Source organism: Emys orbicularis, chromosome 24 (genome assembly GCF_028017835.1).
Source record: "Emys orbicularis isolate rEmyOrb1 chromosome 24, rEmyOrb1.hap1, whole genome shotgun sequence".
NCBI classification, from domain to species: Eukaryota; Metazoa; Chordata; order Testudines; family Emydidae; genus Emys; species Emys orbicularis.
In genome coordinates, this window is record NC_088706.1 from 14,693,877 (window position 1) to 14,754,824 (window position 60,948).

At 52.6% G+C, this 60,948-nt stretch overlaps 2 protein-coding genes across 2 annotated transcripts; one reads left to right on the top strand and one right to left on the bottom strand.

Annotated features, from left to right (window-relative positions):
- Positions 1-10,364: 10,364 nt before the first annotated feature.
- On the top strand, positions 10,365-22,295 carry TMEM161A (transmembrane protein 161A). Its single transcript, XM_065422202.1, has 12 exons — positions 10,365-10,396; positions 11,779-11,882; positions 12,220-12,300; positions 13,225-13,322; positions 13,707-13,863; positions 15,805-15,956; positions 18,416-18,476; positions 19,187-19,330; positions 19,892-20,005; positions 20,533-20,707; positions 21,275-21,371; positions 22,024-22,295. Exons 1-12 carry the CDS (start codon positions 10,394-10,396, stop codon positions 22,293-22,295), a joined length of 1,458 nt encoding a protein of 485 aa, XP_065278274.1. The 5' UTR covers positions 10,365-10,393.
- Positions 22,296-34,489: 12,194 nt separating this feature from the next.
- Positions 34,490-55,134, bottom strand: SLC25A42 (solute carrier family 25 member 42). The gene is made up of 8 exons (XM_065422212.1): positions 55,082-55,134; positions 43,284-43,403; positions 40,366-40,477; positions 37,878-37,903; positions 36,803-36,969; positions 36,019-36,135; positions 35,294-35,445; positions 34,490-34,933 (listed from the first exon to the last, which is right to left on the bottom strand). Exons 2-8 carry the CDS (start codon positions 43,365-43,367, stop codon positions 34,608-34,610), a joined length of 984 nt encoding a protein of 327 aa, XP_065278284.1. The 5' UTR covers positions 43,368-43,403; positions 55,082-55,134; the 3' UTR covers positions 34,490-34,607.
- Positions 55,135-60,948: the final 5,814 nt, after the last annotated feature.

A 60,948-nucleotide genomic window follows, 5' to 3' on the forward strand; every position in this document is an offset into this window, starting at 1 on the left:
AGCATCCATCTTTTTCTTTCTTTTTCTTTTTTTGTTTCTTGTCTCATATGAAATGAAATTCGACACCGTCTAGGAGCCGCTGGGTTCTCAAGGCCCTTGAATTAGTTCCAGGGACACACAACTAACCTTTTGTGTACATTGTGTACTTAGAGCCAACGTGCGTCTGCAGCCCCTGAAGGGAGGGGCTCGGGAGCAGCAGCACTCACACTTGGGCGGTGGCCCGGCTCTGGGTGATGCTCTCAATGCGCCCGCTCCTGGCCTGACGTATTTCAACTCCACAGAGACACGACTGAATTCTTAGCCCCATTTTACAGCTGGAGACCCGAGGCACAGAGAGACTACGCGATGTTCCCAGCCGAACATGATCAGCCCAACACAAGCTCCCAGTGCAACACAGGGGCCAAAAGAGCTAATGAGCTCCTGGGCTGGACAAACAGGGGAATCTCGCGTAGGAGTGGAGCATTTCTTTGACCTCTGTATTTGGCACGGGTGTGACCACTGCTGCAATCCTGTGTCCAGGTCTGAAGGTTGTTAGTACATTGGCAAGGGTTCAGAGCAGAACCACCAGACTGATTAGAAATCTTCTAGCCTCAAGGAGCTCAATCTCTTAGTTTAACAAAGAGGAGATTAAAGGGGCGACTTGATCAGAGGCTATCAGTAGCTATGTGGGGAACAAAGGGCGGCTCTTTTTAACGGTGCGAATAATTAAACCTTGGAACAATTTACCCAGGCTCGTGGTGGCGTCTCCATCACTGACCATGTTTAACTCAAAACGGGATATTTTCCTAACAGATCTGCTCTGGGAATCATTTGGGGCAGGTCTCTGGCCTGTGCTATACCACAGGTCAGACTCCATGGTCACAGCGGTCCCTTCTCACCTGGGAATCTAGAAACGAAGGTCACACAGGGAGGCAGTGGCCGAGCTGGGAATTGAAGCCGGCTCTCCCGAGTCCCAGCCCATCCTCCCCCTCTGATAACAACACAAACACATTGTACCTCTCAGCGTCCCAAAGTGCTTTCAAAAGGTGTGCCAGCATCACATATGGGGAAACTGAGGCACACAATGGGGACAGGAGCTGCCCAAGGTGATGTGGCACAGTCAGGGATGGAACCCAAGAGTCCGGACCCTAGTACTGTAATCACCCAAAACACGGGTGTCTGGCTGTTAGGGGTTGCTGTTACTATAAGGTTGGTTTTATTTGTATTAAGGGCAGCCTCTAAGTCAGGCCACTAGACCATAATTTACACTGTGTTTCCTGGCTGGAGACGGATCTTTTTTCCTTCTGCTTAGCCCAGTGCCTTAACCACAAACCCATCGTCCCTGTCTGGGGTCAGGAGGGCTGGGTTCGAGGCCCAGGTCTGCTAGGGACGCCCTTTGCGATGTTAGGAAGGTCATTTGGGGACAGATTTTTCAAAGGTATTTAGGTGTCTAAAAAGGCAAGTAGGTGCCTACGGGGGGGTTCCCAAGCTGCTGACCAGATTACAAACGTCAATGCCTTGGCAAGCCTGGCCCTGCACACTCACTGCGGCAGCTGCATGATGTAGCCAGAGGACCAGGAACTCGGCGAGCTCCTGCTGCCAGTAGCAGCTGCAGGGGTGCTGAGCAGTGAGCCCTTCCGAAAATCCCAGCCCTAATCTCAGTGTCTCCAGCCCTCCTCTGTAACCCGGGGGCGCCGGGGACACTGCCCGAGCTCCCACGCCAGACGTGAGGCTGAACGTGTTAATGGCACCAGAGCTGCGGGGGAATTTGCTGGCAAAGGGAGCTGAGCCGAAATGAGGCGGCAGACCCCCAAACTCTGGCCAAGGGCGAAGGGGACAGGTTTTCCCTATCTCGGGCAGCAGAGATCCCGGGTTGGGCCAGGTCTGGGAATACCAAGCGCTACCCGAGGAGCTGCGCTGCTGGTTGGCGAGGGTACTCAGCTGTAGCTGCTTGAATTTGTCTCAGGATCGGTTCCGTTGCTGCAAGAAAGGAACCGGTTCAACCCACCCCGTGCCTTTTCCTCACTTTGGAGTGCGGCATGTGAGCTGGGTAGTGAGACCGTGTCTCAGCTCATCTCTGCTGCTCAGGAATTGGCTTCGCTTCATGGCCTGCAATCTCCTGCAGATTAATATTAGTGTGAATAACTCTTTACCGTCAGCAGTTACTGTTAAAGGCTCCCAGCAAAGTATAGCCCTGCAGGGCCCAAGCCTGTGGAAATCTATACCCATGTGAGCATCCCATTGAAAGTCATACCTACGGGAGTAAAGTGTGCGCAGGCTGGATCGGGGCCTTGGTGGCAGTGTTGCTGGTTGCACAGGTGCAGACGTTAAAGTGAAATTTACGGGCTAGTCCCTTAGCTAGCGGAAATCAGCACCTCGTGCTGTTAAAATCAAGGGTGCGCCACCGAGTCACACAGCCGAGGATCTGGCCTGGGCTTTTCCCCTGGGTCCAGAAGAGGCCACCCATATGTGGTGACCTTCCAGGCAGGCTGCCAAAATGCTCGGCGGGCCCGGCTGCTGCCTCGCTGAGGAAGAGGCAGAGGGGGATTCTTGTAGGTGTCTGGCTGGCTGAGTTCCTGTTGAGTTGGTTGTGTGGGATCCAGCTGCATTGTTCAGCGTGTGGTCAGGCACTGAGCACGTCAGGTAGGCATCTGTTAGGGATTATTGACATAGAAAGAAATTAATATTCTCGACTGACCCGACTTTAACCAGAGAGAGAGACAGGGACTAGCTGCCTCGCCCCTCTGGGCAGCTTGCCAATGCCCGAGTCCCTGGGCTCGGAGTGTGGTTAGCACAGACCCCAGCTGTGATCCTAGGGCCAGGGCAGGCTTCCAAATGTCCCTGTCTCCAGGCCCTTCCTCTTCCATAAGTGTCCTAAACAGGCTTCCCGCCCTCCTCATCTGCACTCCACAGGGCTACAGCCCGTGCAAGGAACAGAGACAAAGGGAGACAGATGTGCGGAACATGTGGATGCCAAGGAAGTGATTTCCCTGGCAACGAGGACTGCATTGTCAGTCGCTCCTCTCTTCTATCACCACCAAGTGCTTTTAGAGAGGTATGGAGGTTAACCCTTCCTCTGCTGGTCCTCCGCAGACCGGCTGGGGAATCATCAGCTGTTCATATTCCATTGCCGTAAGCGGGACACACGCTGGCACACTCAGCCGCAGCCCCGGCACCTTCTCTCTGGACGTACCTATTTCATTTAGCAGCACCCGATGCCTCTGGGACAGTCGGCAGCATGGCAGGGGCTCTGCCTAGACGTACCTGGTACATGCGGCAGGTGCCTTCTCCCTTAGCAGCATGGCAGGGAGCTGGGTTCTGCCTGGCTGTACCTGGGTCTACAAAGGTCTGGCCAAGCACAGGAGGTGAGGAACAGACTACGGCATGCTTTGGCGTTCGGTCACGGCTGCGGCTCTACCTCCCTCTTCGTTCTGGTTAGTTCCTTGTCCCAGAGCACATGAGGAATCTTCTGCCTTTGTGCAAAGCTCAGGCCTCAGCGTTTGCACTTCTTAGACTGAAATTCACATGATGCAACTCCAAACAGCCCTAGCAGGCTCCCAGGGATGGCTGAACGCACCCCTCTCTAAAGGGCTTCCCCTATATGCCCTCTCCCTGCTCCCCCTCGCCCCAGCCCCCTCTAGGAAAAGGGCAGCCTGGGTCCCAGTCCCAATCCTAGTGGGGCCACATCACAAAACCAGCGCCACATTCCCAGCACATTGAGAGGGAGCGCCCCTCTCCCCTTCTTTGGCAGGAGGGCAGCATGGCGGGGTGGGAAGCTCACCCTGCCACTACCAGTTTGGCAGGCCAAAGGAGGAGCCATCACCATCTTTCCCTGGCACTAAAGCACCTAAAAGAAGTTGGAGGTAAAAGGCACCTACGGGGGGGAGGGGAGTGGGATTCCAGGCCCTTCTGTATCCATCCTGCTGCCTAGGATGATCCTCCCTCCGCCCCCAAGAGCAGACACAGGAAGGGCCTGGGTGGCGGGGTTGGAGGGGAGCAGCCTGTTTATAGACTGAGGCGCCGGGGGGAACCTGGAGCAGCCCAGGTGAGAACTCTGATGGCAAAAGGCCAGGTAGCAAGTGAGAGCGTTCTTCTCTCGCTAAGCACAGCTCTGCACAAAAGCTGCATGGGAGGGGGAGCGTTGGGAGGGGGGACTGCTATCCAATAGCCAGGTAGCTGGCTGGGATCACTTTCCTTTGGATCAAAAACTTCAAAACCCACGTTTGAAGTTTTTCCCCCAGCAGCTCAGTTACAAAATGGGGTGATTAAAGGTAGCTTAATCTCTGCCCGTGACAGTCATTTGCATGCCAAAGATACCGTTAAGACATTAGTCACTAGGTCGACTTATTGAGTGATTTGCAGGTGTCAGTTATCCAGGGCTTAGATTCCCTCTGCCTTTAGCTTCCGTCTGCCCGGGATCATAGCTGAACTACAAAGACTAGTGTCAAGGCGACGCCAAGGTGGAGGAATAGCGTGTCTGAAAGTCGAGTGATTCCAGACAGGCTGCCTCTCCCACTAGGTTAACCCAGCCCTGTTACTTAGCCAGTCTGGATTTTACAGCTCGCATTAACTAATGGCAAAGGCTGGGGGGGTGTTAAAGGAGTTTAAAGGGTGTTAGGCACCCAGCTTGGGTTCTGTTCTCTACTCTGCCACAGACTTCCTGAGTAACCTTGGGCAAATCACTTAACCTCTGTGCTTCAGTTCCCAGTTGTATATTAAGGATTATATTTAACAAGGAGGCAGACCATGCTACAGGGCAGGTTGATGTTGCAGGAGACATTTTAACTGTCTTGGTGTTTGATTGCTTGATTTGTCAGCATCACTGTTACATTCAGGCTGTGGTTTTGCATTACATTTCCGGGGTGTGTGTGCGGGGGTGTATTTAAGACATGAAGGAATCTGGTGGATGTGAGACAGTGCGGGTGACAATGTCACCAATGAACCCAAAAAGAGCTACAGTTCTGCAGCACTCAGGCGCGCCACGGGACTGGGGCTGGAGGAACTGACAGATATGTCCTTACCGTACGCGTGACATCCTTTAAAACACATGGGTAAAAAAAAGATCCCTATTGAAATGTCTGAAGGGACATGCACAGAAGAGCTGGTTTGTATACTCAACATATACAGCGCAGCAGCTGAACTGATTGCCTTCAAACATGGCTTGATTTTCTCCCCCCCCCCCCAGAAGCAAATGATGCCAACAAGCCAAGTCTGACATGTCCACAGTTTTCTTGGAGTGATTCAAGCACAACCAGTCGGACTGGGACGCATGCAGCAGTGTAGGATTTTCCCCTTTCACGTCACTCAAAAATTGCTTAACTGCCTTTGATCCAACTTCCTCTCTCACACCCACCAAGAATTCCCTATTGGGCTAAACCCAGCATGGCCAACTTCAGCGGGCTCTGCAGGAACCCCCCCTTCCCGGAGACAGCACATCGAGGGGCGATGTCAGAGCTCCTCTGCAGAACACCACCCAGGAGCTAATGGCACGTTTACGGGCAGCACCTTGATACCACAGTGATGGGTGCCACTGAAATACCTAAAGCGGGTTCTCAAACTGGGGGTCGGGACCCCTCCGGGGGTCACGAGGTTATTATATGGGGGGTCACGAGCTGTCACCCTCCACCCCAAATCCCGCTTTGCCTCCAGCATTTATTTACAATGGTGTTAAAGATATAAAAAGGTGTTTTTAATTTATAAGGGGGGTCACACTCAGAGGCTTGCTATGTGAAAGGGGTCACCACTAAAAACGTTTGAGAGCCACTGACCTAAAGGGATTAAATGCTGTAAGAACAATTGTCCCAAACTGAAAAGAAAGGAATAGAACCCAGGCCTGTTCCCCTGCTCCAATCCCTTCCAGGGCTGGGGCTAGAACCCAGGCAGCCTAGCTCCTAGGCCTGTTCCAATCCCTTCCAGGGCTGGGGCTAGAACCCAGGCGGCCTGGCTCCTAGGCCTGCTCCAATCCCTTCCAGGGCTGGGGCTAGAACCCAGGCGGCCTGGCTCCTAGGCCTGTTCCAATCCCTTCCAGGGCTGGGACTAGAACCCAGGCGGCCTGCTCTCTGAACACACCCAGAGTGGCAGGAGCAGGCAGCAAAGCAGACGCTGCTGGGGCGAAGGCCTCGCTAGTCAGTACTGAGACGGGAAGGGGCTCGGTCCTGGCACGCTTCCTGGGAGCCCCTGGGGGACTCCTGGCCGGCCGGCTCAGCAAGGAGATGTCAGACCAGGGGAGGCTGGGAGCCTGCCCCGCTGCCCGCTCCAGCCCAGAGAAGGGTGCAGCTACCATGCTCTCCCAGCAGCTCCAGGCCCAGCCTGTGCATTCTCCCCGTTGGTCTGGTTTGCTGAGACCCCACCCCCACCCCCCAGTGCATTTACACCCTCCCCCTCACCACCACCATGCTGGCCACCTTTCTCCCACGGGGTGGACTGGGCACCCCCGCCTCCTGGGGCACCATAAAGTGACCCCCTCTCCATACTGCAGAGCAGATGAAATGACACTGTGCACATGCAACCCCCTCCCCACCTTAGAAAAGTGCTCTCCTCTTTGAGAACCCCCCCCCCCCCCCCACGGGGCTGGGGCAGCTGACCCGGAGCCATTTCCCAGAGGTCATTGTCTATGGGGATGGGATTTAGGAAAATAAAATAATGGAGCTGGGGAATAATCCGGGAGCCCCCCCCCCCCCCCCCCCGCACATCCACTCCTGGGGCAGCTTCATCCCAGGAGGCAGTTTCACGGCCTGCGGGCTGCAGACAGGCTCCGGAGAAGGGCATCCTGGCCCAGGCGTGGTAGGAAGGTTAGAAGCGACACCTAGTGGGAAAGGAGCATCTTGTCGGCCTCTAAGGGGGACTCTGAGTGAGGCATATTCAGGACAACTCCGCTCCGCTGCCTCCTGGCAATACTCATGGCACAGGCCAGGCAAGCAGCAGCCTCGGACGGACCCCCACGTGCCCAGTGGCTGTAGCCAGATGACACAAGGCGCCCCAGCATCCCAGAGTAATATTGCCAGCCCCGTTCGGCCGGGACCCCTGAGTCAGGCCTCAAGACAATCATGAGATTGGCTTAAAAATCACAAGGTTCTAGGGGGAAACAACAACACTGGGGTTCTTCATGTGGGTCGTTCGGAGTCACGTTAGCAAGCCTGCCTCTGCAGTCAGGCAGGTGAGACCCTTCCTTCTTTTTAATGAAAGCCGAGAGTCTCCCCTCACCCCATGACTCCAGGATCTGGGGCTTTAGGGAAAGCACCAAATTCACGAGAGCTGGTGACACGGCAGAGCCAATTCAATCAAGCTTTCTAGGACTAAGGTCTCAGCTGAAGTAAGTGGGGGCTGCGCAGGTGCCCAGCATCTCTGAAAATCAGGCCCTTTCAAAGTGTTTTAAACTGGGACCCAGGAGTCCTGATTCTCAGCCTTCCCTGCTCTAACTACTGGACCCCACTCCCCTCCCAGAGCTGGGAATGGGACCCAGGAGACCTGATTCCTAGCCTCCCCTGCTCTAACACAGGCCTCACTCCCCTCCTGGTCCTATGAATAGAATCCAGGAGTCCAAACGCCACATTCGCCTCTCCAGCTGCACTCGCCTCCCTTAGCTGGGAATGGAACCCAGGAGTCCTGCACCGTAAACGCCAATTTCTTCCCCTGCCCAGCAGAAGTTCTGTTTAAACAGGTGCCTCTCTGGGGAGGTCAGGGAATCAGTTCTGGGGTAAGTCTGACTAAATGGAGGGCCCTCTGTGCAGCCCAAAGGGCTCTCTGTTGTGTTTTCACACACCCCATCGTCCTTTTCATGCTCTTCCTGGGAGACATAAACGCTGTCATGCTGTAATGGAGGGATAAATCCAGGGAGGGAACCCATTTATCTTACAAGGAAGACTTGGGCAAAAGGACACAGCGCGCGGGAGAGATTGTTACCATCCGTTCTGAAGCACTGTCGCTCCCATCTCAAGGTAACGCAGGAGAAGGAGGCATAAAATATTACAGAAATTCGCATATTTAAAAAATGACATACGGCTGCCTCTCCCCATGAAACGCCCAGAGTCCTGAGCAGAGGGAGAAAGGACTCCAATGCAGTGCCCCAGACAGTCGGGGTTGCAGGCTGCAAATCCGGCGCCCGCCACCCAAGCAGTTAATTGATTTGGAGGTTAATATTTTTGCTAGTGCCGGGGAAAGGGCCCAACCTGGCAGCCCCAGAGACTGGATTCTTCTGGACGTGATTCTCCATTGCCCTGCCCCTTAGGCAGTCATTTGCATTAGGGATGTAAACCACAAGTGTTTCACGCCCACTTTGCACGAGTGTTAATGACTCCACAAGGTGCAATGCAATGGAGAATCAAGCCCATCTCTGGGTATGGCACAAGCAGAAGCTCCCCCACCCTGCACACTGCCCTGCCAGTCCGATTCACCCCTAAACCAGAGGGGTGCCCCTACAAGCTGGGAGGAGTTCAGTCTCTGCCCCCAGCTCAGCTCAGGGACACCTGCCCCCTAGAACGGGACTGAGACCAAACTAACTCATGACACCAAAGAACTAGCACTGCCCACCTGGTCTAGGGTTGGCCCTGCATCCTGATCCAGCCTCAGTCGCCCAGCACAGAGACACAGTTAACCTCTGCCTTTAAAGCAGTTTTGGTAACATTTTGTGGGTGAGAAGGGAATCTGGGGGGAGCAGGGGACATGAGTCTCTGAGTCTCTCTAGTCCTTTACAGGGGGTGGGAGAACGTGGGTGGTTTGGTCATTTCCAAAGCACATGGGCAGAATCATAGATTGTAAGCCCTCTGCTAAATCCCCCCTGCCGCCCCCCGGCCTGAGTCCAAGCCACCATCCTGCTGTCTCTCTGGAAGGCCAGGAACTCTGGGCTTTCTCTGATCCCTAAATGTGGCATCCAGCTGCAGTCTTTATACTGGGCTGCTCAGGGATGGGGACACAATGGGGTGTGAGCAGTACAGATGCCTGCAAATAACGGGAGTGTGTGTGTGTGTGTGTGTGTGCGCGCGCGCCGTATGGGGGTGTGCGTGCACCCATTCGTGCCCTGTGAGGCTGGAGTGGAGGGGCGGGCGGGCAGGAGTGTGGCTGTGTCTGCGTGTTTGCACCGGGTGTGTCTGTGGCAAGGTGGTGCGTGTGCGCTTGTCTGCCCTATGCACCCACTGCTCTTTGTTTAGGGACCTCTTGTCAGAGTCCATCAGCAGAGCGGGCTGGCCCGGCTGCTGAGAGGCATTTTCAGGATTTCATCTCAAGTGTAAGGAGTCTCTTTGGTTTGCGCCCAGAGCTCTCATGACCCATGCTGGATTTGCTCCAGGCTAGGCCAGCTGTGTAGCTCAGGGCCCGGAATTCCTTTATTGTTAATTAGGCAGCCTAGGGCTGGGGGAGTTCCTTTTGGCTCAGCTGATAGATCTGCTGCCCGTGCACTAGCCGGGTAGCCCGATGCAGTCTGGCCACCAGAAAGGGGCTCCACTAGCCAGTTACACTGACTGACCCTAGTGCATGACCCGGAAGAGGCTTATAATACTGAAGAGCAAAAGACTCAACATCCAGTTATCCCTGTGCTGCCTGGGGAGAGCAGTCTGTCTAGAGCAGCTGGGAGCACCAGTCTGACAGGCCATCCTGCAGCCACTGAAAACAGGGTGGCCAAACTCCTCATGTTCCTCGTGAAAATGCACCCGGGTGGGAGTGCTAACTTGCCTCTCTCCCTTCACCTGCCCCCCCTTTACCATCCCATGTTCTGCATCTCCTATCCCTTGTCAGTGCTGACTAGTGGCTGGAGCAAGGGGCACTGAAGTCAGTCATTTCATCTCTCTGTCCTCGGTAAAATGGAAATACTAATAACTCATCAGAGAATAAATAACCCAGCCCTGTCTCACAAGGGTGAATGGGAGAGTTACATCATTGACGTTTCCAAGATGCTTTGGGATCCTCAAGCTGAACGGTGCCTTTTAACGGCATCAGGTTATAATAATAATTATTATTATTATTTAAGGAAAGTCACTAAATTCTAAAGCACAATCAAAGTACACCATTGACGCCACTGGAGAGACAGGAGACAGCTGCTACAGTGTCGCCCGCTCACTGCACATCTGGAGAGCCGGCAGCCACATGGGGGGCAGGGTCACCCACCCAGGGCACATCTGGAGGTGGTCGAAGTCAACCCGCTCCAGAGGCATGACACACGAGGTGGGGAAAACTACAACTCCCGACATGCAATGCGCCGGACTCCTGAGAACCGGAACCAGGTGGGAGAGGAGGAGCGGGGCTGCCTTGACCCAGGACCTCTTTGCCTTGAGTCAAGACCCGCCCCTCTCCCAACGACTGCCCTATCATTGGCTAAGCCACTAGCAGTCACCTGCAGGACGGCCTGTGATTGGTTGTGGGGAGGGCTGGGGTTCCATGCGCTGACTAGTTGCTGGCTTCGTGCGCGCGCCCCGACCCCGGCATGGTGAGTCCCGGCGCTCGGCCCCCGCCCGCGGGTGGGGCTGGTGCTGCCAGGACCCAGCGGGGAGCAGCCCCGGTGTGGCCGGGGGGGAGCAGCCCGGGAGCCTGGGCTGGAAACTGGCCCCGTGTTGGCAGAGCCCAGGAGCGAGTTCGGCTGAGACCTGCCAGCTGCAGTGTCGCGGGGCCCAGGCAGCTGTTTAGAAACCTCAGGGACCCCTGAGCCCCTGGTAACCTCCCCCCAGCCCCTGGTAACCTAACCCCCCCTCCCGCCCAGCCCCTTGAAACCTAACCCCCCTCCCCCCCCGGTAGCCTACCCCCCTCCCGCCCAGCCCCTGGTAACCTATTCCCTCCCGCCCCGGTAACCTATCCCCTCCCCCCCCCCCCGCCCCTGGTAACCTTACCCCCCCCCCCCAGCTAACCTAACCCCCTCCTGCCCCAACCCCTGGTAACCTACCCTGTCCCCCCGCCCTAGCTCTTGGTAACCTAAAACCCCCTCCCCCCCAGCCCAGTTCTTGGTAACCTAAACCCCCTCCTGCCCCAGCCCCAGGTAACCTAACACCCCCGCTCCCCAACCCCTGGTAACCTATCCCCCGCCCCACACCAGTGCCCTTCCCCTGCTCTTTACCAGACCCAAAAGCTTCCTGCCCCAGAGCAGTCGCTGCACTTCACTGGTGAATGAAACCAGCTGGCCGGGGAGGAGGCCTGGGCCCCAGGAAGATCCTAAGTATCTGGGCCGCTCTTCCCGCTCCTATAAATAGGAGTTTGCCTAGTGTCCTTTGGAAGGCATTGCTGCTGCTGCTGCTGCAGGGGAGGCGTCTGTATCTGGTTTCCAGGCCTTACAGGCAACATGAAATGGCTGCAGCGTATCTGCAGAAGCATCTCCTGTCTCCAGCTGATTGTTAGAGGGTCTTTTTCTTTCTTTTCTCCTCAAGAGAGACGTACAGCAGCACCCTGACCTGGCTGCCTGGGTGCTGCACCTTAGTGGTTTATGCATTGGGTTTGAAACACGCAGGCTCCCGTCAAAAGCCAGGTTTGAATCCTGGAAGGATCCGCTTGGGCCCTAACTTTCTGAATTAAACAAAGCCCTTCAGGAGGCACCAAGGCTAGGAAATTCGTGTCTGACTGGAACCTGGGGGAGGTAACAGGACTACACAAACCTCTATGCACCAAGTCCCACGGTGTGCCTAGCATGGGTTCAGAGAGCACCAGCCATGTAGAGGGTAGTTTTGGAAAACCCAGGCGATCCCTTGGACAGAAAAGCCACTGAACGCTCATTCATGTGCCCAGGAATCTGGGCAGGGGTGTTCTGGCTCAGAGGATGCGCTGCGATGGGCAGGAGTCCTGTTGCTGACTTTGTGGTTCTGATTGTCTTCGTTTCCTTGCCAGGCTGTGATGGGGGTGCAGCTGGTGGTGAGCCTGCTTACGGCGAGCATCATGCAGAAGATGTCCCCGCACTGCTCCTTCGCTCGCTGGCTGCTGTGCAACGGCAGGTACAGGGGCTTTTCCAGCCAGCTCCAAACTGATGCCCCCGTTCTACTCTTGCATCTCTTCCTTCAAACACTGCCCCTCAATCCCCACCCCTTTGCTATTCCCGCCTTGGGCTCCCGCCCGCGTACACTCCCGGCTCTGCCTAAGCTCCACATCCCAACTCTCAGCACCCTCCTCTGTACAGCCCTGCCAACGTCCTGCAACCCTGACCTGCAGCCCCTTCTCCAGATGCCTGCAGCGTTGCTAGTTTTCTCTCGTCCAATCAGACAGTTCTGACTCTCCCCAGCTGTTTATTTATATTTTGTCCCATCACTGACCCTCTCCTGTACCTCCCTCCAGCCTGTATCGCTACAAGCACCCTTCGGAGGAGGAGTTGTGCGCCCTGGCTGGGAAGCAGAAGCCCAAGGCCAAGCGAGACCGGTGAGCGGATCCCCTGCAGTCCATGGTTTGTCATTGGGCGTGACGATTGGATGGTTTGGAGTGCAAATGATGCCTCTCCTCTTCCATGCCTGACTTCTCCAACCTGCCCCCATCTCTGGGGAGAGATGGTGTGGTGAGCAGTCAGGGCAGGGGGTCGGGCCTGGGATTTAATAATGCACCCAGAGGCTCCGATCGGGGACCTGTGGTGCAAGATGCTCGCAAATACACACCCATCTGAAACAGTGGCATCCGCCTCCGTCAGTCTCAAGCCTTGTCTAGACGCACAAGTTCTGTTGCTTTACCTACACTGGTCCAGTTGAAGCAGTGAAACACACCCACTGTGAGTGTGGACACAGCTGTGTCTGGATAAGTGTGCTGGCGGGGAAATAAGTTATACCAATGGTTCTCAAACCATGGGTCGTGACCCTGTTTTAATGGGGTTGCCAGGGCTGGCATTAGACTGCTGGGGCCCAAGCCCTACTGCCCGGGGCCAAAGCTGAAGCCCGAGGGCGTTAGCCCTGGGTGGCGGGGCTCAGGTTATAGGCCCCCGGCCTGGGGTAGCAGGGCTTTGGTGGGCTCAGGCTCCCCACCCGGGTCATGTAGTAATTTTTGTTGTCAGAAGGGGCTCGTGGTGCAATGAAGTTTGAAAACCTGAGTTATCCTGATAGACGCTTTTATCCTGGGGTAACTGTGTCTACACGAGGCATTGGACCTGTATAACTGTACCACCCTAACTCACCTAGTTCTACCAGAACCAAATTTCTGTGCGGACCAGGGCTAAATCCAAGGTAAGTGACAGCAGCTGGATACAACCAACGGAGGCAGGGAGCATGAATTCCAGCTCCGTGGGCTGCTGTCCAGGAACTTTGTCCCACCCTCGCTGTGCTCTGTTCCTGCCATTCTGAGCCTGTTTCTCTCTCGCAGGAGGCTGAACGGGGTCACAGAGGATAAACCCCTGTCAGTGCCCAGGGACATCAACCTGCACTTGGAGACCACTCCAGTAACCACAGTGGATGCTCTTGGTAATTCCCACACATCAGAGTCAGTCTGTGCCTGTCACCGCAGTGGCTGAAGGCCTATGGGGTGGGCAGGGGGGTGTGACTGACCTGAGTTTTCTAAGGCAGAGCCAGGGAATAGACCCCAGGAGTCCTGACTCCCAAGCCTCCCTGCTCTAACCTATGGGACTCCAATAACTTCCCAGAACCTGTTACAGAACCCAGGAGTCCTGATTCTCAGGGCCCTTGTTCAGGCCAGTGGCCCTGTGAGGGCCAAAGAAGTTCAGTTAGGGAAGTGTACCTCGCTGCCCCCCCCCCCCGACTCGCTGCAGGGCGGTGGGGGGCAGGGTGAGCTCGCTCCTTGCACGCTGGCGGGTGGTGACAGCCCTGTGTCTCTCTGCCCGTTCCCAGTGCTGCGCTATTTCCTGGAGTACCAGTGGTTCGTGGATTTTGCCGTCTACTCCACCCTCGTCTACCTTTTCACTGAAGGCTACTACTGCCTGGTGGACCCCCAGAAGGAGATGAATGTTGGCATCCTGTGGTGCCTGCTTACGGTCTTCTTCTCCTTGTATCCTTCCTTTCCTACCCTGCCCCCTCAGCCGTGGGGGCTGGGGCAGGGTTCCCAAGGGGGGATGGAATTCCCTAACCATGTGCCGGGGTCTAGAAGGAGAGGGCAGTGCAAGCAGCTCTGTAAGGCTGCCAGCGACGCAAAATAACAGGGGGGAAGAAACCCACCATCCTCTTCAGTTAGAAGCCTGGCTAAGGCCGAATGGCTTAATTTATGGACTTATAAACAGCTCCCTGACAAGTTATAAAGCTGCATAATGAGAGCCTTCCCCACCGAGAACTGGGCAGGGGCCTGATGAAGTGCATGCTTTACGAGGTGCTAATGCTGCGGCGGCTGCAATCTGTATGGATGGAAGGGCTCCTGGACACTTTTACAGGCTGTTGTAAAGCAGGGACGCCTGGGCCGTCTGTCTATCCCCATTGAAAAGGCAGCCGGCCCGCTCCCCGGCGGTTTATTTAGGGTTTATGTGAACATGTACATAGCACCAAGTAGCCTGCCAGTCCCTCCCCATTCCCTGCGGCTGATTGATGCAGGGCGCCGGGGGATTGGCAGCACAGGCCGAGCCTTGGGGCCTGGCTGCTAATGGGGGTGGGGAGCAAAACCCGGCCTTGGGGACCCTGAAGAAAGGGCTTGAATTGTTTCCTTTCATTACCCATAATCGCCCTCTTGCCAGCAGGCGACACCCCAGTGAGTCCCTCTGAGTTAACCCCTCAGGCCTTCTCCTCAAGTGCAGTCACACGCTTCTCCCCCTCTCCGGCCTGGCCCCGGGCTGTGGCACCCGGTAGATCGATCATGCGCAGCCTGCAGGTCGGGCCGCCTCACCTGCTCGCAGTTCTTCCCTGCGCAGCGTGTGGCCAGGGGTGGATACAACAACCAGGCAGCCTCTCTAATGCCAGCGTATTTAATCTCAGCAGTGGGCACAAAGCATCTCGCCCCAGGTCCCGATTGTTCAGGGAGCCCCCGATTCTCCCCTCGGCTATGAATCCCTCCCTGCCTGAGTCACCTGGGAGCGGCTGCTGGCAGCCAAGTCAGCCCTGCCTATGATGTGATCATCCCTCGTAGCTAGCAGTGGCTGGGCTGTGCTGTGCTTCTGAGAGCCTGCCAGCTTGGGATCAGGCCCCAGTGTGTAACACAGAGGGACAAAACCTCCCCGGGCTGGGCCACCTGTTGCGTTGATTGTGTCTCCCCGCCCCCCACACTCAGGCCCCAGTGAGGATGTTGTTACAGGACCCCCCCCCAAATGAGATCGGGGCCCATTGTGTCAGCTGCTCTCTAGGCCTGTGCTAACAGACAGCCCCTGCCCCATAGATAGACCAAAGGGGTGGGGGATTCGCCTCCCTGCCTTACAGATGGGAACTGAGGCCCAGGTTGGCTAAGTGCTTTGCCCAAGGCTACACACAGAGTGAGTGACAGAGCTGGTCTCTCATCACCATGACTACAAGGGCCTTCCTGATGGCTGCAGCCCAGATCTCTCCCAGCCCTCAGACGGTGACTAGACAGAGGCGTGCTTTTGGTTTTATAGTGGTTTGTATTCCCCGGTGAAAGATGCCGGCTCCACGATCCCTGAGGCTCAGACGCGCACGTCCCCCACTCCTGAGCGCTGCTCCTTGTCCCTGTTGGGGGGCTCACTGCCAGGCCCGAGGGGGCAGCTTGCTCTCCGTGGCCCACCCAGGCTTTGGCCTCTCTGCCAAGGCCTCCAGCCATGCCCACAGCAGTGGCCAGGCGTGAGAGGGAGACCTTTCTCCATTAGGAGTTACGCTGAGGCCCAGCAAACTGGCCTCACCCCGGGGCCAGCAGGCAGGAGCCGTCCGAAGGGGGAGAACTGTCTGTAGCCACCAAGTGGGGTCCCCTGGTGTGAGATGTCTGTTCAGTGAGCGTTTGGGGCTATGTAAAGGCCAAGGCCAACTGGTTTCTTTAACACCAACCCCCCTGCGCCTGCAGCAAGATCTTCTTCATGGTGATGCACCATTACTTCCGCTCAGAGGAGGGAGGCGAGCGCTCTGTCTGCCTCACCTTCGCCTTCTTCTTCCTCCTCGTTGCCATGGTGGCACTCGTCGTGCGGGAGGACTACTTGGAGTTCGGCCTCGACTCGGGTCAGCGAGCGGTGGGGCTGGGGCCGCGCCGGGTGCGGGGAGAGAGCTGGGGATTGGGCAGACGGGTGGATTTGAGCGCCACGGCAGCAGGTCCCTCAGTAGGGATGAGCTGGGCCTGCCCACGGACTTACCAGCTGTGGTTGGAACCGTCTGCAAATGTGGCTGTGGCAGGGGACGCGTCTGCATGCGGTGACCCTGCTAATGTGCACCCGTGGTTCTGTGCTTCGGGATCCGATTGTGGGATGGGGGCCAGTTACCTCCATGTGCCCAGATGTACTGGGGGGTCTTGCATAGCCCCGTTGTTCTGTGACCGATCCCAGTCTATGGTAGATGCGAGTGTGTGGCAGGAAATCTGCCCTGTTTGGCCATCGTGGTGTAAACCTGTCCCCATGCATGGTAAACTGTTAGACAACCCCGCAGGGGGGTTGTCTAGACTAAGAAAAGCGGTTGAAGTTAGTTTGGGATGAGCTAACCCCGATCTCTCCCCTGACATCAGTGCAGGTTAACCCTTAACTCAGTCAGCTAACCCCAACCTAACGTCAACCGCTCCTAGCTAGACAGACCCACAGACATAGGCAGGCAGGTCCAAGCTGTTACAGTGCTCTCCCTGATGCGGTAGCTTTTGCTGTAATGACAGGCCCCTAGCACCGTGCTCGCTATGGCCCAGGTAGCCACTTTAAATGAATAAAAGGGAAGTGCTTTTCCATGCAATAAACAATTAGCCTGTGGAACTCACTGCTGTAAAACAGCACTGAGGCCAAGAGCTCAGCGGGATTTTGTGCAGAAAGATTAATACGGAGGACAAGACTATGTAATGTTACAGCAGTAAGGATTAAAAAAACCCAAGAGTTTGAGAAGGGCTAAAAATCCCCAAGCTCCAGGGCATGAGCCAATTCTAAGTAGCAGGGGTCAGGAAGGAACATTCTCTGGGGACAGGTTAGCCCCAAACTGCCGGGTTTCCTGTGCCTTCCTCTGAAGCAGCTGGTACTAGCCACTGTTGGAGACAGGAGACTGGACTAGGTGGATACTGGCCATCCCTGTATTCCGATTGCTGAACAGTGCACAGGCCTGCCCTGGGCATGGTTCTGGACCCAGCTGTGAACAGCCTGGTGCTGCATGCCAAAGGACCGCCCCCACCCAGTCTTTGCAGTGAGGTCATGTGATGCGATGTACCACCGTGGGCTCTGAATCCCCCCCCCCTGCTTTTGTCTAGTTAAATGCTGGATAATTACTTTTACTGCTGGCTTTTATCACCCTTTGACCAGCCGCATTGTTGGGGTGGCAAAGGAGCCTAGGAAGGGCTGTCTGACTGTAACCGCTGGGAGCCAGCAACTCCTCGCAGCAGAGATTCTGCTCTCGCTTATAGCCGGGGAAGTCTCCTGACAGCAATGGGGTTGCTCCCATTAATTTTTTTATCTCCTAGAACTGGAAGGGACCTTGAAAGGTCATCGAGTCCAGCCCCCTGCCTTCACTAGCAGGACCAAGTACTGATTTTGCCCTAGATCCCTAAGTGGCCCCCTCAAGGATTGAACTCACAACCCTGGGTTTAGCAGGTCAATGCTCAAACCACTGAGCTATCCCTCCCCCCCAATTTCCCGATTTTCATCGGTGGAAGTGACGAGGGATCAGGCTCTCTCTGCCCAATGAAATAGTGCTGTGCAGAAAACTGACCCCAAACCCCTCTCCAGATGAGCCGTTTAGGGGGCTGGAGAGTGGGATGCGCTTGCTTTCAGTCTGTGGGTTTCCCCACTCGTTCTCTTAAAGGGAAATTCCCCCGACTTGTTACAACCCCTTAAACAGACAAATAAATAATATTTATCCCAGGCAGCTCCTTGCACCCTGAGGGATCTCGCTGTCACTTACCAGCTGACCCACCCAGGCACTCGCAGATGTGCGGAGCTCTAAGGCTTTGAGTCCCACATGTCGGGAAGTGCTCTGCTGGATGAACTCGCTCCTCGTGTGGTCACACTGCTCTGGCACAGCTCTGCTTGGACCAGTATCACGTTCTGCTCCTGGGGGGGAGGGGGGAGGGGGGTTTGACTATGTCGGTATGAAGCGGAGCTTTGCCAGTATAGCTGCGTCCACACTAGCAGCACTTTGCTGATATAGTTCATTAGGACGTCAGCACTCTTAAAGCACACCAGAGTAGTTTAAGCCACTTCCAAAGCAACATAAGCTAAACTTTAAAAAGGCCCCTTTACTGGGCTCAGCGTGTCCACACAGGGGATTCTATAGCGGTATCACCGCAGTGGTTTAAATTCACACCCGATCTGATACGGGTATAACTTTCCCATGTTGATGAGTCCTTAGGTGCTTTTGACCATTTCACCCTGAGTGACTTGCTCTTAGGAACCTGCTGTAGCGATTGGAATAAAGCTACACCATTGCTTTCCCCGTCACCTGCTGCCTCTTCCCTTCCAACACAATCTCTCCTACTCACCCATGTCTCTTTTCTGCAGGGCTTGCCAATGTCAGTGATAACCTGGAGATTCTCTTAAAGCAGCGAGGATGGGAATGGACGTAAGTCTGGCCGAGCAGATAATAGAAAGGCACGTGGGATGGGGGGGAGGGTTGAGCTTTTTGAGTCTTTGCAGCCAATCCGGTCACCAGCCCTTTGTGTCACCAGTTCAGCAGCCTTCTGTAAGGTGGCTGAGTTTCAGTTCCATAGGGTGTAAGTATTTTTATTTTCATGGGGTTTTTTTGTTGCTTGTTTTTTAACCTTAGAAATATCAGGAATGTTGAGTCTGATTTTGCTGGAGGATTTCTTGGAGGTCTCAGAGATGTAAACTGCCTTTAACTGAAGAGATGGGAGGGCTTGAATCTTTAACAAAGAATATTTTTCTCCCAAGTGAGTTTTGGACATTGGAGTTAAATGAATGTTAACTAACCAGACCAGAAACAAAGACTGAGTAAAAAAACCTTACCCATCAGATTTCTCTTCTGTGATGTCATAATGCCGCTAGTTCCCCAGCCTCCCAGCCTCTTCTGGGGAAAACCAGGGTCAAAAAGGCTTGGAAAGATTCTCTTAACGCTAGCATTATGGAGAGAACCTTTCCCGGCCTTTTTTTATCCGTCAGATAGAAGCATAAAAAGGGCCCAAGGTCTGTGTGTGTTCGCCTCTGCTGGTCCCTGAGGAAGAGCCTTCGCTGTCCTCGTGCTAACCCGTCCGCAGGCTGAATTCTGTCCGTTAGCATGTCGTAGCCTTATCTGACCCTGCTCCGTGTCTGCAGAGTTCCCATCACCAAACTGACCTTCAAGGTGGGGCTGGTGGCCCTTTGTTCGTTCATTGGCGCGTGTCTGACGTTCCCGGGATTGCGGCTGGCGCAGACTCACCTGGACGCTCTGAAGATGGCCGCGGACAGGCCAATGACCCAGTTGAGTAACCTCCCGCTTGTCTGTGAAGCAGCCAGCCTTATAGATGGGCTGCGAGACGGCACAAGGCCGCCACCCCTGGCTGCTGTCTGACAGCGTGTGGGGAGCTCTGTTCCCCTGAGTACTGCCCCACCCCAGAGGTGGCAGCAGTGCGAGCCACGCACAAGCCCTGTGGCATGGGAGGTGCTTTGCAGATGTAAAGCAGGGGTGTCATTCAGACACTGGGGGGTGTAGAGGCAGGAGCTCTGCCAGGAAATGGACCTCTGATAAGTTTGACAGGTCTATGCAGGTGCTGACTGTATGCTGGGGGCAGGACAGGGGCCAGGTTACCTGGCTCTGTCCCTCTAAAAAACCCTCCCCATCTACCTCCCTCCCCTGAGATACCTGGAGGCTGTTGCTTTTCCTGGTGAGCTTTGCATGGTCTTTGCCGGAGCGGGCCAGCCAGCGGCGCCCTCAGGTGAACGTCGACAGGAGCCCGTGGTTCAGGGTGCTGCCCTGGGGCGGAGATGGGGGAAAGCTGGGCTCTGACAGGCTCTGACTCCAGTTCTTTTTCCCCCCGGCAGGATCCTGCTCCACGCCAGTTTCCTGGCACCCCTGGTCGTGGTGCTCATGTGGATCAAGCCCATTTCCCGAGACTTGCTGCTTCATGCACCCATGGGGAAGCAAACGGTCCAGATGTGAGTGCGCCTCTGCAGTCAGCAGGCAGGCAAGGGGGAGGGGCTGTCCAAGTCTGTTCCCCTCCCCATCCACCAGGTGCAGACACGGGTCCGTCCTGTGCCCTGCGCTACCCCTGGCCATCCCAGCATCTGCCAGTGCTTTATTAGTTCAGACTTGCCATCCCCCATGAGTCAGTGACATCAACCTCGCTAGTGAGGGGAAGGGACTTTCCACCAAGGACACACAACAGGTCAGTGGTTGGTAGAGCCAAGAAATAGAACCCAGGAATCCTGGCACCCAGGTGCCTCTTAACTGCTAGACCCCACTGCCCTCCCAGAGTTGGGAACAGAACCCAGGAGTCCCGACTCTTTTTCTGTTCTACTATTGGTAACATCCCCGACTTTTCTGGCAGTGCTGGCCAAACTCCCATCAGACCCTGCTGTTTCTGATGTGTCCCTTGCTGTATAGTCCAGGCACTGTCCAAGCTGCGCCCTTTGAAGGTGAATTCTGCCCCCTTCACGCTAACTCTCCTGTCCTCTTGCCCCAGCATGTCGGACTCGGCCTACAACTCCACGCGCCTCTGGACCATTGTCGCCCTCTGCCTGCTGCGCCTGGCCATGACACGCCACCACCTGCAGGCCTACCTCCAGTTGGCGGAACGCTGGGTGGAGCAGATGAAGAGGGAAGCTGGGCGCATCACCGCCCTGGAGATCCAGCGCAGGGTAGGCGCCGGCGGGGCACAGAGTAACTCGGGCAGCTGGGGCAAAAAGCAGATTCAGGCTCCCTGCTGTGGAAACAGCCCAGGAGTCTGAGGCCGGTCGCTCTCCAGCCTCCTCGGAGGCTTGTGAACCAGCTCCATTCAGCCGGCCGTAGGACCCTGGGTCCCAGCACCCCTCAGCTCCAGGGAGATTCCCCCCCTCCTGGCTGTAGCTAGATCTGTTCCCCTGTAAGCACCAGGCCCGAGACGGGTGCATGGGCGACGCACACCGGGGTCTAGACAGCACTGGCCTTGGGCAGAGAGGAGCTGGGCAAAGACAGGAGTGTTTCCTTTCCCAGCCCCTTCCCTCTCGGTCTCTTTCCTTCCTGACTCTCCCCTCTAGTATGGGTTTTACAGTCGCACCGTGCGGGCCTCGTTCTGCCAGGCCCAGCCCTGGGAGACAGGCCCTGCTGCACGGGCAGGGGAGAGGCACCGAGAGGGGCAGTGACTTGCCCAGGCTCGCAGAGCCGTCTGGTGCTCCTGCCCCGCATCGCTCGCGTCCCTTCAGTGCCGATTCCCTCTCCGTTTCTAGGTCACGAGGATTTACTGCTACGTCACCGTGGTCAGCCTGCAGTACCTGGGCCCCATCATCCTCACGCTGCACTGCACGCTGCTCCTCAAATCGCTGGGTAGGGAGCCGGCTGGGGGGCCCTTTGCAACTTGCCCCCCCAAGAGGTGGGGGTGGGGGTGACATTTCAGAGCCTTGTCGAGGGATCAGCATCGTGGTTGCGATTTGGAGCAGGTCACCGGAGCTGCATCTGCCTCCAGCCGCTCTCCCTGATTACCTCCCGCTGCAGCTGAGGGGCCCTGCGTGAAATGAGTTTGTTGGGTCTCAGGCCACCGCCTGATGGGCAGTTGTCCAGGGCCCAGACGGGGGCTGGCTGGCAGGGGAAGGGTGCCCTAGCCCGAAACACCCAGCTTGGAAGGAAGGGTCGATGTCCTGCTGCGGGGGTTGGGAGGGCAGATTGTCCCACATCTGCAGGGTTCCTGCACCTCCTCCTGCAGTGGCTGGTGCTGGGCCTGGCTAGCAGTCCCTTGCCGGTCTGTAAACCGGGGCGCGCCTCCCCTGGCCCCGAGTCACCCTGTGCAGTGGGCTGAGCAGAGCCGGGAAACACCCCAGCGGCTGGGTGACAGGATAGGTGCTGCAGGGAGCAGTTGGAGGGACCCGTCCCTCCAGGGCTGGCTGGGACTAGAGGGGTGCGCTCTGCCCCTGCCAGGGGTGGGGGATCAGCTTGGCTCCCCTCACGCTCACCAGTCCCTCTTGTCCCCTCTGCCTTGCAGGTGACTACTCGTGGGGCCTGTTCCCCGAGCCCCCGCCCGTCTCCCCGGCGGTGGGCGCCGCACCGGCCCGGCCCGCTGCTCCCTTGGCTGAGGAGGAGGGAGGAGAGGACATGCAGGCCATGGTGGCGCAGATCACGGGCGCGCTGGGCGCCATCCTCACCCCGCTTTTCTACCGCGGAATCTTCGCCTTCCTGACCTGGTGGGTGGCCGTTTGCCAAGTGATCACCAGCCTCTTTGGCCTCTACTTCCACCAGTACCTGGCAGCCTCCTAACCACAGCTGCAGCAGGGCACAGGGCTACATGCCACGTGACCTGCAGGGCCACGTGCCACGGGCTGGGAATAGTTCCCACCCAACGGCTCTCTGCCCTGCGTCCAGCCCATCTCCTCTCCTGCCTGGGCCTGGGAACGCCAGCTGCCCCTGCTTCGTGTAGAGACAACCGGCCTCCCTGCTGGGACCCGCCTGTCAGGCCGAGGCCGCTGGCTGGTTGTCTGTGCCCACCGAAGGGGCAGGAGTAACTTGCCGGGGGTGTTGGCGCATCAGCGTCTCCCCAGCCTGCATTGGAGCTGGTTGGGAGATGTGGGGGAGGGGCCCCAAGCACAGCATCTTCCAGGCTATTTCTCCCCAGCTTGCTTCGGCCGAGCCGCTCCCCCTCCCCCCGCCATGGCAGGGGCTGTCTCCCCTACATGGCTTCTTGTGCATGGGCCATGTTCTACTGCTGGCCTCCCCCCGAGAGCTCAGGTACCCTCGCAGCCTCAGCTTCCTCCCCCACCTCCCACCCCAGAAGGAGCCTGCTGGTGGGGAACATGAGATGGTTCAGCTGGGAGCCAGAGACCTAGAGGGCTGGGGGCTCCCGGTACGCGGCACGGGACTTGGCGGGCTGGGGACTCCCGGGACCCGGCGTGGGCATTGGAGGACTGGGGGCTCCCGGTACCCGGCACGGGCCTTGGCGGGCTGGGGGCTCCCGGTACCCGGCACGGGCCTTGGCGGGCTGGGGGCTCCCGGTACCCGGCACGGGCCTTGGCGGGCTGGGGGCTCCCGGTACCCGGCGTGGGCATTGGAGGACTGGGGGCTCCCGGTACCTGGCACGGGACTTGGCGGGCTGGGGGCTCCCGGGACCCGGCACGGGCCTTGGCGGGCTGGGGGCTCCCGGGACCCGGCACGGGCCTTGGCGGGCTGGGGGCTCCCGGGACCCGGCACGGGCCTTGGCGGGCTGGGGGCTCCCGGTACCCGGCGTGGGCATTGGAGGACTGGGGGCTCCCGGTACCCGGCACGGGACTTGGCGGGCTGGGGGCTCCCGGGACCCGGCACGGGCCTTGGCGGGCTGGGGGCTCCCGGGACCCGGCACGGGCCTTGGCGGGCTGGGGGCTCCCGGGACCCGGCACGGGCCTTGGCGGGCTGGGGGCTCCCGGTACCCGGCGTGGGCATTGGAGGGCTGGGGGCTCCCGGGACCCGGCACGGGCCTTGGCGGGCTGGGGGCTCCCGGGACCCGGCACGGGCCTTGGCGGGCTGGGGGCTCCCGGGACCCGGCACGGGCCTTGGCGGGCTGGGGGCTCCCGGGACCCGGCGTGGGCCTTGGAGGACTGGGGCTCCGGGACCCTGCGCAGTTGCTGACACCAGTGCAGGGTGCTCCCAGGGCACGCTCTGTCCTGCTGTCAATGGCCATGCAGGGCAATGGAGGAAGGGGGACTAGGCCTACAAGTGAAATGGGCCTGACGCAGCCGAGCTCTAGCGCTTGATGCTGCAGGAAGCGGGGGGGTGGGGGGACGCTGAGGCTGGGAAAGGGGGAGAGGACGCTGGCTCAGAGTCACGCCTAGAAGCCGGAATGGAAATCCACGGGGCAGCAGAGGAGACGGGCTGTCCACAGAGCAGCCTCCCGCATGGCAGACAGAGCGGGGGCTGCGCAGCATCCACCCCTTGGCCCGTGTGTCAGGCGCAACCCGGATCCCATCACTTGGGTGCCTGCTGCTCCGGCTCTCGCCAGCAGGACCCCAGAGCAAACCCTCTCCTAACAGGGAACTTGCAGCCCTTCCCTTGTGCCTGGCCAGGCTCGCAACAGCTGGCCCTGGGCTGGGGTGTCATGGGCTGCAGGCACTGTGCAGGTGTAGGTGGGAAATCACTGGATGATTTATTAGACCAACTCTTTTTTGGTAGCTTTGTTCTTCCACCGCTTGGGTTCGACCATGGCCGAGGCACTCGCTCCCTGCTGGGGGGAGGTGTTGGATGTTTGCCCCAATGAGGGCATAAATAGCGATTCTCCCTAAGACTGTGAGTGTTTGGCGTGGGGTTTCTGTGGCCTGCATTTGATTTAATTTCTCCTCAGGAAATCATCCCCCTCCTCTGTGTAAAATCACCCAGCCCAGTGGCCTTACTGATTCTGACTTCTAGAATAAATGCAACCAGGTACAGGGATATTTTATGAATAAATACATAAAACTGGTAATCCACTTGCTGGTCAGATTCCTGCCGCATTCCTGCAGTGGTAGCTGGACAGAGGATTCTTCAAGTCACCATCCAAATGTGTCCTGTAGTGTTGGTGTGCGTGGTTAAAGCATCTACTGTGTTCCACCCCAGAGGTGGCTGCATTTGAGTAATGTGGGAGGGGAAGTCACCAGCTCTAGAAGAACCTTGGGGATCAAAGTTCTTGCAGCAATATAAGATGAGGCAGGAACATAACCCCAACAGCAGCTCATCCTCTGTACGCTGTGGGGGGAGGAGGGGCAGGGACTGCAGGCCCTCCTGGGGGGGGAGGAGGGGGTCCTCCAAGGCACTTGTGGGGGAGGGGGGGCAAGAGGGAGACTAGAGCTGCCCTGGCAGGAGTGAACCGGGCCAAGCATTTCGGACGGGGGGGGGAGCTTTTTGCAGCATCTCACCCTTGATGTAACCAGTGTCTGGCCCTGATGCATGGGGCCTGAGGCTCATGCGGAGGTGGGCATGTGCCCCAAAGTGTGTGCGGGGGGAGCCCAACCTGGCTGCAGAGAGGCCCCAGCAGCTGGGCTCCCTGCAGGCTGGCAGTTGCAGACTACAGTATGGTGGGGGAAATTCCTTCTCCACCCTGGGCTGGTGGGGCAGCGAGGAGTTACGTCCTGGCTGTGGGGCTAGAGTTGTGTTCCCATAAATCCCAGTGATGGCTGTACGCAAGGCCATCAGCCTTCGGCACAGAGCTGGGTAAGCCGGAACGCCTCTGCCCTCCCCTGGCCATTGCCAAGGTGACAGTGATACAGCCACCTGGAGCTTGGCCTCTCAGCCAAAGCACAGCTCCCTGCACCCCTGGAGTCAAGCCGAGGGGAGACCCTAGGAAAAGGAGCAGCTCGTAACATAGGTGAGGCGATGGGCAGGGCTGCAAGGAGGGGTGGTGTATATAAACACACACGCACAAGTCTGCACACACACCCCCTGCAGCTGGTGCACTCACTCACACCAGCACATGGAGGCTGTGAAACCCAAACCCTGCCGCAGCCGAATGGCAGCCGCCTAGGCCAGCGTCGCAGACCTGTCCCTGACAGCGCGTGGGGAGCCAGGGTGGGGGTATGGGCCCATGCACAGACCCCTGGGTGCAGCTGCCCCAGGGAGGGGAGGCCACTGGCAAGGCTCATTTCCATCCCCCATTGCAGGGGGTCAGGTCCTACAGGTGCCTCACAAGGAGGGTTTGGCTCCCCTGGCTCAGGCGTTACCCACATCTGAGGCCCGGAACCCCCGCCCAGCTGGGCGCATTTGCCAGGTCTGGCCTGTGTCAATAGCCCATCCCTACCCCTAGGAGCCTCCGGAGAGCGTGCAGCCCTTTGCCTGAGCCCTAGCCTGCCCGCGAGGGCCTTCTCCCGCTGCTGGACTCCGCTTTCCCCTTCCTCCACACCCATAGCACATGCGCCCCAGCCCAGCAGCATCTTTCCACAGCCCCGCCCGTGGGGAAAATGGAAATGGGGGGCTCCCTCCTAGACATGGGTGGGAAGCACAGGCAGAGCCTGCAAAACCCCCAGCAGGTGCTCACTGGGACCCAGCCAGGTAGGGAGGGAGCCACAGCTGGGACCAGCTCCTGGAGAAGGAAGGGCAGGGCCACCTTTTCAGCTCAGGTTCAGTTAAGCAACCCCAAATCCAGGCGAGGCCATGGCAGCTGGGACTCCAGAGGCTGGTTCAACCTCTGCTTGTCCCTTTACAGCCCTAAGAGCTCATTTGTCTAATTTTCTCTAAGGCTGGGGGCCGAGTGCCCAGGGAGGCATTTGCAGCAGGAGGGCGGTTGCTAGGGCCCTGGGTTGTGCTGCATTCAGACACGCAGACAGTCTTTCCCCGGAGATCTGCCCAGACGTGATCCTGGGCTGGGACAATGACTGATAGACTAGCCAGGAAAGGGGGAGCGGGGGGGGGGGGAGAGAAAGAATTCACAGGCGCTGTAATTGGGCCACAAAAAAAGAAACCCACCCTGCCCCCACTGCAGAATTATTTGTAAAAAAAAGCACAAGATGTTAATATGGGAGCATCACCCCAGGCCCGTCCCTGCTCACACAGGGCCCCCTTCCCAGAGCTCAGCCAAGAGGCGAATCCGTTGGGAGCAGTTCTTCGCTTGGTGTGGGAATTGCTGGTGAAGGGAGCCAAGGGGCCAGTGCCTGACTCCACCCCACAGCACTAATTGCCCCCCGTGCACAGAAGTCCCCCACTCTGACCCATAATTCTTTCCCCAGCAGGAAAACCACGACCATGGTTAAAGGATTCAAAATTAGGCCTTAGAACAGGGGTGGCCAAAAACTTACTGACTCGCCCAGCCACAGACGACGATCTTCAGAAGTTTGAGAGCTGGGGCGGCTCTGCTGGGGCTCGGCCTTTCAGCCCCGTTCCTGCAGCCCAGGCAGGCCTCCTCGCGCAGTTGAAGCCCTGATATCCCCCTCCTTGCTGGGTAGCAGCCCCTACCCACTACCCCGCTGCAAGGCAGAGGTCCCCCACCAATGTTGTAGGGGGAGAATGAGGGTGGGGGACTCCACAAGCCGGACTTTAACTATCAAAGAGCTGCATGCAGCTCCTGAGCCATGGCTTGGCCACCCCTGCCTTATAGTGACAGACTCCAGGAGCTCACCCCATTTGGCTTACCAAAGAGGAAGTTAGTGTGTGTCCAGTCACCCCTTAAGTGTCCCTACTTGGGGAACACATATTTAAGGCTGGGCTCTTCAATCTAGCAGGGAAAAGATCAAACACGATCCAAGGGCTGGAAGTTGAAGCCAGACAAATTGAGCCTGGAAATAAGGCGCAAATTAACCGTTGGAACAATTTACCAAAGGTTGCGGTGGATTCTCCATTATCGACAGCTTTTATAGCTCAATTGGATGTTTCTCCTGCAAGTTCCAGTCCAGAAATTACTGGGAGGAGGTTCTCTGGCCTGTGATAGACAGGACGAGCCTTCTGGCCTTGGGATCTCTTGTAACAGCTCCACAAGGCTCCCTCAGCCTTCCCCTTTATCACAGCACAGGGACAGATGGGGCTAGAACTCAGCACCACCCCCCTCCAAACCGTCCGCACCCTCTCACTTAACCTAAAGGCGACTCCTCAGTCTGCCCCGTATCGCTAATACGTATGAGACACAGTTGAGCAGTTCCTACGCTCAGAGGTCAGTGTGGTGCACACACAGCGTGCACTGGGCCCTACCTTCTGTGCCTGAACGGGAGGCAGAGCTCGGTTCAGGCCCAGTCCCCTGGAGTGGGTACCCCTCCCTGCCCGCTGAGGGTCCTGCCTCCTAGATCTTGGCTCGTTTGATAGGAAGGTGACAGGCCCAGCCCAGAAAGAACTCGCTCACCGTATCAAGACAGCACCTTGAACGTTACCTTACAGCACACACCGATCAGAGCCTCTCGGGAGCTCGCAAGAGAGGAAATGGGGCACTCGCCAAACAAACTGAGTTTAGCCCCTGCTCCGCTTGGAGCTGCCCCATGGCTAAAGCCAGCTGGCCAGAAAGGGAACAGGAAAGACACAGGAGAAAAGAAAGCAAACGAAGCTGTCCCTGAGCCTTCCCATACACGGTCCCCAGGGCCTGGCAGCCTGTAATTACACATTCCACTGAGGCTAAGGAGGAGCTTCGAAAACCTGCCCCAAAGGTGAGGGATCAGCAGCCCTTAAACAAAGAGCAGTCGCAGCATGAGGACGAACACAGAGCCCAAACCTGGCCCTGCTCAGGAAGCGTGTAAGGGTGCTCGGTGCTGTACAAAACGCCCAGGCTCCATTCTAAACAGCCACACAGCCCTGGGAGAGTAGAGGGAGGTTATCCAAGTAGAGGGGAGGGACAGTGCAGTGGTTAGGGTGCTAGCCTGAGAGAACTGGGTTCAATTCCCCATTTCGCTACTTTGCTACAGACTTCCTGTGTGACCGTGGGCAAGTCACTTAGCCTCTCTGGGCCTCAGAGCCAGATCCATCTAATGGCGAGACCAGTATCACCCCGCCACAATGGGAGCTGTGCAAGTGTCCAAGAGTTAGAAATTGATTCTTACACTGCAAGAAACCAGTAAGTGAGAAATCCGTTGCTGTCTTATCGGCTGCATCTTGCAAATGAAGCTAACGACTTGCAAGTCCTGCCTGCTGGATGCAGCACTAAGGATTTGCATGTCCTGCATGCACCTTGCAAACTTCAGCTCAAGGCCTGACTGGGCCTGGCCCATGCACCTTTCCCAGCTATGGCAGCTGACCCCGAACTTCTCCCTCGCAACAGCCAGAGCAATGAAAACTGACCCAGCAGCGCCCTCTTCTGCCAGACTGCTCAACTGCGCCCTTCTTTTCAAACTCCTGGCCTGTGCACAGCTGCTGTCGGACACTCCTGCAGCAGCACCCAGCAGCTCAGGCTCTTCCTCACCTGTGCCTGGCAAGGAGGCTGCTGCCCTTCCCCCAGACACAGACCCTGCCTTAGGCAAGTCAACCTTAGACCACTGCACCTCGGGAGGGTGCTAGGAAGTCTGGGATATGGGTGGTTGGACTCGGGACGCATAATACAGGGCAGACACTGGAGCCCCAGGTTGGGACCCAGGATTCACTGGGGGTTACAAATGAGTGTAGACACTCAAGTCCTAGGTTAACAAACCCAGGGTTTGCCAGTTCTACTAACCCTTGGCTTCCGTTGCAGTGTAGACGTACCCTCAGAGGCCGGTCTTATGGCTAAGGTCCTGTGCTGGGACTCAAGAGATCTGAGCTCTGCAGAGACTCCTTGTTGGGCAAGTCAAAGTCTCTGTGCCTTAGTTCCCCACTTATTTTAAGGAGATGATCCCTCCTTTCTCCCACTCGTCTCTCTAGACTGGAGGCTGATTGGGGCAGAGATTCTCTCACTCCACGTCGGTGCAGCACACAGCGCAATGGGATCCTAGCGACAGCAACTCGAAAGACACCTGGGCTGAGAAAAGCCACATCCCAGAGATTTAAGGGTTTCCTACAGATTTCACCGTGTCCTTTCACTAAGAGCCCCATTGGTGAGGGGGAGGTTTCTGACCTCACAGAGCCGATAGCCACAGCCAAACAAACCTACCAGCAATTCTCTTTCCATGCAGCTTAGCCAGGCACCGACTGCTGAAAGACGCCATTACAACGCTGTATTTTCAGCGAGTCAGGGAGAGGCACCAGCCCAGAGCTCCCACAGACCAAAGCCCTCCATGCACCCAGAACAGCACCACCAGTTGCACAGCTAACAGCTGCCCGGGCTCAGCCCAGAGCCAGAGGACGTTCAGACCCCACGGCCCATTCAGTCCTGGACACCTGAGCTAAGAATTGCCAGAAAGGGGCCCGATTTAGTAGCCTTTGGGGGGCGGGTTTTAGGAGTCCAGGCACCATGGCTGAACCCCTGGCCCCATTGAAGTCTCTGGGAGTTTTACCAGAGAAGTCAGGGAGGCTGGGACTCCCCCCGCCCCCACTCCCATGTTTTTGATATATCTTACTGAGTATAGTGGTTTATCAAACTAACTGTGTGGTATTCTGGGATTCCCCTCCAGCAGAGAAGTCATTCGATAGAATACGAGTTCATCATTTCCTTACTGTGTTGACCCACCAGGCTACCGCAGCAGTTCATTTATCCGGAGTTATGGCATCCCTGTCATACCCTGATGCTCCAGCCCCGAAGAGGGCTGCCCACCGGGGCTCTGAATCGGCTCTTCGGCACAAGCAGGGCTCCGCCAGCCCCATCTCACGCTGGCTTCCTCTCGGGGGTTCTGAAACTGTTTTGAACGGAGGTTGTTTGGAGGTCAGGTTATTGGCCTATCGCTCATCCCCAGCCTGGAGGGGCAGCAGGCGGCGCTTCCTCTGGTCCCTGCCTTTGCCCTGCCTGTGTCCACGTAGCTCCCAGGTCATTGGAAGAGATGAGCCTTCCCACTGCATCACCGTGCCATCCCCAGGGAGAGAAGTTCTGAATACACAGAACCAAATACCCTGAGTACTTCGGGGCGTGCTCCCGTGCCTGCCAGCCACTTTAACCATTAACAAGGTGAGGACGGCAGGAGGTCTCTAGGAGAATGGTCAGCACCAGTAGAGGCCAGCTAGGAGCTTGCATTTGGGAAAGACATGGGGGGTCGGGGGGGGGGGGGAGGACACCGGATATTGATCTGGGAGCAGAGAAAGTCAGAGATGCCGCCCTAAACCCACTGGGGGAAGCTCTCCCGGTTGGACGACATGAGCAAGGGAACAGTGTCTGGTGCGGGAGTCTGCTGTGTGTAAGAGTCAGCACCTGAAGTGCACGTCGTGCTGGACAATATGGGAGAAGGGAGACATCTCTCCTCCTACAGGACTGAGTCAAGAGATTTGAGCAGGCTCAGCCTGCACTAGATTCAGAAGAGCTCAGTGCGTCGAGGGCTTTTCTGGTGCTGGGCACTGTTGAAAATCAGGTGCTAAACAGGCCCAATGCTGGTGGCTACAGCTTCCACTTTCTGACCCTCTCAACGCTGGCCCCAGTTCTGTTGGGTAGAGACGAGAGCCCCTGTTTTGTCCTGCAATACGTATTGTGAGTGCAACCAGCGCCTCCTGGTGGCAGAGGTGCAACACAGAGCACACCCAAAGAGAATCCAGAAAGTCAGTTAATTTTTTATTAAATATACTCCTCTCTTGGCACAAATTTTAAAATATATATATATAAACATTATATAACAGTGTCTTCACTGCATTAAAATAGAACTCCAGACCCAAGGAAAGCAGTCAAGTTTGACACACATTAATGGGTGAGAAAATCTTTACAAAAGGCATTTGTGCTCTGCGCATAGACAGGCAACAAGAGTGCCTGCATAACGCGGCATTAAAGAGTACAGGGCGGGTAAGAGGAACCAGACATTGCAATGAAAAAGCCTTTTCCATTTTTGGCTCTGAGCCATGGACTGAGCCCAGAACATACCACATTAGCCCTAGGATCAGAGTTAAGTAACTACATTCAGGTATTTACTGTTTTCGATGCAACTTTTACTGATCTCCAATGTTTCGCTTCCCCTTTGCCACCAATGCTGTACCCACCGATGCCGGATGCCACAGACTTCTCAGATTGGTGCTACCCTGCAAAGTCCATTTATCACACACTTCTTGTTAAAAAAAGTTTCTTCTGAAATGTACTGACTGCTTCTGTGTTAAAGCAACCACAGTGCAAGACCTGTAATACTTAAGCACTGCCAGGCCAATGGCTGTCAGGCGAAGTTCCAGACGTACCATCATTTCCTCAGACCAGCTGCTGGACTGGGCTTCTAAAAATGACCATGAAAGTATCAATGGATATTCCCACTCCACTGCCTGCTTTGCAGGGACTGTCACCCCCATGACTTCCACGGATGGTGAACTCTCACAGGTGCCAAGGCTCCTCAGCATTCCCCTTTCCCCACCAGAGTCCTCTGCACGCACAGAGATCTGCCTTCCACCTTGGTTGCTGCTGGCCTGTCTTCCCACCCAGGCTGTATTGGCACTCTCAGGCCCTGCAGCCATGTGTTCCCGGAGAACCAGGAGAAGACTGCTTGGGGCAGGTCTCCGGGGATCAGGGAGGACTCCCAGCAGCAGCAAATGGGTAAGTTCTGCCTTGACCCACTGCTGGAAAGCCACCCCAGCTTCCCACACTAGCACCCCTTACCTGGCCCTCAGGACTCTTTGGAAAGAGCCAGCTCCCCAGTGTTCTCCACCCAGGCAACGACCAGTTCACACAGCCAAAGAGCTAGGCCAGGCACTGGGAGCAGCTGCCATTTCACATCCAGCGGAGAAGGGGAAGGGATCACACTGGACAAACGATAGTCGAGGACTTTCCAAAGGAACACACATCCCTGGCATCGAATCCTCATTCGAAATGAAACCTCTCACCACTGCATTCGACAAGGAGGGTTCTGATGCTGGACTGTTCTGGGAACCAACATCAAACCTGCACTTGTGCCAGTTTAGATATTCTCCATCAGACCTGCCTGCCCCAAACAGCCAGGGGTGGACCCAAGGCGCTCAACTATGGTAGAGGGGAGCTGAAGAGAAGGAAATGCAAATGAACAGTGTTTGACTGCTAATTATTATAGTTTTAAAAGAGAGTCACACAATTTGGGGTCAGATGGTCAACAATTCCAGAGAAACGGGAGGGGAGAGAGAAAAGATTTACATGGGGCTTGCCTCCTTTCTGTGGGCTACAGAACATACTCATGGGAGATTCCTGGACCAAAACGAAGGTCACTCCATTACACACAGTGGCACCGCCCCCTTCTACCCAGCACACTAGAGAAGCTTCAGGGTCCCGCATTTCAGACAGCAGATTTGGAACAAGTTTTAATTCATGCAAGAAAATAGAAGAATTAAGCGCTTTGGGTTCCCCCCTTGTACATCCAAACAGGGGGAAAACCAGCTATTTAAAAACGTACACAACACACACAGTTATTTTAAGAACCCTATTGTTCAAGAAACCAAAGACCACTGCTAACATGGTTAGACTGAAATCAGGTCTGCTGCTGGACTAAACAGTCGGGAAAGTCGGGGAAAAAGGTTTGGCTAAAAGAGGTTTTTAAATTAGCTGCAGAGCCAACAACAAAACCCCACCTCTTCACCCCTCTGGGTCCAGCGCTTCGACACTGGCACTGCCCTCGAGTCTCCTTCTCGCCTTGGAGGTTTTAGTACAGACACCCCAGGCTTCTGGACAGACAAATCTCACCACCCTGCACTGTTCTCACTCCTATCCTAGTGGGCACCCCCAGGAGCTATGTGGCTGAAGGCTGCAGCCCATCAGGGCTTCTGGGTTCCAGTCTCTCTTCAGACCAGTGCTCACATTTAATACAATGGGTTGAGGGGGGAGGGGAGAAGATGTCTCAGGGAAGATGTCTCAGAAGGACTCAGTTCCATTTCTGAGTCTGGGGCTTTCCCCGCGGACGCATCCCCCTGGGTGCCTTGGGGTTCGTTTCACACTTGCAGCTGGGAAGGACTGGCACACCTGGCACGATCCCCAATGGGCGACAATTGTGTTACTCTTGGCAAACTGGGTCTATTTTCTACGAGCCAAGTTGGTCCAGCACAATTCTAAGAATAAGCTACTGGAATCAAAGTTAATCAGCTGAGGTGACATGACCTCCAGAGCGTGTGCGCACCAAGGGTGTTCCAAAGCAGGGCCAGCAGCTTGAACCCATTCAAAACTGCCACCTTGAAAGGTTATTCACAGGTGTGCCCCCCGCAGAGTTTATTCTCACATTGCAGCTTAAGCAGCAACCACAATAATTAAAGACATCATTGGTTAAACTTTGAGGATGTAACACTCCCCACTCTTAATCTCCAGTCTTAATACTGCAAGCTGATAAATCCTTCCGAAAATGCTGCTTTTAAAAATACAACAACTCCGGATAGAGAGGTTTTTAAAGTAGCCTGAAAGCACACTATTTCAAGTGAATCCAGTTTACGACCCCAGGCACAGGAATTCCAGATTGAAAGCTGATCTAACTCTGTCTTTGCTGATTTTAGAGAGGGGCATTGCTGAGGTGGGATGTTTTGTTGAACACAAAGTAAAACTAGAACGAGTGCTATCTGAAGGGAGGAACACTTCCACACTTCCTGCCAGAGCTCACCTCCAAATTTTGGAGTAAAAAATTGTTTTAAAATAAAAACTTAAATCCTGGATGTTCCATTTCAAAGGCTATTAACCCTCTCCACTCACATGTGCAGTTCATTGCAGACTCACGCTGAAATACTGCTTGCCAGGGTGCTTACCATTGTGTAGTCATTAAGAACTGCCTAGCAGGAACACCTTTCACCTCCCGGATTTCCAGCTCCATCCAGGCAGCATGGCAGCCCCTCTTCTATAATCCACACCACCTCATCAACCCACTGAGCCCAGGAGAGAAGCCAGCAATAGCTTAGTGTGTATAAAAGAGTTAAACACAAGAAGGAGGCAGCTACCTAGAGAAGGCGGCTCCGCTGACACCGAGACCCATGGGGAGAATCCCATTTTAGTGAAAGTTAGTTACATGTCTGGGCTTGGCAATAACTCGGAGGCTTGTTAAAAAAAAAAAAAGAAAGAAAAGAAAAAAGAACAGAAAGTAAAATCTCAGCAGTAGGGGGTAGCACTAACAGAATGGGACAATGCTAGTGTTTGCTAGACACACAGACTTACACTGTACTTCTCCCCTGTTATACTGGGGAATGACGCCACTACCTTTCAATATTAGTGCTGAACTGTAATTTACGGAGAAGGATCTGGGTAAGGTCAAAGGTCGTGAAACTTATTCCCACTGCGATTGGACCTTTGACCCAGTTCATGCTGAGTCCTTTGTACAAGCCTCGGATTAGTCCCTCTTCTCTTATAATCTCTCGCATGGTGGGCAGGATGGAACCATACACATGTCCCGTGACCCCGGCCGTCTGCATTCGCCGACGCACCACATCCAGAGGGTAGGAGGCCGACTGGCCGATCAAGCCTGCGCAGGCACCAAACGCGAGACGTTCCAGGGGGTATGGCTGGGCTCTCCCACTGTGATCTGGGAAAGAGAGAGGAAGAGGCAATGTATAAATAGCTTCCTGGAGTAACTGCATGACTACAAAGTTACATGGTCTAATGGCCAATACAGCAGAGAGGGTGTCAGGATCCTGGATTCTGACTCAGTGTGACCCTACACAAGCCCTTGAGTGTCAGTTTATTCAGCTATAAAATGGGGATGATGTACCAAGTCCTGCTGCTTCCCAGTCCGACAGAGGTGAGGAGAGAGGAGACATCCTTCGGTGCAGAACGGGGGAGGCAGCTTTAAGCCCTTTATGACCAAGTGCTAAAGCTCTGAGACGCTGCCAGCCTGAGCTCCCGTCACCAGGATGTCAGCATCCCGACGCAGAGCGTGCTTTACCTGCATGCAGTTTCTTCAGCGACTCGTAGGTGAAGAAGCTAAGTCCGGCGTACGGGATCACCCCAAGGATAGTGGGCGCAAAGCCCCTGTACAAGGTCTTCAGCCCCTCCTCCCGAGAGATTCGGATGAAGACGTGGAGGATATTGCTGTACCTGTCGAAACCCAGACCCCCAGACATTACTGCCTGTGCAGGAAGGCCATTGGTAATGCTTCCAACCTGCCTCGCTGGGGGACCTAGTTAACCTGCTTGCTCGGCTGGAGAAGTCCACCAACGTTCAGTTCCGAGCGTATGACAGAGGAGCTCAGAAGGGACTTGCTTAAGAGCCAGCTCTTTCCAATAGCTTTATTGTGGTCATTTGTTCGTGACCTGTTGACCTAGCAGAGGTCGTCAGGTTGGGCCTCTCCTGAAAGAGGCCAGTTTGACACTACTCTTTGGACCAAGCCAGCACACAAGGTACCTCTCACTTGTGAGCTGATCACTATTTGAATTACTACCCTTGTGGGGAAGTCTCGGACCTGTGTCACACAGGAGGCCTTGGAATCTATTAATCTCCTTCTGGAGAAGAAAGGCCACTGGACCAACTGCAGCCCCCAGGTCACTTGCATACATCAGACTTGCCGATTCCCAAGGCTGTCACACCAACCCAGAGTTACACCAAGGCTTGAGCTTCAAAACCATCCACCTCCATCCCGGGCGCTTACACCCATTCCCATTAGCCACTTACATCTCCTTCGGCGTGACAGCCATTCGGGCTCGCACCAGGTCCAAGGGGTAGGTTAACATGGCAGCTGTTGTACCTGCCAGCGAACCAGCGATGAATCTGGGTAAAGGAGTCAATGTTCTAACAACGAGAGGGAGACAAAACCAAACAGATCACACCTGCACAGAATAAGGATGGTAACTTTTCTTAGGCTTCCTCCCACCGCTATCCTGAGCTGGCTTCCAGCAGCTAGTTATACTGGGGGGGCGGGAGGGGGGGGGGTGGTTGATGCTGATGACAGGCTGGGGGCTGCAGCAAGCCTGATTCAGGTCTTTCAGACACCATCTGCCCTCCCGCACGGAGAAGGGAGCAAGCAGCCATGCACTAAAGCGCAGGGGGGTTGGTTTTCAGTGCTCTGGGGAGACTGCGTCCCGTTGCTTCTCTTGACAGCGGAAAGACACTTCGTACTGCCCACCTGGCGACACCGAGTGCTAACCTCCAATGCTCTCTGGGCCGCTCCTTGCTCACCCCTCTAGAAGGCAGGATCTTATCAGCCAGAGGGAATCTGTCTGGGACACCCCACACTGCTTAGCTCCTGCCCCACGGCGCTCTAGGGCTCTCCACCAGGACAGCAATCAGCTGAGCAGCGACACTCTCTGCTGATCAGCAATGGGTGCCTCTAGGCTGTGGGAACCTGTCACCTACATAACAATCCTAATTCCCACAGGCCTTCAGTCCACACAACTCCTCCCACCCCAACAGTCAGACTCTGCTCCTAGGACAAGACTCAACACCAGCAGCATCTTACTTTCCATGAAAGCCGTAGTAGCTTCCCAGGAGTTGCTTGTACTCTTCGTGCGCACAGAACTGGATGGCAGCGTAAGGGATCACCCGGACCATCGTGGCCGAGTTCCCGCGCCACAGGCTCAAGAAGCCGTCATGGAGGTAGGTGCGGTAGATCAGCCTATAGGCTTCCTGCATGCAACAGAAAACGAGAACGGGGTCGAAGGTGAGAGAAGGAGACGCTTTCCACTCGACACCTAGGATGGAGCCAGAACATCTTCAGCAGGAGGAAGCAAGTCCCAGCAAGATGGCTTCCCTTGGCCCCCAACCACAACGAGGTGGGAAGACAGTCGCTATTTACATTCACTCCTTTGGGCTGTGCCCTGGATACACAGAACTAGAGCATCAATGTCTCTCGGATAGGAAAAGAGTCTTTTAAAAGAGAATCGGACACAAGCAAAGCTGGGAAGAGTCAAAGGGCTCAGAGCGGTTTAAAGACGACATGCCTTTTAGTTTCCTCTTCCAGTGCTGGAGCGATGCCTGCACAGACCACTTTTCAACCCAAATCAATAGACTCGTTACAACGCAGAAGGTTTGGGGGGGGGGGGGGATTATAAATATTAGCAGAGACTATCTGTAGCATCAACCTAGCACATACATCATAAAGCACTCTACAAACCACAGGGAGGGGTGCCCGCCCAAACTCAACTGTGCAATCATCTTTTAAACAATTCCACTGCTGGTTGAGTGAGAACATTGGGTGGGGGAAATACACAATATCGCATTGTGCCCAGCAAGATGGAGCCCAGGGTGCCACCGGATGAAGAATTGATTCTCTGTAGTGCAGTAGCACCTCTAGGCCCAGAACAAGGATAAGGCTGGCACTTGGCTAGGTGCTGTACACAGGTATGATGAAGACAGTGCTCCTTGGGGCAAGGTTATCAGTTACACTGTTACAAATCTCTTCCTCTCTGCTAGTTCGCTATAAACACTGCTAATAAAATTCAAGCCAGACAGTTAATACAACAGAGAGCACTTTTATTACTATTACTGCCATTAATCAAACCCTTTAGGTCAACAGGAGACAGACATCACCTCACCTTGGCAGAAAATCTTTTTGCAGACACTAAAAAAAAAAAGCAAAGAGAAGAACATTAGTGTGAGGACTTGCTACACATTTAACTAGACAGAGTCCGATGGCCATGCAATTCAGTGAGTCAAAACTATGGGGATGAACCTGGCACCACAGTAGCTGCAAGCTGTTATCAAGCCTTTTTTATTTCTTAAAAGTCATGAGTTGCATAAAGGAGCAACATAGTGAAAACTTGTTTGCATGTGACTGTTGCATGGCCTTGAAAGGATTACAAATCTGTCAGGAACTGGAAAGCAACTGCTGAAGGTGCCGGATTGCTAAAGAAACAAGTTTTTGTTGTTTGTCTTGTTGTAGCCGGTTTCATACCTGCAATAGGAGTGTTATTGGAACGGAGCATTTAAACACCCTGGAATTTCCTCTCCAAATACCTTGCATGTCACACAGTTAAAGGAATGTGGCCAAAACTTTGAACAGATGCAAGAAAAGAAATTACGCCCAGTCTTGCAATGAGGTCCAGGCAGGGGTCCTCCCTCCTGCATGGAGTCCCGTTGAAGTCCTGCCCTGTGAAGGATGGTGGCCTCCATTTGTAACTTGTGCGTGGAAGGGATCTGTTAAAATATGCTCGACTCTTAACCTGAGAGATCGGCTTATGTGCCACAGGATCTGTGAGCAACCGTACAGTAACTAGCAGGCGCTGTATGCTTGCTGAGGAAGAAACCTTCATTTGCTGAGGCCTATCTGGAAACTTGAAACTGTTTACTGCAAATGTCCACTGCAGTGGAACCAGCATTTCTGCCCTCCCAACAGCAGGCTGCCACACAAGGTAACTTTTGTAGCCCAGATGGCCCAAGGCTGCTTCCAGCTCCCTGGATAGGAAAGCAACTGCCAGCTAAAACCCCCAGACAGTGAGAGATAAGGAAACTCTGCCAGATACCAAGAGATTAGCCAGAAGTGGTAGTTTCTAATCATATTATTTGCCTCCTCTGCAGAGAGTTTAACTGGACAGAGTACTTGGCTTTTCATAAAACATAGGCCTGTACAAGTTAATGTTGATTTGTACAGATAGCTGCTAACTCACCCCTATTCTCCAGCTCCCATTACACCCTTCAGCTCTAAATTTGGATCTCTTATTGAAAGTCTTAAACAGGTGAAGTGAAGGGCTCATTCCAGTGAGGTAGACAGTGCAGGCAGGCGCTAAGCTACACACAACCCTGCCAATGCACCTCTATCCCAATCTAGAGTCACCCTGGGTATCCTAGTTCTCAGCTCTCTCCCCCACCCACCCACATTAGCTCTGCTGACGCACTTCAGTCCTGTCCTGCAGCCCCCTGCTATTCCAGATAGGGGCCTCTGCTAAGCAGATATTGATGATCAAGTCAAATCGCCTCAAAATGAATCACATCTAAGGATTAGATTAAATCTAAAACTCATTTAATCTGAGATGCAAACCAGATTTAAATCCTTGGCCTCTCTAAAAGTCTACTGCACACACACACACACACACACACACACACTTGTAATATTTAATATTCCTGGGTAGTTCTTGCACTGAAACAGGGATTTATCAGCCCATAGCTGCAATTTGACAGATGATAAAAATGCTCCCAGTTCTGATCAAATGCATGAGGATTTTCTAGTCAAAGCAGCTGAACTTGGGTTTTCAGTTATGCACATTTAGCATATGGGATGTGAAAGGGATTTGTAGTATAAAGGCAGATATTTTGGACTCTACTTCATTGACTCTTGAAGCAGTCTGTACAATTGATTTAACTTGCAACCAGAATAATTTTAGATCAAGTTAATTTTTCAGTACAAATAAATAACGTAAGTTTGAGTAAACACGTTCTACTTACCCATCCTTTAACAGGAAACCCCAGGTGTCTATTTACTTCCTTCTAATTTTCACCATGTCCCCATTCCCTCCTTCCCATATTCCCTGAGGTTAAGGAGCCCAATAGCATCTTTGTACTTTTCAATGTATGTCTCCAACCTGAACAGTCTCATGAAGCCCAGACATGGAAACCCAAACCACTACACCAAGCCTTCAAAATGGCATCACACACCCCTTCAGTTTTAACTGCAACGCCTTACAATGCATGGTTGCTATACGTTTCCAGACCCTCCCTCGCCCACAGACGATAAGAGCATGCCAGACCCACACTCACAAGCTGCGCTCATCTTCCACTGAGAAACAGTGGACTCAGTCCTACACCACGGAAGTAAATGGCAAAATCCTATGACAACAGGAGTAGGATCCAGACATATGGGCTTAATCCTAACTGAGATTTGGGCTGATTGTCACCTCTCGGGATCAGGACTTGTATCCCAAGCAGAAAACAAAGGTCCCGTGCTCCTGTCAAAGCCGTACAGGGTTTTCTGCAGGTTTAGGAAGAGCAAAACGTCAGAGCACAGCTCAGCTGCACCGCTGGCAGGGGAGAACAGGCACTCTGTTCTTTTAGAAGCTGGCTGCTTTCTCAAGGGCTCACAGCATTCACCTTGAAATATGATTTTTGTCCGATCCAGCGGGGCCACTGCTGTTTTTGCAACAGCACCAGCCAATGCACCAGACATCAGGGAGTGGATCACTTTCCTTTTCTCCGGGCTCCCCTAGGAAAAAAACAAAAACAAAACAGACCATGTTACATTGCTCAATGAAGGGACAGAGTTAGGTGACTGGGATGCAAACCAACTTTCCTGTGCACAGCGTCTGAGCGTATGCCTGCACTGCAGAGGTCTGGGCACTGAGAGATGGGAACCAGAGTTAGCCACACTGGGTGCGACTGTCCCTGCTGCTAAGCAACACTCGAGTCATACCTGTATAGCTGCATCCCTGCTGACACGGCACTAACCTCGGTTAGCCCCAGAATTCCTAAAACCTGTCTCAGGGTTCCTAGTGCTGCGCTAAGCTGCTCTATGAATTGTTTCTTAGTGCATTATGGGAGAATTTGTCTGTCCTTCCTAACCCCTGGAGGGCTATGGGCACCCAGGTTCTGGAACCCAGGTTACAATCTGCACCCACCCTGCAAAACAGATGGGTTAGAGCCTGTGTTAAAGTGAAGTCCTGGCTCTAATCTATACACCCACCAGGTAAGGAAGCCTGGATTCAAAGCACGTATAAACCCAGGTAAAACTGTGTGCGAGTGAACGGTTTATGGCTAAAAGCCAGGCACAATGGGGACATTCGTACAGCTGTCCCAGGACTCTTGGGAGTACATTTGCTTAAATAGTATTTCAACATGTGGGGAACAGCAACTGGCAGTTCTTTGCTGCTCAGTTTCTTTAGTGAAGCCTTTTATTCACAGAGACTTGGACAAATGGAAACCAATGTCAGGGCTTCAGAAACTCAAATACAACCCGCAAAATGCCAGTTACGCTAAAGCAGAAATTCAGCTGGACCCTGAAGAATAAAGATTAAAACTAGCTAGCAGGGTACAAAGTCCCCAAATCATGCCCATAAGCATCCATTCCCTGCTAAGATTACAGTGAAAAGCACTGCCCCCTCCTGATTTAAGCCAAGTCCTGAAAGGAAGTTGCTTGTTTTATTTTCAACCTGCACTTTCAGGGACACCACAGCGTTATTCCAAACTGGCCCCAACATCATAGAAGCGTAAGGCAAGACAAGTTTCTCCTGCAAGATAACTGCAAAGGAAATAGCTTGGTTTCTTATATGCCTGTCATGGTTCAGATTTAGAGTGCAGTTTGCTTTCCATAATACATGCGCAGAAAGCAAGCGCAAGTGTTAAACACTGAAGGCAACGAACAGTCAGGAATGCAGAGATTAGTCTTGCCCATGTTAGCTTCTAAAGACACGTTTATGTTTGCATGGCATGTCTTGTATGGTAAGCGCTCTTTTTTCTCAGAAGCATTTGCCCAATTTTGACTGTACTCCTTGGTAATGTTGACTCGGTTCCCCTCAACCAAAGATCTTTAAAAAGCTACGTGATCAAAAATACTGCTCAATTGTAGTCAGCGTCTGACCTCTGCCTGCCCGACCCTAGACACAGGCAAAAGTGGGGCTCAACTTCTGCCCAAGTTCTGGACAAATAAATTAAGGGGAAAACAAGCCGTAATTACTTCTTTATGCAAGTCCTGTATCAGCCACGCGCAGCCCTTGGTAATGTTGCGGAGTTCTTTACAACAGTCTGCCAGGAGACTTCTGCAAGGGGTCAGCCCAGTATCAAAGGCAGCAGCACATGCTGACATAGGTAGGATGCCCAGGTGCTGCGTCAGTGCCCAGAGGGCTGGGAGCGGACAGTGCGCCCCTCTGGCTCCCTCCCCCTCTCCTCCACCCACAGCAATCTTAAATGGACTCCAGACGGAGCTACATCCCAGCCAAGGCAGGAGAAAGGGTAAACCAGCCCAACGCAGAGCCTTTGGCGGGGACAAGGAACAGAGTGAGCAGCCGGAAAAAAACCCATTCCCAACCCCATTTAAACAGTTCAGCACAGTGCCAAGTTGTATGGAAGAGTCTCAGGAGAATTCAGGAAGCGTTTCCAACCTTAGCCTGCTAGAGTCCCAGATAAGTAGGAGTTGGAGTTGGCAAAATTGTGTGGCTTGTTATAAGTGATGCTGTGGAGTCTCACTAATTCTGACCTATACAGGGACTAACCCAGGAAGGTTGGGAGCAGGCAGCTACTCCCTGCACTGGCTCATTCTCAGAGAGTCACTTTTGTTCCTTTTCTGCCAGTTCCTTAGAACTGCATTTAAAAAAATCTGCTACACTTGCTTCCCAATCATTTTCCTGATGCCAGCCAGGGACAAACTCATACATACCAGAGTTTGCTCCTCTCTTCCCCAGATTATTATAAAGGAAAGAGAGGTTCTCGTGAGTTTCACTTTGGCCCTTAGGTACACCAGGCTTAACAGAACACTACATTTGTAAAAAGGACATTGGGGACAGATGGTTTGACCTTCACGTGGAATTTAAAATCCACTGATTCCATTTATATTATTTCCTATTCAATAATTTAAATACTTTTCCTATTTTTACAACAGCAGCTTCATAACTACTGATACAACACAGCAAACACGCTGACCTAAGGCAGACAGAGGAGATGCTGGTTATTAGAGCAAAGGCAGGAAATCAAGACTTGTGGCTTCTATTCCCAGCTCTGCTACCAAATACACAACCTTGGACAAGGAACAAGTTCTACGTGACTCAGTGGGATACCCATCTACCTCCCAAAGGATAGGCAGGAGACTGGACGCATTTAATGGATGTTTGTAAAGTGCTTTGAAATCTTCAATGAAAGCCACTGTTGTACGGCATAATATGTGTAAGCACTGCAGCTGCTTCAGGGCTCCCCAAATCAGATGCTGTTTGCTTTTCCTTTTTGGAGTAGCAGCCAGCCAAACCAAATCTCCCCTCCTCCCCCTGCAAATCCATCACACCCACACCCCTCCCCGCTCTTACCTCAGATAGAACATGGCTGGGTACAATTGGCTCCACGCCATTCTGTTTTAAACCCACTTGACCTTCCTTCACACCATTACCCATACCAGTCGTGCTTACTAGGCAGAAGAGTTGTGGCTCCTAAATTTTAATACAAAACACACCAAAGCAGTGGTTAAGTGAGAGTAGAAATGAACATTGGGGTATTGTTACCAGTTTACACTGGAGTACACAACATGATCTGCAGTAGAGGCCACCTCCAACTGTCAAACCACCACTTTAAAAGTACCCCAAAAGGTTTCCAACACAGTTTATTCCCCACAAACCAGCCAGCTTCTGCTTAGCAGCTGATTTCTAATGTTCCCTTCTGTGTGTGGTTTCCCTGTAGTTAAATACTGGGCTGTTATAAAACTCTGTTTCCCCTGTAAGACTAGAAAATATGAATTTCACTTTTGGAATCGGATTTATTCTTTCCTGGGCCTTCACTGATGTGTTTTGGACCTTCAGGGACCCATGCGCTCACTTCTCGGGAAGAAACAGCCCTGAGTATCTTCAGCACCAGATGCTGTTTGATAGAGCTCTGAGAAGGATGTTTACAACTCCTTAGAGCTCCTCTTTTAAAATGAAAGCTCTCAAGCAGGGGGAGGGATAGCTCAGTGGTTTGTGCATTGGCCTGCTAAACCCAGGGTTGTGAGTTCAATCCTTGAGGGGGCCATTTAGGAAACTGGGTAAAAATCTGTCTGGGGATTGGTCCTGCTTTGAGCAGGGGGTTGGACTAGATAACCTCCTGAGGTCCCTTCCAACCCCGATATTCTAAGATGCTGTCCAGAGGGTAAGGATTCAAAATTTTAATGAAAAAGCTACTTAGTAGTCCAAAACATGATGCGAACAACAAGCAATAGGAATATTTGCATTGCAGAGGGTCTATAAAGACACAGTCACATCACATGATGCAGATGGATATTTTCATGGGGATAAAGACCATGGTGCCAGTCACATGCTGTAACAAAGCAGCTAGAAGGGAGGACTTTATTCAACTAGTGTTGCTTTGCAGAACAGTCTTGATTTCCCACGTGCCTTGTGTCTAGTTATTGGTTGCCCTGCTCCCTGTTTCCCAAAAGAAATCATAAAAGAGTGAAAACCACAGGCAAAGACAGTGTCTTTCATGAGCTCAGCTAAGGTAACAAATAAAAACACAAGAACGGCCAGACTGGGTCAGACCAAAGGTCCACCCAGCCTAGTATCCTGTCTGCCGACAGCGGTCAATGGCAGGTGCCCCAGAGGGAGTGAACCTAACAGGCAATGATCAAGTGATCTCTCTCCTAGGATGGAGAGCGCCAAGGAAGCACAGGCCAAAATACCGATCCCAGGTCCACTGAGGATAAAGACTTGTCAGTGAAACTCATGATGAAGGGTCCATAATTTGCTTTAAAACCAGGTTCTAGACAAAGATGACGAGAAGGGATGTAACCCAGAGGACTTTTAAGCACAGGTACACAAAGGATTCCAGTAGCCTGGGTGCGTACATCTGTAATTACAGCGTTAGAGCCCTGTAACCCGGCTACAAGTGTTAGTTCTGGGATCCGGTGAACTGGGAAAACAAACAGACCCTCTCAGGCTCAGGTCAGCGCCCCTCCTCCTGCTCATGGAGTCCACGCAGTGTCATCTGCGTGCCCTGCTGCTGCCAGCCCCCGCCACCTCCTGCGCTGGGGAGCGAGTGTGCCGAGGAGTCGCAGCGCCTCTCACTCCACAGCCCACAGAGCAGCAGGGGCCGGCAGGAACGGGCACACAGCCGCTGCCACACCAACCCCACGGGCACGAGGTGGAGGTGCTGACTCAGCGTCAGGTCAGAAAACGACTCCACCGACCCGCCAGGTCAGGCCTAAAAGTTAGGCCCAAGCAGACTGCTAGGTAGCATCACCTTATTCAACTGTGTTCTCAAAGACAGCCTTGTTCACTGGTCAAGGCCCCAATCCTGCAAAACCTTATCGACAGTCCCAGCGACTTCAAGGAGACTACTCACATGCATAACTGAAGCACATGCCTAAGTCTCCACAGGTTCAGGACACAGGAGTGTTTACTATTTTTAGTCCTATTTGCTCTACAAATGTAGAACTACTCGGTGCCATATTTGCAGTCCCTGTGTGTCTTGTGCAGCACTGTGCATTAAACAGATTCGGCCAGGGTTAGTGGAGTAACAAAAAGTGGGCAAATGCAAGCTGGCTGTACTTTACACAGCATGGTTATGTGTTATTTATGCTGCAGTAGCACATAGGGGCCCCAAACAAGGACCAGGGTCCCCACTGTGCTAGGGGCTGCACAGATTGGTAATGAGAAGACATTCCCCGGCCAGGAGAATTTATAATCTGAAAGCAACACTTTTGGCCAAGGTGGGCTTCAAGACTGAATAAAAATTTAGTGAGTAACACACACATTGTGGCTTCGTAACAAGATTCTAGACGGCCTGCTGGAGAGTGTCAAAAAGAGATCATGACAGCTACCAATTTAAAATCCTGTGAAACCCACTCTCGTTTTTCAAGGAGCAGAAGAGGAGAAATTTCTCTGTTCTAGCCAGATGGAAGGTGTAATTTACCTCATTAGGATTCTGCATCATTAGTCAGCAATCAAATGCATGATATATTTTCACTGAGCACCCTCAAAAGAAGTTGGTTCTTAGTCACATTTATCCACATGCATGTGTTACAGACAAGTGTGTCATCTGGCTAGCTTACGAGCCACATATCTAGATTCTTTGTAGGCATCCTAAACGTATTTTAGTAAATGCAGAAATATTTAGGTGCACTAAAATGAACTGTCTGCCCCATGTCCGTTACTGGATGCACAGTATAGTCTATGTATGTTAAAAAATTAGACAGCACTGGTTGACTTCTCTCTTTAGCTCTGCTCATTGAGTATTTGAGCAAACTGCAGCCTCCAGATTAATTAAGCTGTAAAATTAACCCTTCAACAGGTCAGGTGTTCTGCTTTCTTAAAAGCTAGTTTTGGTAGCTCTCCCTGATTAAAGGAAGAGCAAAACAGAGTCAAGTTCTTCAAATAATGCAGACAACTCACTTGGTGAGATGTTGCACAAGGAAGAATTTAGTTCATTGCCCAGACTGAGCCCTAAGGGAACATGATCACGAGCTTTACGAATCGCTGTGTTTTCATGGGCTGTGGCATGGACCCTAAGGCATCGGCAGCTCTTTCATTAAAATTCTTTAAAGACTTCAAACTTATACCACAACTCATCACATAAAGATGGATTAACCAAGATACCATGCAAATTGCAATAATTGGTGACAGGAAGGGTTAAGCCTGAGTTCTCTGGATAAGGAGACAAAGTAACAGAGTTACACTGCAGGTTACTATGAGTCTCCCTTTAAACTGACTTCTCAATTAAACTTGTTTACAAATAGTTTGACTTGATATAATCTGATCTACAGTACACATGAAATCCTTAGCTGGTCACCCAGCTACCTCCTTTCCTGTTCTTGGCCCCCTGGCAAGAGCTAATCCTGAATTGATCACAAAGACACTCACATTGCATGGATATTTATTCACTGCTTCACTAATGCAGCTGTTCTGATGCTGTGCATAGATTTTGCAGTGCCCAGCTGCTCTTAAGCACTCCGACACCCTGGCAATCATAAAAGCAGACCTTGTCATTCCAGTTTACACATTTACTACTGTGGTCAGAACATAGCAGAAGACCAGGTATCCAGCACACACAAACTGGCTTGCAGCCTGTCATTGCCAAAACACACTTGCCCTAAAAATCCCCACAGGAATTTAGATCCATTGCAGGACACTAAAATTTCTAATAGAATGTCAATTACTCCAGTGTGAATGGCAGAGATATTACAAAGCAAACCCTCAGCGGTGTCAGCTGTGGTTATTTTCTAAGAAACATTTGCTTTCAGCTTGGAGAGTGCCACTGGTGACTATGGAAATGGTTCAGAACACTGGACGCAGAGTTCTGACTGACAGGTAGTGGCCTAACCACACTGCTCCTGCCAACGGAGGCATGAGTCCCATGTGCATACATTCCATTTCACAAGAGCAGCAAGACAAGCAGTGCATTTCAAGTTACTTGCATTTTTCCAGCAGTTAAGAGTTACTGTGGCTTTGTGCCACAAGAAATCTGCTATAAACACCCAGAAATACAGTTGTGATTGATCCTTAGTAGTTGCAGTGATTGAAGAAAAGCAGGTCTGAAGGTGGTAAACAGCTATTAAGAGTAACAGGCACAAGGCATGCAGGGGCCTGGAAGGCATTTCATTCTATATTTAAAGCTCAGAAGTAGATGGCCAGTGACAAAGGGAGATTGGAATGAAATTGCTGCTAGTTTTTCCTACACAAATTCACAGCATAAAATGGAGACTAATAATTCACACCTACAACATGCCATTCATCCCCAAGAATTGCAAAGTACTTTATAAATTTATATCCATAGACACAGATTAACTTTACCCACTACCGAGATGCAGGTACCACACGCAGACCAACACGTTTCATATGGGCTCCGTATTAGCTTATATCAAGAAATGAGAAATACTGCATTCAACTGAAGCTGCAGAGGAATTTAGGAGGCAGGAGGTAATTGCCTATGTTAGCTCAGCATATGCGCAATGTGCCCAGCCATTTGATGGTGTCAGCAGCAGCCAGGTGGAGAGCTGGTAGCCCGCCATTGGAATAAGTCCATGGGGCACTCGTCAAGAATATAAGAGAGTCTGAAGTTGACCACAGCTGCATTGCAGGTCATTAGAAAAAAACCCATTGAAAGAGATTGGCCGCACAGCTGCCCTGTCCGAAACTGGGTCAAAGATGACCACGGGTACCTTGGCAGATCAAAACGTGGTAGACAGATGGTTGGGTCTGTGATGAGAGTGTGATTAACGACGGTTGTCAGTGACCACTCATTGTGCCAAGCAGATTCCACCGTCATGTCGTGTGGTGGCATCAGTGACCATAAAGGGCATCTAGAAGACAGGTGAGCTGGCAGGTGGTTGAAGAGGTTGGTGTACGAAGGCAGATCGTTATTCACATGGATCTTGGCCAGCACCATGACAGAGGCCTTCTCACGGCGAATATGGGGCGGTGCTATGTTACTAAGTATCGGTCGCCATGGCAATGGAGTTGCCCATAAAGTCCTGGTAACAATACGCATGGGTTTGTTAAACTCTACATCGACCAGCCTCCTGTGAGATGAGCGACACCAGACAGGAGAACAGTACTCTGCTCTTGAACAGCAAAGGGCAAGGGCTGATGTTCTAAGTGTCCGGGCGCTCACACCCTAGGTTGAGCCAGTCAATTTTCTGAGCAGGTTGTTCCAAGGGCTGCCTTGGCTGCCGTCTTCCTCAAGTGGTTGCAGTATGTTAATGACCTATCCAACGTCACACCAAAGTAAACTGGGTTTGGATCATGGTGCAGGTGTTGGCTGTTGAGGAAAATGTTTAACTCGTGGCTTGTGCTTGCATTATGCAGATGAAATACACTAGAAACCATCTTGGAAAAGCTCGGCTGCAGGCGCCATCGACTACAATAGTCTGCCATGAGCTATTTTGCCTTTGTTAAAATTCAACCAATACACTGGGACTAACACCTGTCTTTACTAGAAGTATCATGTTTGCACCTCTTCTTCTCCCAGCCCTTGGCAGTAGTTTTTCTGACATCCCCTTACATGAGGATAAAGCACTGAACACAACAGGAAAAAACACCCCCCTGAGCACAGCAAGTTGCAGTGCTGTAAAGTGCCAGTGTAAACAGTGCACCAGCGCTGGTAGCTGCACCCCTCATGGAGGTGGGTTTTTTAGAGCGCCGGGAGAGAGCGCTCTCTCTCCCGGCGCTGCGCCGCGACCACACAAGGAACGTGTGAAAGCCTCATTGATTTTCACATTTGTCAAGCCAGTTCCGAAAAAGCTCACTCCATAGACTTGGACTGCAGCATCAGCCCAAACACAGATTTATGTACAAACTTGACCCTGATGCATAAGGCCTGAAAAGTTCATGGAATTTCATCCTTTTAGCAGTTTGCATGGATGTTTTTTAGCACAACATTAATGCACTCTTCAGTGATTCATTAATAAATCACTGAATGGACCTTTCGTTACCAGAAAGGTATCTTCAAGTTCAACATGTTTTCCCAGTTCCAAAGTACAGGCAAATGCTGCTGGTTTTCCCCTACAGCCAAAGAGACAACCAGCACAATGACGATGAGAAAGGAGATACAAATTCCTTACATGGTTTTTAGACTATCTAGCTTGAACTGAGAGAAAGCCACTGGCCATTGGGGAACGGTTATTTAAAAAGCCTAGTAATTAAGCCAACTGCGCTAATCAGTGCTGTCCAGGCCCCACAGCTCAGAATGCCTGTTCCACAAAACGGAAAAGCTTGGCAACTTCAGCGACCACAACTGATTCTCTAAAGTGCAGCTGGGAACTCCTCACAATCCCTGCTATAGCCAAAGACTGGAGACCAGTTCTTCGCTGCAAGACAAATAAGCAACCCTGTTGAACTGGGAGCGGGAGAAACTAATGGATTAGGGAAATCTGAGGAGCCAGACTATCAAGGGGAGGAAGTACACCATTTCTACTGGAGCACCCTCCTTTCTCAGACAACTATCACCGCAGAAAATGAGAGAAAAAGGAAGTCACCCAGAAGTCTGTAACACTCTGGTCAGGCAAATGCAACCTTCCCACTGGTTGATTTTCCAGCCAAACACCCCTGCCACCAGGGGCACTGGAACAGGGGGGGATCTGGGGGCCATGGCCCCATCACTTTTTACCGACTGTACGGGTGAGCAACAGGGAGGGGCTGGAAAGGAGTGAGCAAGGGGCAGGGTCTTGGGGGGGGGGAGAAGGGGCAACGTGGGAACAGGGCCACAGTCTGGGTGCCAATGCCCCCCCCCCCCAGTTTGAGAGAGTTTCTGTCACCCCTGCCTGCCACCCTAGTGCAGGGTATTTCCTTTGCAGAAGGCAGAGACAAGAACACAGGTGACAAGAGGCAGCTATGACGCAGAGCTGCCAACAGATGTAATGCCAGGGTCACTCACTCACCATACCCTGAATCATTACCACAAAACAAATGAGGTTTTACAACTCCAGAGGCACGCCTGGTGCTTTGCAGCATAAGTCAACAAACCCCTTGCCCTGCAGAGCTTACATGCAATGCAAGGAGGGCAAAAGCTAAAAGACATTGGGGGAGAAGGAGCGAAATGAGAGGGGGAAAGTCACGGGATCCGTTTGTTTCACATTTATCTTGTCAGCATCAAATCTCTGCTAGTGAATTAAGCATGAAGCCAGGTACAAGCAGAGGGATGGGAATGGAGGCAGCAGAAAGCTAGCCTGGAGAGAGGAGTTTTGGGGAGGAGATGGAGGCTGTTGGCCCATGGGCTGCAGTTCCAGAGACAGAAAGGGAAAGAGGCACCAAGCCCCGAGCCGGGAGGAGGCAGAGGGTTTGTTAGGGTGAGCAGTGACGGCACAGAGGGAGGATACAGGCCGGCAAATGTTACAAGAGTGACATGTGGTCGATAGGCACGATCTCATCCTAACACAAAAGCTCTGCCTACACTTGCTTTTTACCTGGTCCATCACTAGGGTTCCCACAGTAATATAAATGATACTTGGTGGGCTAGGCTTAGATCAATTCCAATTAAAATGGCTTAGAACATGGCTGTGTGGCCTTTGGGAGAAAGCACAAAGGTGCTCGTTTAAAAATTTAACAGGGGGATGACGCAGGCGGCCATCATGGACTGACTGGAGGCAGGAGTCAACATTTTGATAGTGACCGAGAGATGACAGGGAGCTTGGGGACAGGCTATGAAGGGCTTTGAAAGTGAAGACAAGCAGCTTATGGTTTGAACCAATGGAGAAGGGGGAGCCAATGGAGGGGTGCAAAGAGAGGGGTGACATGGCCAAAGCAACGGGCTAGGAAAATAATCTTGGCAGCAGCATTCTGAACATAGCAGCAATCAAGCTGTGAGATGCTGAGAATCTGAATGAGAATTTTATCTGAGTGGATGGAAAGGAAAAGTCGTATCTTAAAGATACTATGCAGAAAGAATCTGCAAGGTTTAGACAGAGAGTCTGGAGTGGAAGGACTAAACAAGCAGATCCCAAAATAGCTATAAGCAAAGTGTTTCCCCTTTCCTTACTGTTACTTATTGGAATACAAGCATTGCTAGTCTGAATACTTGCAATCTTCATCAGGAGCTATTTCAGTGCAACAGCTTTGATCATTATAGCCTCTGCCTTAAAACCCACATTTATTTGTGTGTGTCAGAGCTCAAGATAAAACATTAACTCAGTCTTACCTCGTTAAACCAAAACTGAAGTGGATGTGCCTTAACAAAAACATTATTTTTCTTATTTCTCAATAGTGATGCTATTTCACGTTGCACACATGGTCTGAACTTTAGCTGGAAGTATCCAATTATTTCAGTTTGTTTTAATCATGCTATTGCAAACCTTATATTAAGTTGCTACCGTGAACTTAAGCATCCGTCCTGCCTAACCAAAGCACCTTGTACAACGCTGTTAAGATACATCCAGCTTGGTAGGCCCAAAATTTGACATAATGGCAAATCATATTTTGACGGTCGTGCATGACAGCAAGATTAAGAGCAGATGTGGGAGCAAGGAACTCCAGAAGTCTAAACTAAATCAGCCTGGGTTTGGGGGTTAAACAACTTACTCCAAGTTGCACAAACTGTGTTTCTGCTCATCCCCTCTGCAAAGCGGGGGAAAATACCTTCTGTTGCCTGCAGAATTGCAACAATTAATATTTCTACAGCAATTTGAAGAAGGAAAGCACTACATCAGCATTAAGGTATTAGTGCCAGTTTTACATGAGAGATATACATCTAAAGGGTTGGTCGGTTGGGTATATTTAGCAGCAGAATTACCAAGGGAAAGGTGACTGGTTCCTGGACCTTTCCGAACACTACATTTGTTTGGCCTGGTCCGTACTAAGCCCATGGTAATCTGCTTCAAGAAGTAACAATACACTCATTTCAAATCAGCACTGGCCACCTGGCATTGTATTTTCCTTAACCCCTTAAAGTCAGCATGCCGGGTACAGTACGTCTGTGAAACACCTTGCCTCCAGGTGGCCCTGGCCCTGCCTAAGTCAATGTACAGCCATTGTGAACAGCTGCTGCAGTGTAAAGATGTTACTGTGGCAGAGGCTGCGAAACCGGCCTGGGGCCAGCAAGACCTCAAAGTTGGTGCTCTCTCTGCCCCAAGGACCCAGTCATTCTATAGACAGAGTCCCTGCTGAAGTAAAGGGGAATACTGAGGGAGATCGGATTGAGGGGGGGGGGGGGGCAAGGTTTCAGTGTGAATGGCTGGTTTCCAGAAAAATGCCAAGCACCCACCATCCCAGCTGAAGTCAATGAGATGTGCAGATACTCTGTGCCTCAGACAATCCAGCTCTGGTGTTTCAAACCAGGCACCTAAATTCAGTGGCCACTTAGGAAAATTTTGGCCTAATTTCTGTGTTTAACAATTGGGTCATTTTTAACTGCATTCATTTTTAGATTGTGGGTGAGTCATACCAGCCCTCTAGAAACCCTTACAATACAGACTCTCTTCTCTGTTATTTTGTAACACCCACTGACTACAGATACCTCGGGTTACCCTCATCACTTCAGCCATTAAAAAAAAAGCATGTTTCCAAAACATTCCAAATTTACCAACCACACAAACACCCCAGGGGCAAACAACCTCCAGAAAAAGCCTTGCATATTAAGAGACTGTGAAGCACAAGGATGCAACCTTATCTTCCAAGTGAAGATGAACTTCAACCCACATTTTTTAGCTAGCTGACTAGCATATTCCTGTTGGCAATGAAGTTAATGAATGCCGTTATATCATTAAACCCTCAGCACTACCCAAGAGAGCAATTGTCTACAAGCTTGACATTTTATAATATAATAGCAGTAATTACTACACCTTTACTGTAGTACCTGACAAATTCAGCAGACGCATAAAACTATAAAATGGCACTGATTAACTTACATGACCCTTTCCAGCATATCCTGTTTTTGTTTTGTTTTGTTTTGTTTGTTCCACCTTTAAGACTAGTTTGAGCATGTTTTCCCACTTCCATGTTTGGAGGCAGAGCCAGGGAAGTGGCTAAACTAGAGTGGGATAAGGGAGGAGAGATTCAGAGCACTCAGTACACCATGTGTTACTTTCTAACCCTCCAGTATCTATCCCTGAGCAACAACATCCAACCCCATATTCTTCCCACATTTATTTCAGCTTACAAAAATGCACTCATCTAGTGGTCTGGAAACACATATCTGAAGGAATATTTGGCTTGAACAGAGCCTTGAGATGATCATATTTAAGGAACAGATGCCTGATGCAGAAGATTTCTGTATCTAATGTATTATATTTTCAGATTTGGTTTTAAAGTGTTAAACGTGACATTCACAGGGAAACTGTGCCCCTTGAACACATATTGTTTGTGCAGAAACTTGATGGTGGCAAGAACAGGAATAGCAAGTAGGCCTTTTACCATCAGAAGACCATGGGGGAAGGGAAGAGAAAACAGAATTATATCTAGTCAATACATTTGCTCAATATCTCCTCTTAATACATTGCATCTGAGAAGTCCACTAAGAAATTATTCCTAGTTGTTGGCCAACTAAGCAGCACAGGACCCTCTGTTGCTTTTGACCAGCACAGTAACTCAGCTTTACCCTTCTATTGCCAAATTTGACAGGAAGTTAAAAAATTCTATGCAGCTTATCACCTGATCATTGACCCAAAGACAAAAGGAGAGGGAAGACAGGGTGGGTGGGAAACATTGCAAAGTGTCCCCCAAATGCACACTAAGATGCTTTACCACAAGCAGAAAGACAACGTCAAACAGATCAGAGCTTGCATGCTCCAGGCTGACAGAGCCAGTGACCTGATCCCTCTGACCCACAAGCCAGCTCTGTCCCCTAACACAGGGGCACCAACGAAGGAAGGTCAAAGGAATATTTACACAATATCAAAGAGCTAATTCATGGGGGGCAGGGGGGATCTCCTCCCATAATGAGGGAGGGAAATGGGCACACCAGGAACACCCCTAACTCATACTTCAGGGTCCCACGTAACTCAGGAATGGAAGTGAGAAGGTTTCAGGTTTTCCCCTGACAGCAGAGTGCTGGGACGGGTGCAACTCCCCCACCCACGGAGCAGGGGCTTCCCACGACAGTATCAGATCCCTGTGGGTGCTGCTCCCCCTCTCGGCCCTTAGCACCTGCTGGGCCCCAGCTGAGCCGGGAGGGGAGCTGGGCAACAGCAGGGGCACCAGCCTCCTGGCGAGCGAGGGGGCTGTCCCGGCGGGGCCCTAGGTGACAGCTGGGGCTGCTGGGCCAGTGGGGAGGATGCCCCACAGCAGGCTGCCGGCCCCCCCATGCTGGTCTGGGGCTGTGAGCCCCACAGGGCGCTGCGGTGGGAGGGGGAGAGGACCAGACTGTTACCCCCCATTCCCCAGAGGGGCTGTGGTTACACCTGAGCCCGGGGGCAGTTACTCAACCAGCTCCTCTGCAGCTAGGGGGCGGTAGGGTGACCAGATGTCCCGATTTTATAGGGACAGTCCCGATTTGGGGGTCTTTTTCTAATATAGGCTCCTATTACCCCCCACCCCCGACCCGATTTTTCACACTTGCTGTCTGGTCACCCTAGGGGGCGGCTACCCCCGGCTGGGGGCTCTTCCCCTCCAGCACCTCCCCAATACGGCACTGGTGGGGGAGGGGAACAGCCGGGGGACCCCACATGGGCGGGGCTCTAGTCTCCCCTCCCCCAGCGAAGCGCCGCACTCACCGGCTCGGCCCAGCACTGGTGTCCAGCTGGGTCTCCGCGCTGCTGCTGCGGCGGCGGCCTCTTGGGTCCCCCGCGCTGCCGTAGGCGCTGGGCGGGGCTCCACTCCCAACCAGCCAATCAGTGCTGGGGCTGAGGGGCGGGGGCGGTATTCTGCCCGCTGAGTGGCAGCAGCCCCAAAGACGGACAGCTTCTTCAGCCAATCAGCGAGGGGAAGGGGGAGGGGAGCTGGGAAAGGGGGGCGTTGGAAGCTGCGCTCGCCTCCCTGTGCTGGGCGCTGTCCCCCCCCCCCCTCCCCCGCTGTACCGGGTACTGCCCCCTGCATTGTCCCTCCCCTCACTGCCCTGCCCCTCTGCAGTGGGCACTGCCCCCTACACTGCCTGCCTCTTACTGCCCCTCCTGCATTGCCTGCTCCTCACTGCACCGGGGACTGCACTGGTCACTGCCCACCCCTACCCCCTCATTGCCCTCCCCATTGCACCAGGCACTGCCCACTCCCACTGCCCATCCCCCACTGCACCCTCTATTGCCCAACCCCCTCCCCCCCCCCCACTGCACCCTGCACAGGTACAGCCTGCCCTTCACCCCCCCTGCACCAGGTACTGCCCACCCCCGCATTCCACACTGCACCAGACACTGCCTGCCCCCCTCACCCATCCCTCACTGACTGGGGGGAGGGATAGCTCAGTGGCTTGAGCATTGGCCTGCTAAACCCAGGGTTATGAGTTCAATCCTTAAGGGGGCTACTTAGGGATCTGGGGCAAAATCAGTACTTGGTCCTGCTAGTGAAGGCAGGGGGCTGGACTCAATGACCTTTCAAGGTCCCTTCCAGCTCTAGGAGATAGGATAGGATATCTCCCACTGCACCAGGCATGCACCTTGTGCTGGGCTTTCCCACCACTCACTGCTCCAGGCACTGCAATCCTGATCTGGATGACTAGGTTACTGCATGTCCTTCACAGGATCTTACTCACTACATGTACTCCACTGCATCATGCTCATGGTGCAACCTTGCACCATACAATGGATCACGGTGCCTACTCACAGAGCCACCCTGCCCTAAGCCAGGGGTCGCCAACCTTTCAGAAGTGGTGTGCCGAGTCTTCATTTATTCACTCTAATTTAAGGTTTTGTGTGCCAGAAATACATTTGAACGTTTTTAGAAGGTCTCTTTCTATAAGTGTATAATATATAATTAAACAATTCTTGTATGTAAAGTAAATAAGGTTTTTAAAATGTTTAAGAAGCTTCATTTTAAATTAAATTAAAATGCAGAGCCCCCCAGAACGGTGGCCAGGACCTGGGCAGTGTGAGTGCCACTGAAAATCAGCTCGTGTGCCGCCTTCGGCACGCGTGCCATAGGTTGCCTACCCCTGCCCTATGCTGTGCTCTGCTCACACTAGTTCACAAGCTGTTCAGTGCTCTTTGCTTTACAGCAGTGTGATGTGTAGTGCAAATATCACACTAATGCTTTACAACTCAGACAAAAACAAACAAGAATAACTCCAGGCTTAATTCCAGGAGCAGGGCATTCAAGTACTCAGTATTGTTATTTATTTGGTTTGCAATAGTGCCTAGAGTCCCCAGTCAGGGCCTCATTGCGCTAGGCACTGTCCCAATACATAATAAAAAAATAGTCCCTGCCCCATGGCAATAGGATCTGGTAACTTTAGTTCAGTGGGTATTTGTTGTGAGTTTCTTTCAGTTGATATCTTTTGTTTTTTGCCATCCCCAAAGGAAATTCAGGTAAAGCAGAATTTAGGACAGAGTGATCTTGTTTTCTCATTTATGGCCATCCTGACTCACCCTTCAATGACATACACATTCTCTCACATCAAGCTGCATGGTCAGGTGAAAACAATCAATCCAAATAACAGCTGCAGTGCCGACTTCAAGTGTGGAATTGCAGATTCCACTCAGGATTAGCCAAGAGCTGGAGTCGTTTTGACATGATAAGATCTTCACAACAGTACTAGGACAGGGCACGGAGTACAATTCATCGAGGCTTCAACAGCATGACAAGATGGACGATGCTGCCAAATTGTAAGAAGGTGTCCGGTATCTCAGGGCTCTGTCAGAGGCGGATACAATCCAGCCAGGATGGGGTTAAATGGTGTATTTTGGGGGGAGTTACCCTGTATCCAGCTAGAAACAGATAAGATCTTTGAGTCAGGGACTGGCTCTCAGCACAGGGCCTCGCCCAACGGGACCCTGATCTCAACCACTGCAATACATCATAAGTAGGCTTGGAAGGTTTAGAGTTTTGTCAGTAAATGTCAATTTCACCGTATGCACATAAACCAATTAAAATAATATTTCCATCCATGATAATAGAAATTTACAGATAGGCAAAGTAAGAAAAATGCTGCTTGAGTTTGATTTAAGGATATTTTGATATGTGATGCTGGCAATTTGTGTTTCAACCGTTATAAAGCTTTAAACTTTTGAATCTCAGTGTCCACTGTCATTAAATAATTGTCTGACCCCCTTCTATTGTCTGATCTCCCCCGTAATTTCCCACAACTGTGCAAATATAAATCAATAAAAATGGGGAAAAAGCTTAAAAATAAACATCGATATTAGCCATCAAAATTATAAAAAATAAAAATCAAATTCTGCCAGGCCTGAACATCCATAATAAATAATAACAACAATAATTTAGAACTGAATAGGAATTAGCTCTGCCACAGACTCACTGGGCAAGTGACTTTGCATCTCAGTTGTCCATCTGTCTGAGGCGGGAAGCATGGTCCAGGGGCTAATGCAGTGGGCTGGGAGCTAGGACTTTTGGGTTCCATTGCTGACTCACTGTGTGCCATTGGGCAAATCACTTTCCCCACTCTGTGCCTCAGTTTCCCCATAAGGATAATGGCACTGACTCACTTTTGTAAAGTGCTTAGAGATCTCTGGATAAAAGATGCCTATAAAATTGATAAATACAACTATTTTATTGATTAGTAAAAGAGAGAGAATAATCCAGGTCTCACGAGGCTGCTATGACACTTTGTCTTTGCCAAGTGTGAGGATAGCCCAAGGTGAAAGGTTCAGTGTAACAAGGTCCCCAGGCGAGTGATCCAACTGCTGGAAAACAGAACAGAAAGTGCTGTCCATGTTGGACAAACAATTCCAAAGCATGTCGACATCCCGCGTGCTCTGGAGCATTGGAAGATACCATTCAATTTAATTTTCCAGCCCTGAAAAACAAAGATAAATGGTGAGCCTGGGAGAGAATTAGGGCTGATAACAAAGGGCTTAATGTGGAAAGCAAATGCTTTCAAAGCGGAGGTCTATGGCCTGGATGCAAAGCTGGCAATCCGTTTGGAATCAGCAAATTACTGCATAATGCCTGGAATTCAGGGCTTCCTTTAGAGCTTTGTACAGAACTAGTATCTCAGATTTCTATAGTGACTTTCAATCCAAAGGATCCCAAAGCACTTTTCACAAACTATAGGGGAATCACTTCACATGGTCCCAAAATGCAGCCACCCCAATTCAGGACAGCAAAGAGGAACACTGCTTCAAACTGCATCTGCAAGAGGAACATAGGGAGGCAGAACTCAAATTCAGCCAGCTTCTGTACCCGAGAGATAAAGTCCTTATAAACAGGGTTACATGCTATGTTTCTGGGATATTCCTGCCATTTACATATCCTCCAGGAGCACTTCTGAGATCCCCTGTCTGAGACAAACCCTGTAATCAGAGCAGAGGAGACAGCTATGCTGGGGGTTTGTGGACCTTGAAGGCCAGCCCTGGCTGTACTTATTTGCCTAGGATCACAGAGACATTTATTAACATCTGAAGCCAGAGCTTGGGCAGGAAGGGCCATTCAGGACAGCAGTTCCTAGGACCTTCTCAGGGACCTAGGCTGAGTCAGCAGAGCTTGTCCTGTTCCTTGGAGTGCCCGCTGCGTCCTACCCCCACGTACTCAGTCACTAACCAGGGGGCTTGTGGCGAGGCTGGAATCTGCAGCACATGCAGCAGGCTAGAGCAATGAAATTGCATAGGAGGTGGGTAGCAGTGAAGCCCTGCACTGGGGCTCCCCAGCAGGATAGGGAAGGGGAGCCTAGAGCACCTCTCACCCACACGGTGGGGCCCCAGTTGCCCTGCTCACTGCAGCCTGCCTTGGCTGTCGCTTAGCTTCCAGCTGCAGCTGGAGGAGTGGCGTCTGAGCTATGTAGCTGTGGATGATCTGGGAGCTGCCTACCTGAAAGAGGTGAGACTGCTGGATCTACCAGCCCTTCCCTTTGAAAAAAGGGAGCTAGTGGCAAAGCGTTTCCCACAAGGTGTCCTTGGGTTGGGGCTCAGTCCAACAGAGGCTAGATTTGTCACTCTATAAGGCATGCTGCAGAGCCATTGATTTCCTCAGCCTTTAGCTAAGGGGGTGGGGGAGTGCATGGACGGAGGAACGTGAGGTGGACAGGTGTCAAGTATTCTGTCATTCTGGGCATTATTTCTAGAGCCCTGCAAATCTGAGATATCCGCAGACCATGTCTGCAGACTGCGGATCGGATGCAGATACACATTTTGTATCCGTGCAGGGCTACGGGTCTGGTTTCTTCGCCAGTTCATTGGGCATCATCTGGATATTGTACGTCTGGTTTTTGGATACACGTTAAAGGCCAGGAAAGCAGCTGGAACTCCTGTATAGACTCTGAAGTAAATTAAACTGGACTCAGAGGGCAGCACCACAATAAGTTATAGAGCACTGTTCACCTGCAGATCGCAAAGCTCTTGACAAAGTGGTCAGTGTTGCTGGGCCCGTTTTAGACAGGCACACACAAGGGAAGTGACTTGCCCAAGGACACCCAGTGGACCAGGGCAGATCCGTGTCTCCTGAGTTCTAGCCCAATGTTCTACCCACTAGGCATCGCATCTGGTGCAGACAGCTGTTGGCTCATGCAGCTCTTGCTTGTTTGCATTCTGGGAGGTGCTTTCCAATAAATCCAGCAGTCTGCAAATGCTGACCTGAGAGGGATGTACTTTGGCCAGATTGTCGAGGAATCTGTCTCTGGCAAAACTGGAGTGGGAGGAGGAATGGTACAGCCAGGAAACAGAGATCCTCGTTTGCTTCAGGAGTTTGTATAATTGCGTGTCTCCTTTCTGAGCACAACTATCTGCATTTTTGCTGTCAGGGTTACAGGGCTCCTGTCACACCAGTCCCAAATCATGAGTTCCATCCCCCTCCCCCAAATCATGAGATTGGTTTAAAACTCATGAGATTTTAAAGTAATACATTTTGGATTTGGTGGTGCCCAGGCCTGGAGAGGGCACCATTTCAAGCTTTTCTCTGCCACCAAGAGGGCTAGAAACTTACTGAAACAAACTGAAAGCTGAGATTCTCTTGTAATCCAATGACTCTGGGAGCTGGGGCTTTAAGGACAAGACCAAAGATCACGAGACTTGCAATAAAATCATGACAACTGGCAAACTTGGGACTCTAAAAGGAAGAACTGAAAGTGCAGGGGACAAAGAGACACAGCAGGGTGGAGATGGGGGGCATACCCTTTGGAGAGGCCATTTCAATGGCCAAGTTGCTTTTTTGATGATTCCACGTTGCATTTCAGCCGCACTTCTCACCAGAGGATCTCAAAGCACCTTTAGGCCTCCCCGCTATGAAGTAAGGAAGTAGTATTATCCCTGTGTTACAGATGGGGAACCAGACACTGAGCAGCAAAGTGGCTCACACAAAATCACACAGCCAGTTAGAAACAGAGGTAGGAATGGCACCCAGGGGTCTTAGCTCCCAGACCCCTGCTCTCGATCACAAGATAGAGTTCCACTTGATTTGTTCCTAGCCTTATAAATTGTGCCTCATTCCCTTTAGCCAATAATCTGACAGATCGATCATCTCTTGGCCCTGAAGATCCTTT

What these genes read in the sequence shown, in the direction of transcription:
- TMEM161A (XM_065422202.1), top strand. An exon ending in CAGCGAGGATGGGAATGGAC is followed by an intron (nt 18,477 to 19,186) that starts GTAAGTCTGGCC and finishes CCGTGTCTGCAG; the next exon opens with AGTTCCCATCACCAAACTGA. An exon ending in GCTGCTCCTCAAATCGCTGG is followed by an intron (nt 21,372 to 22,023) that starts GTAGGGAGCCGG and finishes TCTGCCTTGCAG; the next exon opens with GTGACTACTCGTGGGGCCTG.
- SLC25A42 (XM_065422212.1), bottom strand. Translation starts at nt 43,367, where the DNA reads ATGGGTAATGGTGTGAAGGAAGGTCAAGTGGGTTTAAAACAGAATGGC. An exon ending in CCAGCCATGTTCTATCTGAG is followed by an intron (nt 40,478 to 43,283) that starts GTAAGAGCGGGG and finishes TTTTTTTCCTAG; the next exon opens with GGGAGCCCGGAGAAAAGGAA. An exon ending in GACAAAAATCATATTTCAAG is followed by an intron (nt 37,904 to 40,365) that starts GTGAATGCTGTG and finishes TTTTTTTTTTAG; the next exon opens with TGTCTGCAAAAAGATTTTCT.